General features: G+C 50.2%; 4 protein-coding genes and 1 long non-coding RNA gene across 41 annotated transcripts in view; 2 read left to right on the top strand and 3 right to left on the bottom strand.

Annotated features, from left to right (window-relative positions):
• The first annotated feature begins 9,234 nt into the window (after nt 1-9,234).
• On the top strand, nt 9,235-26,852 carry ZNF250 (zinc finger protein 250). Of its 9 annotated transcripts, XM_032609953.1 has the most exons (7): nt 9,239-9,291; nt 14,679-14,907; nt 15,116-15,176; nt 15,378-15,504; nt 15,610-15,723; nt 17,381-17,443; nt 25,071-26,852. In XM_032609953.1, the coding sequence occupies exons 3-7, from the start codon at nt 15,135-15,137 to the stop codon at nt 26,393-26,395; spliced, it is 1,671 nt and encodes a 556-aa protein (XP_032465844.1). In that variant the 5' UTR covers nt 9,239-9,291; nt 14,679-14,907; nt 15,116-15,134; the 3' UTR covers nt 26,396-26,852. The 9 variants fall into 9 exon arrangements, with proteins under 9 accessions (XP_032465845.1, XP_032465844.1, XP_032465846.1 ...); XM_032609954.1 differs by lacking the exon at nt 14,679-14,907 and having other exon boundaries at nt 9,235-9,291; XM_032609955.1 differs by lacking the exon at nt 14,679-14,907 and having other exon boundaries at nt 9,269-9,987.
• Nucleotides 26,853-32,187: 5,335 nt separating this feature from the next.
• Nucleotides 32,188-39,306, bottom strand: LOC116742372. Its single transcript, XR_004346449.1, has 2 exons — nt 39,262-39,306; nt 32,188-33,997 (listed from the first exon to the last, which is right to left on the bottom strand). It is a non-coding gene; the product is annotated as an uncharacterized LOC116742372 (long non-coding RNA).
• Nucleotides 39,307-46,555: 7,249 nt separating this feature from the next.
• Nucleotides 46,556-58,351, bottom strand: ZNF34 (zinc finger protein 34). Of its 20 annotated transcripts, none has more exons than XM_032609910.1 (9): nt 58,249-58,351; nt 52,706-52,897; nt 52,097-52,419; nt 51,964-52,016; nt 51,515-51,601; nt 51,099-51,225; nt 49,696-50,700; nt 49,256-49,325; nt 46,556-48,533 (listed from the first exon to the last, which is right to left on the bottom strand). In XM_032609910.1, the coding sequence occupies exons 7-9, from the start codon at nt 49,810-49,812 to the stop codon at nt 47,170-47,172; spliced, it is 1,551 nt and encodes a 516-aa protein (XP_032465801.1). In that variant the 5' UTR covers nt 49,813-50,700; nt 51,099-51,225; nt 51,515-51,601; nt 51,964-52,016; nt 52,097-52,419; nt 52,706-52,897; nt 58,249-58,351; the 3' UTR covers nt 46,556-47,169. The 20 variants fall into 20 exon arrangements, with proteins under 20 accessions (XP_032465801.1, XP_032465811.1, XP_032465802.1 ...); XM_032609920.1 differs by lacking the exon at nt 49,256-49,325 and having other exon boundaries at nt 49,696-50,354; nt 50,590-50,700; nt 58,249-58,329; XM_032609911.1 differs by lacking the exon at nt 52,706-52,897 and having other exon boundaries at nt 49,696-50,354; nt 50,590-50,700; nt 58,249-58,328.
• Nucleotides 58,352-59,895: 1,544 nt separating this feature from the next.
• On the bottom strand, nt 59,896-62,378 carry RPL8 (ribosomal protein L8). Of its 2 annotated transcripts, none has more exons than XM_032609869.1 (6): nt 62,305-62,378; nt 61,923-62,069; nt 61,701-61,842; nt 61,235-61,453; nt 60,322-60,437; nt 59,896-60,093 (listed from the first exon to the last, which is right to left on the bottom strand). In XM_032609869.1, the coding sequence occupies exons 2-6, from the start codon at nt 62,058-62,060 to the stop codon at nt 59,935-59,937; spliced, it is 774 nt and encodes a 257-aa protein (XP_032465760.1). In that variant the 5' UTR covers nt 62,061-62,069; nt 62,305-62,378; the 3' UTR covers nt 59,896-59,934. The 2 variants fall into 2 exon arrangements, with proteins under 2 accessions (XP_032465760.1, XP_032465761.1); XM_032609870.1 differs by having other exon boundaries at nt 62,201-62,319.
• Nucleotides 62,379-66,758: 4,380 nt separating this feature from the next.
• The window catches only part of ZNF7 (zinc finger protein 7), a 12,836-nt gene continuing 10,625 nt past the window's right edge, over nt 66,759-68,969 (top strand). For 2 of the 9 annotated variants that reach the window (XM_032609865.1, XM_032609859.1), the window contains exons 1-4: nt 66,759-66,897; nt 67,936-68,160; nt 68,262-68,309; nt 68,828-68,954. In XM_032609865.1, coding sequence (XP_032465756.1) covers nt 68,071-68,160; nt 68,262-68,309; nt 68,828-68,954 — 265 coding nt within the window. In that variant the 5' untranslated portion in view covers nt 66,759-66,897; nt 67,936-68,070. Of the gene's footprint in view, nt 66,898-66,988; nt 67,006-67,030; nt 67,420-67,932; nt 68,161-68,261; nt 68,310-68,827; nt 68,955-68,969 lie in introns of those variants that run through there. The other 7 variants (XM_032609864.1, XM_032609860.1, XM_032609862.1 and 4 more) reach the window with 7 other exon arrangements.

Here is a 68,969-nt window from a genome sequence, read left to right as displayed (position 1 = left end):
AGGCCGGTGACCTTTCTTGCTCTCTCAGACCATCTCAGACCTGTATGAGAGGCCTTCCCCACTCTCCTCAGAGACCTCCATTATGTAAGTAGTAAATCTTTTCATGCCTTAAAAATAAAGAAAACAATAGAAGCCACCCCTCAGCCCCCACATCTTCCACTCTGCTCTGGCTTACGGACATCAGCAAATTCCTCTGTACTATGACTTCTCTGGAAGTTCCCCTCAGCTTCTTGTTCTACTGAAGCCTGGCTACCCTGATTGCACAGGTCCCCTGAAGCCCTCTCCCTCCCCCTTGTGCCACTGGAAATAGAGATCGGGAGGATGTTCTCCTGCTCCAGACATTTCTACTTCCAATCAACAATGCCAGCTCCTTAGAGAACAACAGAAAAAGCAGCCCTAACAGCTGGTAGCTGGCCTGGTACCACCTGTGCCACAATCTCCACGTGCTTGGCAGAGTCCTGGGAGACCTCCTCCATGGATCCCACAGCCCGTGCCCCACAGGTGATGGGTATGGGGGAAAAGAGAATCTCCCTCAACACCCACGGGCCCTCCACACAAGGAGAAGCGGAGAGACTGGAGCACAATGTCCAAGAGCAGAAGCGGGGTCCACAGCCATCCCGAAGCTTCCATGGATCTGGAGCCAACTCCAAGTCTGAGCGGAGAGCAGGGCCTTGATGGCTGAGGACAGTGCAGGCCACGCCAGGGCAGCTGTGGCAGCAGGAGAGTCCCCGCTGGACCACTCACCTGGGACTTGGCAGACAAGAGCCAGGCAATCAGTACTGGCCCCTGGGCTTCCTTGGAAGTAACACAAAAGCGTGGGGGCAGCCTGGCTCCGAGGTACCCCATGTGGCTTGTTCTGTGTGCAGGGTCTTCTTCTGTGCCCATGAGCCAGGCTGTGAGCCTTTTCAGACGTTAGAACACACATTGACTGGGGAGACAATTCCCATCTGGAAATTTGATATGAGAGAAAGGTGGCATCTCAAAATCCAGGGGAGGGGCTACCCTGGTGGCGCAGTGGTTGAGAGTCCGCCTGCCGATGCAGGGGACACGGGTTCGTGCCCCGGTCCGGGAGGATCCCGCGGGCCGCGGAGCGGCTGGGCCCGTGAGCCATGGCCGCTGAGCCTGTGCGTCCAGAGCCTGTGCTCCACAACGGGAGAGGCCACAACAGTGAGAGGCCCGTGTACCGCAAAAAAAAAAAAAAGGGGGAAATCAAATCCAGGGGAAAAGACTAACCTCATAATGTAGTATGTAGTAATGGGACAACAAGATAGCCATTTAGAAAAAAGATAAAATTAGACTTATTCTTCACATCACTGAGCAGAATAAAGTCCAAATGGAACAGAGGTTTAAATGTAAAAGAACAAGTACTGGATGAAAACATGAATGGATTCCTCTAGAACCAGGAAGTTAGGGAAATTTTACTACAACTTGAAATCAAGAAACAATAAGGGAAAACATGATAAATTTGACTACATAGAAATAAATTTTTGTGTGACCGAAACCTGTATAATCAAAGTAAAAAGAAATATGGAAAATTGGAGGAAGTGTTTACAACTTATGTTATATATAGCACATATAAAATTAAGATATAAAAGGTTATTTAAAATTAGGGTTTCATTTTCAACAAAGGGTGCTGGAATTATTGAATAACTATATACCAACAAAATGAATCTCAGTCCTTACCCCACATCATATATGAAAATTAACTCAAAATGTATCATCAATGAAAATTTAAAGCAGAAACTTCTAAAACAAAACATAGAAAACCTTACTGACCTTCACTTTAGTGACAATTTATTAAATAGGACATAAAAGACAGAAACTTTCAAGGAAGGAAATCAGTGAATAGGACCTTGTCAAAATTTAAAACATTTGCTCCTCAAAACTAAATGAAATGAAAAGGCAAAGCATAAACTGGAAGAAAATATTTGCAAAACATATATCCGAAAAAAGACTTGTACCCCATCCTATAAAGAAACCCTACAACTCAATTAGAAGACAACCCAACAACAACAACAAAAAAGGCAAAAGACTTGAACAGACACTTCACCAAAGAATATATACAGGGACTTCCCTGGTGGCACAGTGGTTAAGAATCCGCCTGCCAATGCAGGGGACACGGGTTTCAGCCCTGGTCTGGGAAGATCCCACATGCCGTGGAGCAACTAAGCCCGTGCGCCACAACTACTGAACCTGAGCTCTAGAGCCCATGAGCCACAACTACTGAGCCTGGGTGCCACAACTACTGAAGCCCGCACACCTAGCGCCCGTGCTCCACAAGAGAAGCCACCACAATGAGAAGCCTGCGCATCGCAAGAAAGAGTAGCCCCCGCCCGCCGCAACTAGAGAAAGCCCGCATGCAGCAACAAAGACCCAAGGCAGCCAAAAATAAATTAATTAATTTTAAAAAAGAATATATACAGATGGCAAATAAGCACAAGACTAGATATCCAACAACATTAAGCATTAGATCAATGCAAATTAAAACCACAGTGAGTCACCACTCTACACCCACTAGAATGGCTGATTTGGGAAACAACTGACTATACCAAATGTGAGCAGTATGTAAGGCAACATCACATCTGCTGGGGGATGTAAAGTGGTTAAAAACACTTTGGAAAGAGGTTGGCAGTTCCTTAAAAAGTTGAACATACATCTCTCATGCCACCCAGCCATGCCCCTCTAGATATTTACCCTAGAGAAAGGGAAACACAGGTCCACACAAAGACACATACACAAATGTTTGTAACAGTTTTAGCTGCAATAGCCAAAAACTGGAAAAAAATCCGTGTCTATTGCAGGTAAATTTATACATCACAGTGGATAAATGTATCACAATGTGGATACATTCTTACAATGTATCACAATGTTGTGGATACATTCGTACAATGGAATGCTACCCCCCACACTCAAAAGGGACAAACTATTGATACATGCAGCAATCTGAATAAATCTCAAAATAAATATGCTGAGTGAAAGAAGCCAGGCCCAGGACTTCCCCGGTGGTGCAGTGGTTAAGACTCCACGCTCCCAATGCAGGGGGCCCGGGTTCAATCCCTGGTCAGGGAACTAGATCCCACATGCATGCTGCAACTAAGAGTTCACATGCAGCAACTAAGGAACTGGCAAGCCGCAACTAAGAAGCACGTGAGCTGCAACTAAGAACCCCGCCGGCTGCAGCTAAGGAGTGCACGTGTCACAACTAAGGAGCCGGCGAGCTGCCAAAAAAAAAAAAGAAAAAGAAAAGAAAAGCCAGGCCCACTCACGCCCAAAATAATAACTCCACGTATATAAGACTACAGAGAATGCAAACTAGGCTAGAGGACAGTAGATCCCTTGCCAGCAATGGGGAAGGGAATGCATTTAAGGCTGTTGGAGATACATTCACTGTCTCAACTGCAGGGATGGTTTCACAGGCATATATTTATGTCAAATTGAACAATTAAAATATGTGCAATTTATACCTCAATAAAACCTTTAAAAAAGACACAGCAGTCAAATATTTTTAAAAATCAATGTACTATCAGCCTTATAGTGTATTTCCCCCTAAGAAATTTCCATTTCTCTTCTCTGAACAGGGTATTTCTAAGTATCCTAAGTTGTACACATTAAGTAGGTTGAGGATGAATTGAATGATGAAAGTTAATGAAATCAGGTTAACAGAATATAAGTTAAAGGTGATTTTGAAGTCTAACCTTTACAACCATCTCTCTGGTATCAAATTGATTGATTGATTGATTATAACTTGTCAGGTTGCATCAGAAAAGACTGTAAGGGCTTTTTCTTTTTGCAATTTTTAACCTTAAACAAGTGATAATTTTGTGTTAAAAACAGAGTTTTTAAAAATCTGCAACTTATGTCACAAACGGTTAATATGCTAGGGCTTCTAAAATCAGAGGGAAGAGACCAACAAGTAAGTGAAAGTGGCACTTAAACATATGAAAAGATGCTCAACTTCACCCCCAAGAAATATGCAAAAGGAAACCACACCACGATGCCATTTCTTGCTTGGCAGAATTGGCAAAATACCAAATATGTGACAACGTCCTTGGTTTACAAGGCTGTGAGGAAACATCACCAGTGGGAATGCAAGATCCTACAACCCTGTGGGAGGGAGCTGGGCAACGTACAGCAAAAACAGATTACAAATGTCCACTTCTAGGCATCTACCCTAAAAGTAAACTGGCAAAACTATGAAAAGAGCCATATAAAGCTACTCATTACGGCATTAATTTTAATGGTATCAGACGTCCAGTCATAGCAGACTGGCTGAATACACGATGGCACATTCACAAGAGAGGCGAATGCAGCTGCTAAAAGGAGAAAGGGACATCCCTAGACACTGCTGAGGAGAGATTGTCAGGACACTGAAGGGAAAAACGCCAAAATGCAAGGCAATTGGGATAGAACTGCTGTTCATTGAAGTTCACTCAGATTTTTCAAAATGGAGGGAGAAACCATAGCATTGATAAATGGCTACCAATAGGGTGAGGGCAGTACGAGGTTGATGGGAACAGGGAAAGAAGCAAGACTTCTGACTGTACTTCGTTTTATAAACTTGACTTTGGAACCATATAAGTTTTACACAATCATAAAACAAAATTATATCAAAATTTGAAAAATGTAAGTTTTTCAAGTTACATTTGCTTTTTCAAAGCAAAACCAAAATGAAACAAGTGAACTAGTATAGAGTTAGGGTCTTAACCCCACAGAAACAAAATTTTTCAATTTACTTTGAAGCAGAGTAATATCCCAAATGGGATATATCCCAACAACAAGAATAACTGCAAAAAAAATCTAGACTATTTTCAATAATCATACTGTTAATAATATTGACATTGTTATTCTGAAACCATTACATATAAATGATAAAGTAGGTAAGTAATTGTGTTGAGATAATTAGGATCCAGGATTTTCAATATAGGAAAAACAGATACAAATGTAAAACCAGACCTCTGGTGGGTGAATAGAGGCTGGGGCGGGGTCTTCCAATCTGCCTCCATCCTGGCCTGGGACTGAGTTGCGGGGTTCAGGGGGCAGGTACCGGGTGCTTTCTGATCCTGGTCTCCGCGGCTTCATAGCAGACCCTATCCTGCGATCAGGGCCCATGGGTAACCTGAGCCAAGATGGCAGTGAGTGCAGCTTGTATTAAAAAATAATAATAAACTAAATAAATAAAAGAAGTTAAAACCACCTAGCTCTAAATTTGAATTTGAAATATCACTGAATTCACGATTCTTTTTTTTTTTTTTACATTTAAAGTTATGTATTCTAGCTCTGTCCTCTGAAAAGACCTAGAAGTAATGTCCAGCCTGGTGGCAATAAGCATCCCTAGAGCCCCACCCACCCGACCCCCGTGGCCTCCAAACACCATTTCCCACTCAGGTGGATTAGGGCTCCTTGAAAAAAACACAGATTCCAGCCTGAGGATCCAGGGGTATGGGAGCTGAGCCTAGGGCATCTTGTCATATCAGAAATCTAGGGAGAAATCAGTGAGCAAGGGTCTTGTGTCAAAAAGACTCAGGGCGAACTTGAAGAGGTTCGCACTGACCAAAGATGGGAGGATATGAGTATTAATTTTCAAAACTGTAATGAATTAAAACACATTAAATATATTAAAATTTTTGCGTTCAAATAATATAGAAAAAGAAGTACCAACTTGGTCAGCTCTGGAGAATGCTAGAAAACCAAATCATTATTCTGAAAGTTAGTAAATAAAGGGAATAATTAAGCATTTAACTTGCCTTTTTTCTATGGACCATATTTCAAGGCAACCAAACACTTGATATGGGGAAGTTTGTCTTTACAGAACTGTTCCCACAAATGCAGAAGGGATACCAATAGGAGAATGTCACCGTCTTGCAAACTCCGAGCAAACTGCACCCAGGCAATGACTGTCAGTGGAAATACAAGCACCCACGTGTGAGTATTCTTGCCCCCACCAACCTGAATCCAATTAGTCTCTATAAGTTTGCAAGAATGTCTAAGGACAGAGGGCACAACGAGAATCCGAATGGCAAAATCCCAAGTGTGAGAAACTCCACAGAACACATGACCTGATTTTAATAGATTTCAAAGAGGATAAAAAGCAGTGGGAGGAGGCTATAGATTAAGAGACTCTACAGCCTGTCGACCAAGTGCATTGTGCATTTGTGTACCTGGTTTGGACCCTGATTCACACAAACCATTTATCAAAAATGAAAACGTCTGAGACAAATGGGAGAATTTGGACACTGGATATTTGATAACAGGGGATAATGGTTGCTATTTGGGTATGATAATGGCTTCGTAATTACCTTTTGTAAGGGCCCTAATTTTTTAGAGACAGATATGGAAATGATGGGAAGGAGGTAACTGGGTAAAGAATAGGTGAGAAGAGATTGGCTGTGGGTCAACCACTTGTTCAATTGTGTAGTGGACATGTGGTTTCATTATACACTTTCCCTACCTTTGTGTGTCTCTGAAATGTTCCAGAATAAGAAGCTAAAAGGAAAAAAAGAAGGAGTGAGGGGGAAAGTGGGTCCCTGCAGAGGGGCTCCTGTCCCCCTCGCCTGCTTCCCAGCAGCCTCACCAGCTGAAGTCATCTAATTTGCATGTTGATGGTGTTTCCCCACCGGGATGTGAGCTCCAGAAGGAAGGAGCTCTCTGCTTTGCCTGCTGCAGATAAAGGAAATTGGGAGACTGGAAGCCTCTGAGTAGCGAGTCACCTCCTCCTGGACAACACGTGTGGACTGTGGAGGGCCCCGTCTCCTCACACCCTCCTGACATCCAGCAAAGGACCCGTTTGAGACATACAGGGGTCGTTTCCCAAGCGCAGTCAGACCTGTGCGTCAGTTCCCAGCATTTGCTGGAGGAGAAGAAGTGTCCCTTTGTGACGTAGATCGATATGGCTGGGCCGGTGTGGTGGTGTCTGAGGGTGTTCACTTATCAGTGTCATTCATCCCTCCATTCACTCATTGCCAGGCCCTCTTCCAGGTACTTGGGACACGCCAGTTCACAAAATGAGTAGAATGCCTGTAGCACTGACGTGCCAGAGGGGTGAGTGGGAAAGGGGCTCAAAAGAGATTTAATTTGCATTTCCCCGATTATGCATCATTTTTTTTTTTGGCCACACTGCACAGCATGTGGGATCTTAATTCTCAACTTACTTTAACAAATAGGAGAGTATGTGTTCGTGCACACATGTGCACGTGTTGTTTTTAAGTATGTACTGTATAAGGGCTCACTCAGAGAGACAGAGCCACTAGGAGACAGAAATTATATAAACAATAAAAAATATGTACGTTACAGGGATTACACCTCACGCAATTGTGGGACGTAATCAAGCAATTCCTATCGGCTCTTGTATTTGCATCTGATGCTGGAGCAAGACAGGGTTGGAAAGGGAAGATGGATGTAAAGTGAGGAAACCAAGCACAAGCTGTGGTCATGAGCTGGAGCCTCTAAGGACAGACAGAAAAGCCTTTGTTTTCTTTGATGATGTGGGTGTCCTGCAGAAGGAAGGTGGAGCAGGTGTAGGCCTGTTGCTATCTTGTGCCACCCAGTGAGCCGGGGACATTGTGCGTGGCAGTGGCACCTGCGTGGACCTTTCATAGCTCACACCACCTCTGGACACCCTCTGTAATTCACATATTGATTGTGTACTGCCTGCTTTCCCCACTCACAGGCAAGGTCCACAAGAACAAGGACTTATTGGGAATGTTGCTTGTCTTATTCATTCATGTAGCCCCAGCACTTAGAACAGTGCCTAGCATGCAACAGGCACTCAGTAAATACCATGCTTGTGAAACACAGAGACACAAGTGGCAGAGCTAGACACACACACAAACGCTAGTTGTTGAATTGCTAAAAAAAAAAAAAAAGAGGCAAAATATTAGCTGTTGAATCTAAGGGAAAGGTATGCAATATATTCATTGAGTTATTCTTTCAACCTTTACGAACATTTTAAAAATAAGTTGTGGAGGAGACAAAGAAAGCAGGGTGTGCTGAGAAGGTCCTCGAAGCGTCAGCTGGGACCAAGATTGCTGGGATAGAGCTCACTCCCTGTTGTTAAAAGGTAAACTGAGGCATGTTAAAATTTTTGAAGAGCTTATTTGAGCAAACTTAGAACGGAATCGGGTAGCGCCAAACCAAAAGAGGTTAGGAGCGCTCTGCCAACGGGAGCTAGGGAAGAGAGTTTTATAAAGAGGCAGAAGCAAAGCAAGGAAGTTGACGGGTCATAACTTAAGCAGTCGCCTTATTTGGAAAGCCTTGCTGGGGGCTCCTTAAGTAGCTACCAAGGCAGCAGAGCCACTGCAGCCTTATGGCCTCCTTGTTTAATTACGTTAACACTGGCAACTGGCCAAAACCACCTGGGACGTAGAGCCAAATCGGACGACCTTGGTCCTGAGCTTCAGTCCCTTGGCAGAGGGGACTCTGCTCCACAGGGGTGTGCGTGCTAGACGAGTTCCCCGTGGGAAGCTGACCTCACTCTCCGCGGAGTGGGAACCCTGCCCCTGATGCCGGTGCCTGCTACCCAGAGAATTACTGCCACATCCTCCCCGACTTCCAGCCTGAGGCCTCTTCCCAGACCACTTCTCCTCGGGGCACCGGCTCAGCCTGGCCAGTCCTCCCAGCCTGCCGAGCTCTTCCCTAGCCCCAGCCAACGTGCCACTTGGAAGGACACCAGCCCGTCCTTGGGGGGCCAGCGGGTGCGGTAGGAAGCAGCAATGACCACCTCTTCCTTCCGCCCGCGCTAGTCCTCCACGTCGGCCACAGCGTCATCCTCGGACGCTCCAGCCCCGGACCGCGCGCCGCCCCCGAAGTGCGCAAAAACCAGCGCAGGGGGATGGGGAGGCGGTCGCCGTCACACACGACGACCACCGCCAGCCCGTGCCAGTCCCCGCCTCGGCGGGGTGACACCTGCTGCAGCAGGTCGGAGTCCGGCCGAGACGGCAGACGGCCAGCCGGCCTACCACGGCCAGCGGTTAGGGGCCCACGCCGGAAGTGCGGCCTTGGGAGGCCCGGACGCGGCGTGGCCTCTCTAGGCGCGGTGGAGGCCGCGTCTCTCGGTGGCTCCGCAGCGCGAGTCACAGGCGTCAGTCAGGAGAAAGGCGCCGGGCAGGGAAGGCGGGACCCGCGGCGGACTGGGAAGTGTCGCGCTCTAGGAGTGGTTGCCTGGGAGGCGTGGGCGGGGAGCCCTGGGAGGCGGGGCGCTCCGGGATTGGCGGGTGCGCAGACGGGGCGGGGTGTCCCCTTTGTCTGAGTGAGGTGCGGGCGGCCGCTTCTGCGCGTGAGGCTGCGACAGGGACGGTGAGTCGGGGCGCGGGCAGCACAGGGAACCGCTGCTCGCGCGGCGGGGGGCCGGGACCCTCCTCGCGGCCGGGCGCTTCCCACAAGCGCCCGCTGCCCTCTCCAGGCGCACTTCGAGCCCCGCCCCACTCTCGCCTCCGCCGGGCCCTCCCCGCCCCGCTCCCGCGAGCGGCGAGCCCTGCCCAGCGGGTGGTCCTCGACCCCGCGAGCTCCAGCCTCTCGCGGCGCCCGGGGGAGGGCCGGCGTCGCGGGACCGCTGTCCGCGGGGGTCGCTCTCAGCGTCCCGGCGGCCTTGGCGTCTCTCTGGGAAAAGTGTTTCCTCCCGAGTTCACCTCCCGCCTCCATTTTCCATCGAGGCTCGTTTCCCGGTTACTTTGTAAAAGCCCTTTTTCGTGAGCGCGACCAGCCTTTCCCAGAGTCCGCGGGTGTCTGCCTGCTGGAAGCTTGCCGGGGCGCTTCAGCAGGAGACGGCGTGCCGCCTTTTCAGCCGAGCCCTCGGTGTGCGCTGCCCTTGGCGTTTCCTTTCTCATCAGCTCGGTTCTTTAACCTACGTGTCTTCTCAAACTGTCATTTGACTCCGGTTATGGTGTTTTGTTCCGTTTTGAGATGGAAGATTTCGAGTGTTTAATGGTCAGATATTTACCCTCGAGGCTTTTGGCTTTGTGCTGTGTTTTAAAGGGCTTTCCCTATTCCAAGGTAAGTTTTTAAATAAATTCTTGTTTTTCTCTGGTACTTGTGAAATGTTGGCTCCATCTGGAATCATTTTGGTGTGGGGCAAGTTGGGAATCCAGCTTATTTCTGACACAACCTACTGAATAATTCGTTTCTCCACTGATTTGGAAAATCACCTTTGTCACGTGTTAAACTCTCCCAAGTCTTGGGCCCATTTCTGGGGTTCGTGGCGCTTTGATGTGCAAAGGTTTTGGTTTTCATGCGGCAGATCTGTGGATCTCTGCCCCCCAGACTTTATTCAGGTTCTTTTTATGATGTAATTTAAAAATTTATCTCTTATTCATTCATTAGCCGAATGCTTTGAGTATATGATATGAAATGATCTCATTTTTTTTCTGTCTTTTGTTTTTTGTTTTTTTGTCGTATTTTTTTAATCTCTGCTTTTGCTTAGCTTTCTGGGAGATAAGTTGAGCCTTGTGCAAAGATCTAAGTTTAGACCCCTTGTCCAAGTGCCGGTTACTGGACCATCTTCCCCGGGATCCGTTTGTTTATAGACGTGGCCCTGCTCTGCCCCTTCTACTCCAGGCCCGCTTGGCTCTCGGCACCACGGCTTTGTGGATACAGTGGGCAGAATTAGTATCACATTTCTAAGGTTTATTTTAACCTTGTTTCTTGTTGCCATCTGTGAGTAGAACCTTTTTCGCTGTGTATTGCCTGACTCCGTGTTGCTGGTGTGTAGGAAAGCTATCCGCGTGGATGCATGTTTGTGATCATTTACTTCCGAAGGTTGCAGGGTTGCGCTTTGGGCTTAACGGGTGGCTCAGAAGTGCCTCTTTGGAAGGTGATTCCACCCTGGAGGGTGGGGCTCCGTGGAGATAAAGAAAGAGGGGGCAGGCCTTCCAGCAGGAAAACCTGGGGGTGAGGACGGTGAGGATGAGGGTGGCGACTCTGGGACTGGGAGTGTGCCTGTCATGCCTGTCACTGTGGGCGGGGACTTTGGAAGGAAGGCTCTTTTACATCCAGATCATCAGCAGTTCCAGCAAGAGCGATAAGTTACTAAAGCTTAGCTTACAAAACAAAATAATAACAAACGTTAAGTCCTAAGCTCTTTGCGTCTCTGCAGTCCCGTTTTTACTTCCTGTCCCTTAGTCACCGCCAGAGCCAGACCTCACTCGGAGGTCTCACTGCGGTGTGGCCACTGCTGCAGGGAATGTTGGCCTGTTCTGGTTTGTTTGGGTTATTCCTTGGCGGGAGTTCCAAAAGACGAAATTCCTGCATCTGAAGAATGACGGTGACCCGTGGGTGGGTGGGTGGGTCACTGTTGTGGGCACCCCCGGGGCGGGTGCTTTTTGTACTTGCCGCTGTGTTGGGGGCAGCGTTGCCTCCTTAGGCAGCTCCTCAGAGCCAGTTCTGACCCTTGGTGGTGGTGATTCCGGCTCTGGGGACCAATCTAAACAGGACTTGTCCTGCCCACCTGTTCGCCCTTCCTGATGCCTGGAGCTCTGGGCATCGAGGTGGGGGTGGCCTGGTAAAAGCCAGGTTCAGTGCCCAGGTGGCTGTGTCCTCCCTGTGGTGTCTGTTAGCAGCCTGCAGTGCTTTTTGCACGTCTTTGCATCTGGCACAGACTTGTTCCAGGAGACCCAGACCTTATCTACCAAAGTGCAAAAAAAATGAAAAACTAGCTAGTAGCACTTTTTAAATTTGTTTTCTTTATTTTTTATCAGGAATAAGTGTCTTATTCCATTTGTGCTGCTAAAACAAAGCACCACACACAGGGCAGCCTATAAAAACAACAGACGTTGATTTCTCACAGTGCGGAGGCCGGATGTCCAAGGTCAGGGGGCCAGCAGGGGCGGGTGAGGCCCTCTTCCTGGCTGCAGACTTCCTGTGTCCTCCCGTGGAGGAAGGGGCAAGGGAGCTCTGTGGGGTCTCTTATCAGGGGGACTCCACCTTCATGACCGAAGCACTCCCAAAGGCCCCACCTCATAACACCCTCACATTGGGCATTAGGATTTCAACACAGACATATACATTTGGGGGACACGGACATTCAGACCAGAGCAACAAGCACACTTCAGGATACTCCACGCTTTTTCCCTTTGGCAGTTTGCAGAGCTCATCCTAAGCAGAGGCCTTTTGCTTTTGTGCTTCTCTGGGACTCACCGCAGGTGGGAATCTTGTCGCCTTCTCCCTCTCCACCCCTCTGTGCCTCAGGCCCGCTGGGTTTGAGTTAATCCCATCGGGCGACGTGAGGCTTAGTCAAGTGCTTTCACCTGAGAGGAGGTGTGTCATCTCTCTGTCTTACTGGTGTGGACAAGGGCTCACACCCCCTCGTGGCCCTGAGGTCATTGTTTGTGAAACGGGAGCATCGTGGACACACTCCATATCCCATGCTTTTGCCAACCCGTCTGGCCACCGGGCGCAGTCTGAGTCTTGGTCTTAGCAGGTGCCGGACTGGTGTGTGGAAGGACTGTGGCTTTGGCAGCGGCACCATCCTGAAGCCTCTGCTTCTGAAGCCACACGACTCACGTGGGATTCGAGCTCAGGGGATGAGCCTCGAGCTCACTGTTTTAATTGAAACCACACACCTAGGCTCAGGACTTAATGAAGCTCAGGCTGTGTATGTCGGCGGTCCCTAACCTTTTTGGCACCAGGAGCCGGTTCCGTGGGAGACAGTTTTTCCACGGACGGGGTCGGGGCGGGGGGGTGGTTCAGGCGGTAACGCCAGCGATGGGGAGAGGCAGGTGATGCTGTGCGACCCGGTCCGGTACCCGTCCACGGCCTGGGGGTTGGGGACCCCTGCTCTATGTCTCAGCGCAGAAGGAATTCATAGTAAGAGGCAAAGTGATGGGTGAGAAGTCGAATTATTTAGAGAGGTACGCATTCCTCAGAATGTGGTCCGTCTCAAAAGGCGAGAGCGGCCCTGAAATACGGGGTGGTTACTTTTTATGGGCCAGGTAGTTTCATAGGCTAACAAGTAGGAGAGTTGTTCCAGCTTTTTCAGGGGAAGGGCAGGGGCCTCGGAACTGTGGGGCCTGTGGGTGTGTCATTTAGCTGATGTACTACAGTGAGCATATAATGAGGCTCTGGGGGGCGAGGCTTCCACCGTCTTGGGCGTGGTTGGTTCTAACCAGTTTTTGTCATATCTGACATCTGTGTGTTCTTTAAGGATTGTGCTCTGCCCCCCTCCCCTCCTGGTCTCACGTCCCTCCCAGGAGGGCGTGCACTGCCTAAGGATGTATCTGCTGCATCTAAATATACCAGGTGACTTTCCCACCTGAGAAAGGGCCTATCGGAAACTCCCCCGCTTCCCCATTGCTGCGGGCAGCAGATGTTCGCCTTGCACTTGTTGCTGTTCTGAAGGGGGGAGTGTGGTCTCATTGCTCCTGTAATTTCATACACTTATTCAGCAAACATTGAGCCACTGGCTGCTCTGCTGGGGCAGGAAGGGGTGTGTGAGAGCGACGAGGCAGAGGACCTCGGTGAGAGAAGGGGCCTCGGCGACAGGGTGACATGGCCAAGCACCAGCCGAGGGGCAGGAGCCATCCCAGCCAAGGGGCGGCCCGGGCAGGGTTGAGCAGCCCCAGGAATGGTATAGGGGCGGGCTGGGGGTGGCCTTGGAGCCGAGAACAGTCACTGTGTTCCCATGGTGGGGCAGGACAGGACGGTGCTGCCGCGGCCCAGGTTCTGGATCATACGCAGGTTCCAGATCAGCTGGGGCAGAACCGGGTGGAGGGCGGGGTCGCTGTTCGATGTTAAGTGTCTGAGGTGCTAGAGGACACCCGTGTGGAGATGCCCGGTGGAGGGAAGGAGGTCGCCGGTTCCGCACAGCAAAGGGAGCCCCTGGACTCCACTGGATGTTCAGGCCTGTGCGGCGGGAAGCAGCTCAGGTCACAGGCACGAGCTCGGGCAGGAGCTGGCCTGGCCCAAGGCCTCGTGGCCGGCCACCAGCACCCACTGGGGAGGCTGTGAATGGGGCGCCTGTGGCCGGGTATGGTCAGCCCGTAGTACAAATGACTGTCCCCCTCTGCTGGGTTCCCAGAGGACCAGAGCTGTGCCCTTAACAAAGGTCGGTATCCGTTTTCGGGTGAATTCTGGGGTACTTTTATTCACTCCTTGAATTCTAATCGAAGACTCCGGTTGAAATTCTAATTAGAGTCGTGGTGCCTTTACACGCACAGACACGCACGCACACACGTTTTGGGGGAGTGGGCATTTCTGCTGGACGGAGGGGTGGGCGGTGAGGGCCAGCCTCTCTCTGCCAAGGCTTCTGCTCCCCAGAGGCAGCCACGGTCAGGAGTTCAGTGTGTATTTTCCTGAAAGTTGTGTGGTAAACGTACTCATCCACTGGACGTTTCACAAAGAAAGTGAGGTGGGGGCTCCCTGACATGCTCCCCCAGAGGCCCACAGTGTGAGGTGAGGCGTCCTGCTTGGGGAGATGCCTGCCTGAGGGGGCTGACCTCATTCTTGCGTCGTTTTTCCCCGAGCAATCTGCCTGCTGGGCTTCTGTGTCCCTGTTGCGGACCCGCCTCGGCCTCCAGGTGATGTCAGCCCCATCGCCCTGCCAGGGGAGCTCTTGGTCCCCACTTCTGTGTGGCAGTTGGGGGGTGACAGATAGCTTACTTGGCCTGGCATTTCCCCAGAACCTGCCCACCGTCGGGCCTCCCTGTCAGGTGCTCAAACCAAATCCCTGGGTCACTCTGGACTCCCACCAGAACCCAACCCCCGCTGGAGCCGCCACCGGGGCAGGACCAGGCGTGGCCAGGGCATCGATGGGCCACAGGAGGGCCTGGCACGGGGTCCCCACAGGAGTGCAGCCCTGGCAGGACTGTCCACGCCCAGCCTCTCTGGAGGCGGCCAGGCCCGGTGCCTCCCTGGATGACAGCTTGGCTCCTGTGAGGACGCGCTCACCCGGGCCTGTGTGCGCACTGCAGGCCGTGCCAGGTGAGCTCGGCAGACGGCCCACTGTCCTAGGGGTGCACGGCGTCCCCAGGTGTCTCAGGTGGGACCTTCCTGGGCCGGAGAGCTCGGGGTCCATCTGTGCGGCTCTGGGACTGGAGTCAAAGAGTTCACAGGGGGCCCAGCTGGGCCTGTCATGTGCTCCCTGCTCTTCCTCAGTCCCACAGGCTCCTCCGATTTCCATCTTCCTCAGATACCCCAAGGACCAGGTGATGGCAGCGGCCAGGCTCCTACCGCCACCGGCGGTGCCCCAGGTGAGTTACCCCGAGGCCCGCGCAGCGCCACGCCTGGGGCTCCTGGTGGCAGCCTAAGCATCACTGCATCCTGGATGCTGTGGCCCCTTCCTGTCACTGCCCCGCATCCCTGAGCCTATCCCCACACCCCCATGCTGCTTGCACCCACCTCATCTCGGATGGAGACACTCAGTCGACCTGCAGCAGCCCCTGTCATTCCAGGCCAAGGTGACCTTCGAGGACGTGGCCGTGCTCCTCTCCCAGGAGGAGTGGGACCGCCTGGGCCCTGCTCAGCGGGGCCTCTACCGACATGTGATGATGGAAACCTATGGGAACGTGGTCTCCGTGGGTAAGGCCCCTCTGCAGGCTCGTCTGCCTGTGTGCTCTGCCCAGGGCAGGGTTAGGGTGCTCACAGATGCTGTGTAGACAAAAGCCCTTCCCTCCCCATGAGCAGGAATTCCAGGATCCAAGCCCGAGGTGATCTCGCAGCTGGAGCGAGGAGAGGAGCCGTGGGTCCTGGACAAACAGGGAAATGAGGGGCGCCGGGGCCTGGGCACTGGCCGCTCAGGTGAGTGGGGAGCCGCCTTCCTGCACCAAGGGCTGAGCACCTGCGAGTGCTGATGGGAAGTGGCCGGAGTGGCTTCCTTCTGGGGTCTTGATTTGGCAGAGGGACCCTGCGGGCAGGTGGGGCCAGGCAGGGAGTGAGCACAGAGGCGAGTGCAGCCTGGTGGTGGGTTGGGCCCAGGCAGAGCGGGGAGAGCACCCATGGTGACCGGGCCCCTGCCCGGTCCCCGTTCTGATGGGACATCCAGAGTTGGAGGGATACCTGGTTGGTTGAGGGAAGAAGGAAGCACCCTCAGTGTAGAAGGGAAGTTTCTTAACCTGGTAGGTAGTGGTGCCGGGGCTATTTGAGATGGGGAGCCTACCATCCACGGCCATGTGGCGCCGTCCGGCCGTCCCACCCAGAATAAGGCAAGACAGACGGAACACAGCAACAAGGTTGAAGCTACAGAACTGGAAAGAAGTCGTTGAAAACCACATGATTTTCTCTTGTAAGATTGACTAGAATTCACAAGAGAGTTTGCTAGGTACAGAATCAGTTTTATTTCTATTTATCAGCACCAAAGGTGTGATTTTTTTTCTAGTTTTATTGAGATATAATTGACATGACATTACAAGTTTAAGGTGTAGAGCATAATGATTTGACTTAAATATATTGTGAAATAATAACCACCATAAGTTTAGGTAACATCCACCATCTCATATAGGTACAACAGGAAGAGAGAAAAAACCTTTTATAAGATGTGATTTTCTTAAAGATAATATTTACAGCAGCATCAGAGAGGTGATGTGTCCAGTAGTTAATCTAACAGACGAAGTACCAGACTTTATGGAGGAAAGTGTAGAAGGGAGGGTGCTGGCAGACGCGTCCAGTCCTGAGGGCAGTGGCCAGCAGTTGCTTTAGGGCGGGGTGGGGGTGGGCGACATCCAGTGAAGGACGAGGACAGGAGTCTCAGGGAACCTCAGCCAGCCTGCCCTGCAGGACGTGGCCCCTCTGGCTGTGAGGACAGCACGGCACCAATCCCATGGCTGCTCCACTCCAGGTCTCTAGGTACTGTGTGGAGGGGCACCAGGTGTTACAGACAGCCCGCCTCTTACTGACCCGCAGAATCAGGTGTCCTCAGAGAAGCAATGACTTCACTGGACCCGGAGGAATGCGATTTTCCAGGGAATGTAGGAGAGGCACAGCACCATGTTGAGCAAATCTCTGACTGCAGCTGCAGGGCCAGGAAACAGCTGCCCCACCAGGCCTGGGTCCCTGGTGGACCGGCTGTGCTTTCACCTGATGGAGGTCTTGAGACGAGTGCCCTTCAGATCTGATGCCAGAGAGACCGCTGTTCTCCAAGAGCATGGTGGGTTGGAGAGAGAAGCTTCCGCACAGAAGCACCTGCTCACTCTGCCCCCCACCGCAGGCCCCAGAGGACGGGGTCTGAGAGGTGAGGGGTGTGCACAGAGCAGGAGCTGCCCGCTGCAGCCCGGGCCGCCACCATGTGCCTCAGCCTTACCGGCGGCTCCTCAAAGGGAGAAGCGTGTGCGCCTGCCTGGCCCTGCTGTCTTAACCCAATGAATTGCACTTTCGTCTTGTAACAGCAAATGAGAGGATTTTCCACTCTTGGGAGAGGCGTTGGTTTTGTTGTCCCTTCAACTCTCTGTTCCTTTTGCAGACAACTTCACGTGTGACCACATGACAGCTTGTGTGCAACAAGACAGCACGTCCTGTCCCTGGGGTGAGTGTGTGTCTCATCTTCTTTTCGATCCAGTACAAAATCCCTGACGTGTCTGGCCCGTGGTTCACAAGAACACGAGGAGGTTCCCAGGCTGCTGTGATGCAGAGCGTGTGTTCTCATTACACAGCACACACAATCTCTACAGAATGCCGGTGGGGGGGGTTAAATTAAAAAATTGGTTTCGATGGACTTGCTTTTTCCCCTTTATTTGTCTTGTTGTTGCTGTACACTTGAAACAACGATGAAGCTGCCATCCTGAGAGTGTGGGGCAAGAGGCAGCCCATCCCCGCATTCATGGCAGCCTGGGTCTGTTGTGCGCTGTGTTTGTGCCAGGGATGATGGAGGGAGTTACCTCCTGAAATGTTCAATTATTCTTCACCATTAAAGTCGTCTTTCTTGTCTTGTTACTCTGGCATCAGGCCAGAAGCCACCCATTCAGGAAGCTTCAAACGTTAGAAGTGATACTTTTCCATGCAAATGAGTAATTATTTCTTTGACCTACCAGCTTTACTCTGTGATGATGAGGCTTATAAGTGAAAAAAAAGGAACTAAAACTTGTTTTCCGCTTAAAAAAAAACATAGTATAAGTTTTTAAGAACATGTAAAAACCTTATTAAACAGATGACAGTGAATGCAGATACTTAAATGAAGAACCTACTGAATACTGTTAGCATTTATGAGTATAGTGCACACCTAATAAATAAACTGCTCTGAAGAGAATAAAATATGAAGAAACACCCAATAAGAAAAACGGGCACAAAACTTGAACAGGTTCTAATAGAAGAGAACCAACAGAGAGGCCAGATGAGAAGGTGGCAGCCACCTACAAGCCAACAGAAGAGGCCTCAGAATGAAATCTACCTTGCTGGCACCTTGATCTTGGGCTTCCCAGCCTCCTGTTGTTTAAGCCCCCCAGTCTATGATACTTTGTGAGGACACCAAGCCAACTAAGATAACCCCAGGATCCCTGCCCTCTGATCCCTGGTCTACATGCCCTGCATAATCCCCAGGACTGTGGTTATGTGTTTTATGATTAGGTTATGTGAAATGGCACTGTTGCCTTTAAGGAACAGAGAATGCTCTAAATCTGGGTCTAGAGGTCAGAGACAAGTCAAATTCAAAGCAGGAGGAGGGAATTCCCTGGCAGTCCAGTGGTTAGGACTCAGCACTTTCACTGCCTTGGCCCAGGTTCAGTCCCTGGTCAGGGAACTAAGATCCCACAAGCTGCTCTGTGTGGCCAAAAATAAATTTATTAATTAAAAAAAATTTTTTTAAAGCAGATGGATTTGATGCATCATTGCTGCCTTAAAGATGCAGGTAGGAGGTAGGAGCAGAGAGTGACTCCCAGGCAGCATCCAGCAAGGAAATGGTCACCTCGGCCCTGCAGCTCCAAGGAGCTAAATGTTGCCAACAATAAAAAAGAGCTGAGAAGTGGATTTATCCCCTGAGCCTTCACACAAGATTTCAGACTGGCTGACACTTTATCTCAGCCTTGTGATACCCTGAGCAGAGAACCTATCCCCGCCATACAGAATCGTGGCCTACAGAACTGTAAGCTAATAAATACAGTTCCCAGTGCTCACACAAGGCTGGGAACACTGTCTCTTCCCACCAGCAAGAGTGGAAAACCTTGTAACTCACAAGGCATCATCAGGTAGACTACTGAGTAGGGTCTTGCCTCACTAATTGGGGGGGAATAACCTTAAACACTGCCCTGGTCAGATCGAACAGAGTTGAAAGGCAAGAACCATACAGTTTCCAAGTAACTTAGCCACATATTAGAACAAAGCTCAATAATGTTTATAAAAATACACAAGTATCCAGCACCAAGCAAGGGGAAATCCATGATGTCCAGCATCTAACCAGAGATACAAAGAAGCAAGAAAATACAACCATGATTAGAAGAAAAACCAGTCAAGTGAAACTGACCAGAAATGACAGGGATGATAGAATTGGGAGACAAGGATATTAAAACAGAATAAGTTCCATATGTTCAGGGAGCTACAGGAAAAGTGTATTAGGTAGAGGCATGGAAGATTATTTTTTTAAACCCAAATCTAATTTCTAAAGATGAAAACAACGATGAGATGAAAAATTCACTGAGTAAAATTAGTGGCAGATTAAACATTGCAGAAGAAAGGATTAGTGAACTTGAAAACAAAGGCATGGAAACTTTTGAAAAGGAAACAGGACAAAGGCTAAAAAAGATTGAAGAATATCGGTGAGCTGTGGGAGAACCTGAAATAGCCTGATATATATCATTGATGGGAACAAAGCAGGAAAAATACTTGAAGAAGTGACAGTTGAAGTTTTTCCAAATTTGATGAAGATTATAAACTCAGAAATCTAAGAAGCTCAAGGGACCCTATGCATAATAAACATGAATAAAATTACACTAAACCACATCATGATTAAATGTTGACAACTGGTGACAGAACATCTTAAAGGCAGCCAGAGAAAAAGACACATCGCATAGAGAGAAGCAGGGGCCAAAGGCAGACTGACAGACTGTCCCTCCCTCCCTTCCTCCCTCCCTCCCTTCCTCCCTCCCTCCCTCCCTCCCTCCCTCCCTTCCTCCCTCCTTTCTTCCCTCCCTTCCCATGGGCTCCTTAGTTGTGGCATGCGTGGGGGATCTACTTCCCTGATCAGGGATTGAACCCCGGCCCCCTGCATTGGGAGCGTGGAGTCTTATCCACTGTGTAGGCGGCCACTTTCTTGCTGTGTGTTCACTTGAGTCTCTGTGCCTGAGGAGACATAAGGACACTATTCTCATCACTGCGGCCTGCCCTGATGACCTCAACTAGCCCTAAGCGCTTCCCAAAGGCCCCACCTCCAAATACCATCACACTGGGGGTTAGGGCTTCAGAATACGAATTTGGGAGGACACAAATTTTCAGTCCTTAACAACTTCCCTGTTCCTTCTTCTCCAATTTTATGATACTGTCCTAAGTTTTATATATGTTGTAAAACCACAATATGTAACTACTGTTTTTGCTTTAGACAGTTGCCTTTTAGAGTGACTTAGAAAACTTTTTCATAGTCTTTTATATTTACCTTCATTTTAACCATTTCCAAAAACTGTCATTTCTTTGTGCGATTCCAAGTTTCTGTCAGGTATATTTTTTCCCCATGAAGAATTTCCTTTAACATTAATGTGGATTTCATGGTTGGGAACTCTGTCCATTGGTTTCTTTCTTTTCAAAAAAGTATCTTTTTTTTTTGAAAGGTATTTTTTGCTGGGCACAGAGTTGTAAATTGACAAGTGTTTTCCTCTCAGCACTCGAAGGATGTCCGTGCATTGTCTTCTGACGTGAAGGTTTCTGATGATGAGTCTGCTGTATTTCTTACATTGGTTCCTCTGTGTTCTCTGTGGTTTTTTTTCCCTGTAGCTGCGTCTAAGATTTTCTCCTCTTTGGTTTTTAGGAGTTTGAATAGGAAACATGTTTATGTTTCTTTGATCTTGGATCCGTGTTTTGATATCATCCGTTATTGTTGGAAAAATCCCAGCCATTATCTTTGCAGATGTTTTACTTCCTTGTCCTCTGTCTTCTCCTGGGATTCTAACGACGTGCAAGTTGGGCTGTTCAGCATTGGCCCACAGCTCTGTTTAGTGTTGTTTTTATTGTTTACTGTTCATTTTCCTCTTTGTGTTTCAGTGTGAATAATTTCTGTTGACCTATTTATAAGCTCCCTGGTCGTTTCCTCAGCTGAGTTGAGTCTAATGAGCACATCAAAGGCATCCTTTACCTCTGTCGCTGTGTCTTGTGTCTGATCATGCAGGTTGTTCCAACACACGGGTCACCTCTGAGCCTGGCGTATTGCCGCTTAGCGTCTTGATTGTGTGTGTGTGTGTGTGTGTGTGTGTGTGTGTGCGCGTGCACTCACACAACCTTTTCTTTTTTGGTATCTCTTACTTTTTTATTGAATGTCAGCCATCACTCATGGGACAGCGAAAGAGGCAAACTGTCTGGAAGCACAGCCTTTCCTGTTCAACTTAGTGTGAAAGGCAGAGTCAGTTCAGTCAGGAGCTGGGCTGGGTCCTTCTGTGCCCATAGTTGCCTTCAGGGCGCCACCAGATGCAGATTCCACAGGCACTTCCTCATGCAGGGCGGGGGCGCTCAGTCTCCCGTGTGTCTCTGTACCTCAGAGGCTTCCTCCACCCGCAGTAGCCTGCTGTGGCTTGTTGCTCAGCACTTGTTAGACGTGGGGAAGCGGGGATGGAGCAACCCCTGCTGTCCTGGTCCGTCCTTGGGCTCAGCCCTCCCCCAGCTGAAGGAGGTTCTAACTGTCTGGGCCCAGGGTCCTTTCCTGACCCTTGCCCACCTCCACCCCCCAAGCACAGGGTAGTCTTCCCTTCCCCCAGCCCTGATTTTCATCTGTCCCCAGAGTGTCAAGTTTGCTTACCCTCCCCCAGTGACTCACAACTTTTGTTCCGTAGAGAAGGCTCCCCCCTCTTTCAGACCTGAACCCCCAAGGGAGGCTCCCTGTGCTACTACCCCCAGGGGCGGTCCATAGAGCTGCGCCCTCGTGTCCATGCTCCCAGGGGCTCGTTGTCAATCTGTTGAAGTTTTAGCTGGAGTCTCCGAGCCTCTTGTGTGGTGGCCCTGCCTTCCATCTTCCTCTCACCCTCCCTTCAGCCGTGGGCCATCCCACACACCTGTCTCCATTCAAGCACCTGTCTTTCCCTAGATTTCGCCTCAGTTGGTTATTTTTGTGACATTAGTTCTGTGATGGATTCAGAAAAGTTAAGATTTTGTAGATTGTCTAGCTTTTTCTTGCTGTCGGGGTGGAAGAGATGCTCTTTCCAGGTTTCTAGCCCCTGGGGGAAAGCCGTTAACAAAATGATATGATAATACGTGTTGTCTTAAATAATATAATAACGACATTAATGGTAGAAGAACATGGGAATCACAGCTAGATTGGTCAGTGCAGTCATGAGACTTTGCCAGATTGAGGTTGTGTTCTTCTGAGGGTCCCGGGGAGGGGCCCCCACTGCCTCTGATGAAGAGGCAGTGCTTGGAAGCAGAGGGCAGTGACTGTTTAGCAACTGGAACAAGGGCTTGGACACTGGGGTTGGAAGAGGAAGAGAAGAACAGAAGAGGGGCTTCCCTGGCAGTCCAGTGGTTAAGACTCCGCGCTTCCAATGCAGGAGGTGCAGGTTTGATCCCTGGCCAGGGAACTAAGATCCCACGTGGCACATGGTGCGGCCAGAAAACAAGGGAATCAGAAGAGAGGCGTGGGTCCTGAAGGCCCCCGGCTGCAGGGGGAGGAGCCAGGCTCCGTTCTGGACTTTGGACGTGGATGTGCTGGTGGCCCCTCCAGATGAAGCAGCCTGGCTGCAGGCAGACACCCACCTGAGCCCTGGAGAGCAGTGTGGGTGGGGAAGCCAGGATGTCCCCGTGTCGGGGGCAGCTGAAGCTCGGGGTGGGGCCCCAGCCTCTACACCACTGTGGGGGCCCCTCGCCCTCAGTGTGACTTCTTTAAGGAGCTCTGGGTAAGTCTCCCCAGCCCTGGTCCTGCCTCTTCCGAGATGACCCTCTGCTGAGGGTTTGCTGCAGTCGGGCTGCCTCCATCCTTTATTTTTTTTAATGTTTTTTTTTGCGGTTTTTAACATAAATTTATGTTTTTGTTTTTTGTTTTGTGGTATGCGGGCCTCTCACTGTTGTGGCCTCTCCCGTTGCGGAGCACAGGCTCCGGACACGCAGGCTCAGCGGCCATGGCTCATGGGCCCAGCCGCTCCGCAGCATGTGGGATCTTCCCAGACCGGGGCACGAACCCGTGTCCCCTGCATCGGCAGGCGGACTCTCAACCACTGCACCACCAGGGAAGCCCATTTATGTTTACTTTTGACTGCGTTGGGTCTTTGTTGCTGCCCACGGGCTTCCTCTAGTTGCGGCGAGCTGGGGCTACTCTCCATTGCGGTGCGCGGGCTTCTCGTTGCGGTGGCTTCTCTTGTTGTGGAGCACAGGCTCTAGGCACGCAGGCTTCAGTAGTTGTGGTGCACGGTCTTAGTTGCTCCGTGGCATGTGGGATCTTCCCGGACCAGGGCTGGAACCCGTGTCCCCTGCATTGGCAGGCGGATTCTCAACCACTGCGCCACCAGGGAAGCCCCTGCCTCCATCCTTTTGCAAGAAGTATTAGCATTTGGTATGTCTAAGTCCCTCCAAGGTAACCATTTCCTGGATGTCACAAGACATCACAGGTCAAATCAAGCACATGTTGACCCCGTTGGCACAAATCTCTTTCCAAACACTTCAGTCAAAGACTACCTTAGAAGCTCCCTTGCTTGGTGGAGGGACTGCTTGGGTTCCGAGCCCATTATTTTCCAAGGGTCCTGGTTGGGGTTTGAGGGAGCCCGTTGCACAGCACCTGTCTTCTCAAACCAAGTTCTGAGTGAATTAAGAAGTAAAACTTATATCGCAATAATGCTGTTACCACCAAAAAAGAAAAGAAAAGCTGATGGGACTTGAAAATATTCTTACTAGGGAAAAAGCAGTTTGGTGACAACATGCCTGGTTGCCATTCAGTATGCTTCCTAATCAGAAACTCCAGAAAGACCTTTAACCACCAGATTCAGGCAGAGAGGGGCTTCTGGGTCTTCACTGTGAAGCAGAATGCAGGTCCCCTGAGCTGAGAAGTCCCAGAGGAGGGGAGGGAGAGGCAGGCGCCACGGGCACGCACATTCGTGCCATTCTAGCTCGTGATCTCCTGGTGTTTCTGGGATAGCATTTGTCAGTCTGCTTTCCCCAAGGGCTGCCGGCCCTGGCACCTGTCACAGGCCCCAGGAGTGTCCTGTGTGGCAAGGGAATGAGAGTTCCCTCCTCGGATCTTCCTCGGCCCCCAGGGCTTCTCACGCTGGCATGTCCCTCAGCGACCGCCGTTTTTAACACTGTCCCCAGCGAGGCCTTTGGGAAGCTAGAGGCAGCAGCACAGTGGGTGCTGAGATGGCCACTGGGAGGATCGTGGGAGAACTGGCTCCGTCCTGTCCCCCATCTCGTGCCATCACAACCCTGCCTCGGGCCAGCTCCACCTGCTGAGTGTCCTTGATGGACATTGCTCTGAGCAGGCCGTCCTCCAGGACAGTCGTGTCCCCTGGTGATGTCAGTTCAGCGGCTCTGTCTCCGAGATTTAAAAAAATGTCCTTGGCACCCCCTGCTCCGCCCACTCAGCCTACAGAGCCCCTGACCTGACTGTAGAAACATCCCCTGGCGTTCTCTGCCACCCTCACTGATGCCTGAAAGCCCTGTCTTGTCCCCCAGGGAGCAGTCTTCTGGACACGCACGCAGTGCTCACGCATCTCCCTAGCAGCCCCCTTCCCACCCACCACGGTCCTAGGTGTGGTCCTGCCTCGATTCCACCTCCAATGGCCTCTGGACACTCCAGGGAGGGCGGGGCTGGGGTGGCAGTGGGCTCTGACCTCGTGTGCTCCTCACAGGGGCCCTCGGACTGGAGCCGGCCTTCTCTCCAGCCACACGGTTGGCCTGGGCACCTTTTGTGTCACCTGCTGGTGGCTTCTCAGCCACGGGCATTCAGGGGCCTCCCTGCTCCAGTGAAGCGCCTTCAGGGTGACAATTGCTCTGCAGTTTCAAGTGCGTTTAACACACTCACTTTGGTTCTGTTTTTTCAGGATGTGAAAACACGGAGCGGGACCAGAGCAGAGCCTTGAGTCTGAGGCCGCTCACTTCACAGGAAGCACCAACGGCTCTGAGGAAAACACCAGCCGAGTGGAGCGACCAGGGAAGCTGCGAGCCCGAGGAGAGCTTCTGTCTGAGTCCCAGCCACACCGGCCCCCCTGAAGGCCGGGCCTTGAGTCAGGGCATGCCTGTCGCTCAGCGACCAGCCGTTCCTGGCGGGGAGAGACCCTACCGGTGCGTGGAGTGCGGGAAGTGCTTTGGCCGGAGTTCCCACCTTCTCCAGCACCAGAGAACCCACACCGGAGAGAGGCCCTATGTGTGCGGCGTGTGTGGCAAGGCCTTCAGCCAGAGCTCGGTCCTCAGCAAGCACAGGAGGATCCACACGGGCGAGAAGCCCTACGCGTGTCACGAGTGTGGAAAGGCCTTTCGAGTGAGCTCAGATCTTGCTCAGCATCACAAGATCCACACGGGGGAGAAGCCACACGAGTGTCTCGAGTGTCGCAAGGCCTTCACACAGCTCTCGCACCTGCTCCAGCACCAGCGCATCCACACCGGGGAGAGGCCCTACGTGTGCGGCGTGTGCGGGAAGGCCTTCAACCACAGCACCGTGCTGCGCAGCCACCGGCGGGTGCACACCGGGGAGAAGCCGCACGCCTGCGCAGAGTGTGGCCGCGCCTTCAGCGTGAAGAGGACGCTGCTCCAGCACCAGCGGGTCCACACCGGGGAGAAGCCCTACGCCTGCGGCGAGTGTGGCCGCGCCTTCAGCGACCGCTCCGTCCTCATCCAGCACCACAGCGTGCACACGGGCGAGAAGCCCTATGAGTGCAGCGAGTGCGGAAAGGCCTTCCGGCACCGCTCCACCCTCCTGAACCACGAACGCATCCACACCGAGGAGAAGCCCTATGGCTGCTACGCATGCGGCAAGGCCTTCGTGCAGCACTCCCACCTGACCCAGCACCAGCGGGTCCACACCGGCGAAAAGCCCTACGTGTGCAGCGAGTGTGGCCACGCCTTCAGTGCCCGCAGGTCCCTGGTCCAGCACCAGCGGGTCCACACGGGTGAGAGGCCATTCCGCTGTGCACAGTGCGACAAGGCCTTCAGCCTGAAGGCCACGCTGATTGTGCACCTGAGGACCCACACAGGCGAGAGGCCCTATGAGTGTAGCCGCTGCGGCAAGGCCTTCAGCCAGTACTCGGTGCTCGTGCAGCACCAACGCATCCACACAGGCGAGAGGCCCTACGAATGTGGGGAGTGCGGCCGCGCCTTTAACCAGCACGGCCACCTGATCCAGCACCAGAAGGTACACGGGAAGCTGTGACCTTGGCCGCACGCGAACCTGCACTTGGGAACTTGGGCACCCGGCCCCAGGAAGCCTCCAGTCCAAGGGAGGTGCCCGTCGGCATCACCAGTATCACTGAGAAGGGAAGCACTGACATGTCTCTGGAAGAACTTCAGAGGATGCCTCATTTTTTTCTCTCAACTTCTTGAGGTTACACTGCAGAGTAATTACACAATTGTAGAGAATTTTGGTGAAGACAGTTACAATTCATTATTTAACATTAGTTTATTAGAGGTGAGGAAGTAAAGGAAGTTACTGTCACAGTAAAACTTCCTCACACCCCAAATAGAGGGTTTTTTCGTAGAACATTATATGCCTTTTTCCTAAACTCAACAACTGTTCTGAGTATTGCACTTAAAATTAGAATGTTGGACGATATTTTCAGTATTCTGTTAAGCACTACAATGCTGTGTGGATAAAACGACATAAAAAAGATTGTCACTAAGTGTCGTGATGTATTATGGCTGAAAATCCTGTGTGTGTGGAACCACTTGTTTTGTATGAAAACCGGGTGGCAGGGGGGTGGGGGGGCGGGACTCTAAAGATTAATTAGTGAGAAATGATGTAAATTTAGAAAACCCTTTATCTACTCCTTTAACTTTTCAAGATCAGAAGGGAGGTCCTAACTTATTAGTGAAGATTCAACTCAAAAATGGATCTTTTCCTCAAAACCTGTGCACAGAAATCATGGGATGTCTTGGGCTTCTGGGCCCATGTAGGCTTAGGAGGCCTCTTCACACTCAGAGCCCAGACCTTACAGCTGCTACACCACGTGGGTGCCTCTTTATACACTATGATGTTTCCCAAAAATAGTGTTACTAAAAAGACAGTTCTTCGGCACATACTTTTTTTTTTTTTTGCGGTATGCGGGCCTCTCACTGCTGCGGCCTCTCCCGCTGCGGAGCACAGGCTCCGGATGCACAGGCTCAGTGGCCATGGCTCACGGGCCCAGCCGCTCTGCGGCACGTGGGATCCTCCCGGACCGGGGCACGAACCCGTGTCCCCTGCATCGGCAGGCGGACTCTCAACCACTGCGCCACCAGGGAAGCCCCTGGCACATACTTTTAAAACAAAATTCTCAAAAAGCTTTTTGTTTAATCTTTCTGATATTTCTTTTGCTATGACTGAGGGTTTTCTTTCATTTTTTACTCCTAGTTCCAAGAGAGTCTAGTATTCATTGTCGTATACTGTAATCTAGTTTATTCATAATTTTTAAAAGTTTTTTCTCTCTATTCTCAGGAAAAATCAAGGACCAGAGTGTTGATCACTTTTTTTTTTTTTTTTTGGCTGTGTTGTGTCTTGGTTGCTGCACGTGTGCTTTTCTCTAGTTCTGGTGCGCGGGCTTCTCATTGCAGAGCACAGGCGCACGGCCTTCATTAGTTGTGGCACACGGGCTCAGTAGCTGTAGCTCTTGGGCTCTATAGCACAGGTTCAGTAGTTGTGGCGCACGGGCTTCGTTGCTCCACAGCATGTGGGATCTTCCCAGACCAGGGCTGGAACCCTTGTCCCCTGCATTGGCAGGTGGATTCTTAACCACTGTGCCACCAGGGAAGTCCTAGAGTGTTGATCCTTAGGTCCACAGCAATCACTGATGCAGGTGAAAGCTTGTTTTCCCCTCTCTGCAGGCACTGCTGAGAGGAGCTTACATCACTCAGGTGTAACATGAGAGAGGAACTGAGATCACAGGGAAGCTACCAAACTTTTTGACTCACTCAGTCCATGACTGGCATCTGACTCCCAGTGCTACTCAGCTGAGCCCACCACTACTCAGGACACAATTCCTAATCGTGTGGAAGTCAGAGTAAGAAACAGTCATGTTCCAAGACAAGGCTGCCCACTCTCACCGCCTCTATTCAACACTGGAAGTCCTCGCCACAGCAATCAGACAAGAAAAAGAAATAAAAGTCATCCAAATTGGAAGGGAAGAGGTAAAGTTGCCATCATATGCAGATGATCTGAATACTACTGGGTGGGCCAAAATGTTCATTCAGCTCTTTCTTTAAGATGGCTCAGTAGTACCTAATTGTCTTTAACTTCATTAAAAACAATTTTGTTAGCCTGTATGTGACAGCTGTCATATCAGCGTGCATTTTAAAAAAGACTTGTATCAAAACTCTTGAATTTCTGTGTAGCCATTTTAATATCAAAGATGGAAGAAAAAGAGCAACATTTTCAGCATATTATGCTTTATTATTTCAAAAAAGGTAAAAACACAACCTAAATGCAAAAAAAGATTTGTGCAGCCTATGGAGAAGGTGCTGTGACGGACCGAACGTGTCAAAAGTGGTTTGCAAAGTCTTGTACTGGAGATTTCTCGCTGGACGATGCTCCGTGGTCGGGTAGACCAGTTGAAGTTGATAGTGATCAAACAGAGAACATTAATTGAGAACAGTCAATATTATACCACACAGGAGATAGCCAACATACTCAAAATATCCAGATCAAGTGTTGAAAATCACTTGCACCAGCTTGGTTATGTTCATCACTTTGATGTTTGCATTCCACATAAGTTAAGCGGAGAAAACCTTCTTGACCGTATTTCCCATGCAATTCTCTACTTAAACATAATGAAAATGTTCCATTTTTAAAACAAATTGTGATGGGTGATTGAAAAGTGGATACTGTACAATAATGTGAAATGGAAGAGATCGTGGGGCAAGAGAAATGAACCATCACCAGCCACACCAAAGGCCAGTCTTCATCCAAAGAAGGTGATGTTGTGTATGTGGATTGGAAGGGAGTCCTCTATTATGAGCTCCTTCCGGAAAACCAAACGATTAATTCCAACAAGTACTGATCCCAATTAGACCAAATGAAAGCAGCACTCATTGAAAAGCGTCTGGAATTAGTGAACAGAAAACGCATAATCTTCCATCAGGATAATGCAAGACCACTAGTTTCTTTGATGACCAGGCAAAAACTATTACAACTTGGCTGGGAAGTTCTGATTCATCCGCCATATTCACCAGACATTGCACCTTTGGATTTCCATTTATTTAGGTCTTTACAAAATTCTCTTAATGGAAAAAATTTCAACTCCCTGGAAGACTGTAAAAGGCACCCGGAACAGTTCTTTGCTCAAAAAGTTTTGTGGGAGCTTCCCTGGTGGCGCAGTGGTTAAGAATCTGCCTGCCAATGCAGGGGACACGGTTCAAGCCCTGGTCCGGGAAGATCCCGTATGCCGCGGAGCAACTAGGCCCGTGCATCACAACTGGTGAGCCTGTGCTCTAGAGCCCAGGAGCCACTACTGAGCCTGCATTCCACAACCACTGAAGCCCACACGCCTAGAGCCCGTGCTCTGCAACAAGAGAAGTCACCACAATGAGAAGCCCGCGCACCACAACAAAGAGTAGCCCCTGCTCGCCGCAACTAGAGAAAGCCCACGTGCAGCAACAAAGACCCAACACAGCCAAAGGTAAATAAATTAAATAAATAAATTTATTTTAAAAAAAAGTTTTGGGAAGATGGAATTATGAAGTTGCCTGAAAAATGGCGGAAGGTAGAACAAAAGAGTGAATACGTTGTTCAATAACGTTCTTGGTGAAAATTAAAAGTGTGTCTTTTATTTTTACTTAAAAGCCAAAGGCACTTTTTCACCAACTGAATATGTAGAAGACCCTAAAGACTCCACACAAAAACGTCTAGAACTGATAATCCTAAAATTCATATGGAACTATAAAATACCCAGAATTGCCAAAGAAATCCTGAGGAAAAAGAACAAAGCACGGGACTTCCCTGGTGGTGCAGTGGTTAAGAATCCGTCTGCCAATGCAGGGGACACAAGTTCCAGCAACGAAGACCCAATGCAGCCAAAAATAAATTAATAAATAAATTTATAAAAAAGAACAAAGCAGGAAGCATAACCGTCCCAGATTTGAGACAATACTATTGGGTTGGCCAAAAAGTTCGTTCGGGTTTTTCTGTAACATCTTACGGAAAAACCTGAACTTTTTGGCCAACTCAATACAAAGCTACAGTAATCAAAACTGTGGTATTGGCACAAAAACCAACATATGAGTCAATGGAACAGAATAGCCCAGAAATAGGCCCACACACCCGTGGTCAATTAATCTTTGACAAAGGAGGCAAGAACATACAATGGTAAAAAAAAAAAAAAAAACACAGTCTCTTCAGCAAGTGGTGTTGGGAAAGTTGGATGCATGTATATCAATGAAGTTAGAACACTCTCACCATAAACAAACTCAAAATGGCTTAAAGTCTTAAACATAAGACATGACACCATAAAACTCATGGAAGGGGGCTTCCCTGGTGGCGCAGCGGCTGAGAATCTGCCTGCCAATGCAGGGGACACGGGCTCGAGCCCTGGTCTGGGAGGATCCCACATGCCGCGGAGCGGCTGGGCCCGTGAGCCACAACTACTGAGCCTGCGCGTCTGGAGCTTGTGCTCCACAACAAGAGAGGCCGCGATAGTGAGAGGCCCGTGCACCGCGATGAAGAGTGGCCCCCACTCACCGCAACTAGAGAAAGCCCACGCACAGAAACGAAGACCCAACACAGCCAAAAAAATAAATAAATAATAATAAAAAAAAAAAACTCATGGAAGAGTACATAGGCAAAACATTGCCTGACAAATCGTACCTGAGGCAGTCAGTCTCCCAAGGAAATAGAAATAAAAACAAAAATAAACAAATGGGACCTAATCAAACTTACAAACTTTTGCACAGCAAAGGAAACCATAAGCAAAACAAAAAGACAATGTACAGAGTGGGAGAAAATGTTTACAAACAACTGACAAGGGCTTAATTTCTAAAATGTACAAACAGCTCATACAACTCAACAACAACAAAAAAAACAACCCAGTTAAAAAGTGGGCAGAAAACCTAAACAGACATTTCTTCAAAGCAGAAATACAAATGGCCAACAGCCACGTGATAAAATGCACAACATCGCCAATTATTAGAGAAATGCAAATCAAAACTACAATGAGGTACCACCTCACACCAGTCAGAATGGCCATAATTAAAAAGTCTACAAATAACAAATACTGGAGACTGTGTGGAGAAAAGGGAACCCTCCTACACTGTTGGTGGGAATGTAAACTGGTACAACCACTATGGAGAACAGCATGGAGATTCCTCAGAAAACTAAACATAGAACTATCATATCCAGGAATCCTACTCCTGGGAATATATACAGACAAAACTCTCATCTAAAAAGATCCACGCACCCCTACGCTCATAGCAGCACTACTCACAATAGCCAGAACATGGAAGCAACCTCAATGTCCATTGACAGACGAATGGATAAAGATGGGGTCTATTTATATACAATGGAATACTATTCTGCCATAAAAAAGAACAAAATAATGCCGTTAGCAGCAGCAATAGATGCAACTAGAGATTATCATACTAAGTGAAGTAAGTCATAAAGAAAAAGACAAATACCATATGATATCACTTATATGTAGCATCTAAAATACGACACAAATGAACCTATTTTTGAAACAGTCTTGGACATAGAGAACAGACTATTGGTTGCCAAGGGGGAGGGGGTTGGGGAGGGATGGAGTGGGAGGTTGAGGTTAGCAGATGGAAGCTTTTATATATAATGTTAATGTTTAATGGATAAACAAGGACCTACTGTATAGCACAGAGAATTATATTCAACATCATATGATAAACCATAATGGAAAAGAATATTTTAGAAAAGAATATATACATATATATATGTATAACTGAATCACATTGCTGCACAGCAGAAATTAACACAACATTGTTAATCAACTATATTTCAATTAAAAACATATATTGTTTTTTAAAAAAGGGGAAAAAAAGGTAATGCTCTTGTTGGAAAAAAAAAAGAAATGGTCATGTAGTCAAGATGAAAGTAAGCGGTCAGGTAGTTTCAATGTACAGGGATGTTTTTTTGGAAAGACCCTCTGTATCACAGGACAACTTGAGTTACACAGTGCAAATCGTTCTGATTGCTAAATCCTCCAAGTAAGTTAGGGTTTCCGGGGAAATCATTGCAAAATGTATAGTTTGCTTTCCCACCTTGCCAAAGGAAGCGCACTTAACTCTGTCATTCTGCCTTTTCTTGCTCTCAGCTGCACTGACCTGGGTGGCGAGCTGCAGCGCCCCTCTCCCTGAGAAGGAGCCTGGAACATGCATTTTTGCCACTTGCCTTTCCAAGAAGCAGGAGTAGCACGTGACCTGCTGGGACCTAAGGGCAGTCTGCCCCTTTTGGAAGTCACATCAGAGGTTGGAATGACCTTTGGGGTCCCCCTCACTCTGGTGACACCATTCTCAGCCATTATCTCCCACCTCTGACTTGTCAGCAGCATTCACACTTACTTTGGATTTTTTCTTTTTTAGTTCGAAGTCTTTATATTTTATGTATTTAAATCTTTCTCTTTATATTATTTCTCCTTACAGCTACCAAAAATCTGATGCTTAGTTCTCTTCAAATTTTCTATTATTTGGAAAATATTTTAGACCACCTAGAATTTGGTGTACTGTGTATAATCTGACATTTTCCAATAAAAAAGCAATGCCTGGAACCCATACTTACGCGTGGAGGAAGATCAGTAACCTTGGCTTAAGGGTCTCCTACACATCAGAGGCCGTTGGACACGAGTGGGCAATCCAACCAGGAGAGCCTGAGAAAGGCTCATGGGTGCCCATTCCAAACAAAACCGTGCCTCCCCTGCCAGTCGATCAGTGAAGGCTATGCTGTGATATGCAGAGCTGTAAAGGGATAGGAAAATGCATTGCCGGTGACAATACAGTCCACCTGTGTCGGGTATGGGGCCACAATAGCGTGACCGTCTCCTCTGGAGGAAGATGGCTGCGCACCAGGACATGGCTGGCAGGTGCCAGGCAGCCCAGAGGCTCCCTGAGGGGCAACGGCGCTCCTGGACGACAGGTCTGGAAGCTTAGTGCGCCGAAGTCCACTCGTGCATAGAGAGGCTGGAGGTGGAGGCCCAGGAGTCGGACTTGCCCGGGGGCAGAGGAAAATCAGAGCAGCGGTGGTGGGGACAGCACTGGGGTCTCATCTCTGGCCCATCTGGATAAGTTTGGGGAACACTTTTAGTTTCATGTGTAAAAGTTCCTGAGCTGAGAAGTGCCAGTGAGATGGTGTGCATTTCAGGGTCCCCAAGATTGCCCTCACCTCTGACACCACTCACAGGTTTCAGGCTCCCAAAGATCACTCTCAAGTTCAATAACTTTCTACATGGACACAAAGAACTCACCTTGAAAGCTGATATAACATGGTTACAGTGTGTTACAGGGAAAAGACACAGATTCAAATCAGCCAAGAGGCTGCATGGGGCAGAATCCAGGGAAAGTTCCAGATGTGGAGCTTCCATTGTCCTCTCCCTGCAGAGTCACAGGCAGCATTACTTTCCTGACACTGGTGTGGGACACAGTGCACGGGTATGGCAACAGGGAAGCTCACCTGAGCCTTGGCATCCAGAGCTCTTACTGGGGCTGGTGACAGCTGGCTGCCTACACGACCAACCTCAGGCTCCAGCCCCTCCAGAGGTCGAGCTGATGCCGTGCAGCCCAAGGACTCCACCATAGGTCATTGTTGGTGTAGACCACCTCGCATGGCCCAAGGCTGCAGGTAAACAAAGATAACTCTTCTCAGGCAGGACATTCCAACCATCCAGGAGCCCAGGACAGAGGCCAGCCCTCTCCTGAGGTGAGGGTAGTCTTTTCTGCAAAGGTGATTAAGAGTGGGTTGGAGGGACTTCCCTGGTGGCGCACTGGTTAAGAATCCGCCTGCCAATGCAGGGGACACTGGTTCTATCCCTGGTCCAGGAAGATCCCACGTGCCGCGGAGCAACTAGGCCTGTGCGCCACAACTACTGAAGCTCGCGTGCCTAGAGCCCGTGCTCCACAAGAGAAGCCACGACAATGAGAAGCCCACGCACCATTATGAAGAGTAGCCCCACTCTCCACAACTAGAGAAAGACCGCACACAGCAATGAAGACCCAACACAGCCAAAAAAAAAGAGTGGGTTGGAGCCCAGACCTGCCTGCAACTACTGTGACCTCAGGCCAATCACTTCCCTTTGTGAGCCTGGGGTTCTGTCACAGGGTCAGTGTGGAATTAAGTCACTGCAGGAAGACCAGCCCAGGCCTCAGTCCGTGTGGTCCACGTGCTGAGTTTGCGGGACTCTGGACAGGTGCAACCACCACGGGGGTTAAGGGGAGCCACTCACCCCCACGAGGAGGCGTCCAAACACTCTACAACCCCAGGGGACCCCGAGACCCACATAGGAAACTGGGACAGGCTGGGGCAGGCGATTCCCCAGGCAAGCATGAGAGGCCTCACGGCCCCCTCCAGCCACTCCAGCCTCTCAAGGAGAGCAGAGAGGCCATTCACCCGGGGGGCACCCATGGACTGGCTCAACCCAAGGACAGGGCTGGGAGAGCCCAGGTCCAGCTCCCAGCAGCCCTGTGGCTCAGATGTGATGTCCTGTCTGGATCTTTGCCCCAAGGGTGTGCACAGGGCCAGGCACAAAACCTAGTACGTGAGCACCAAACATGCACGCTGTGAGCATGACCTCACCTGGCCTCACCATGACCTTCAGGGTGGATGCCATGACCTCTTTCACTCGGGGATGCTTGAGCCTCCCCTAACAGGCCAGGGTCCTCACTGTCTGATTGTCTGAGCCCAACTGCTCATCTGACTGACTGCTAGCTGCCCAGAGCTGTTAACAATTAATATCTAACAAGCAGCCTGTGGTCTGGGATGATATCACCCGCAAACGCAGGCTGACAAATTGGTTCCTGATCTCGTGAGCTGAGGAGACAACAAGACACAGCACAGGAGTGAGCTGACCAGGTGCCCAGGAGCGGCCGCCCAAGACGGCCCAGTGCCAACATCCAGAACCAGTGGGTCCCTCTGCCCGTGCTCCCTCCCCACCCCAAGACGGGCTGGACACTTGGCCCCTGTGAAAATGTGTCACCAGCTCGTGTGACCAGCCCTATTAAGCCAAAACCAAACAGCCAGGAAAACCTGTCAGACTGTGTCCTCTGGTTCTGCATGACGGAAACGACAGCGTACCTTTCTTTTTCCAGGTACGCTTCACCGTTAAATGTTTCTCCAGACTGCACTGCCCCTCCACCCCTCCCTGCCTCTCCAGCCTACCCCCCACCCAGGTCTTTGGGGCTCCCTTCAAGTAGGCCACAGTCCCTCGGGTGCCACTGGCTCAGGGGACATCCACGCCAGTGGAAGGGACCCCCCCCAGAGCAGGGGTTCTTAGACAACCCAACAAAAGATCATCTGGGCTACAAGCAGTGACAGGGTGGAGGGTCCCATTTAAACCCAAACTCAGAAATGCTGTTTCCTGAGTAATCAGTCAGTTAGTGAAGCACTGGCCACGGTCGTGCCCGTTTAATCTGCAAGCAGAGGTTAAAAGCACAACGTCCATGCGGGAAGGTGGAGTGGAAATCAGACTGTGCTCTGCTCAACTTTGCACCCTGACAGGCAGGCAGGCAGAGTTTTCCAGGGATTCAGTGCTGGTGACATTACGTATTGGGCACAACCACTCTGGAAAGCATTTGCATACTTACATCAGTGTCCTTTAAAACGTTTATCCTGTTCCTAGGAATGTGTGCTAAAGACACAATTTAAAAGAAAAAGTTAAAGGCCTGAAGTAGGCACTATGGAATAATATATGTCCAAATGATAAGTTTTATAAAACTAAAATGTTAATTAGGTAGACATTTTGTTACTGTTACAAAGGCAGTTATCAGGGAGTGATGTCCTGGAAGGGGGCAGAGTAGGAAGCTCCAGGACTCTGTCTCTCCACCTAAAGGACCACTGAGCTGGCAGGAACTCTAAAGTAACTATTCTAGAACTCAAGTCTAGTCAGACGCTTGCAGCATCCAGGAGAGAGCTTGACGAAGAGGGTATGGAATTTCCGCAAATTCCAGTGAATCCACAGCTGGCCAGCACCTAGCACACCCATCACCTGGCCCGTGGCACACAGCCACGTGGATGCCGGCCTGCATTTCTGACACAGCTTTGCTGGAGGAAGGACGGGCAATAAGGCCACCATCCTCCGAACACGAGAACTGTGCTCTGGCGGTTGACAGCTGCTTTTGGCCACTGCGGGGCTGGCACAGGTTTCACTGTCATTGTTTTTGTTTTGTTTTGTTTTGTTTTTATAAATTTATTTATTTATTTATTTTTGGCTGCATTGGGTCTTCGTTGCTGCACACTGTCTTTCTCTAGTTGTGGCGAGTGGGGGCTACTCTTTGTTGTGGTGCACGGGTTTCTCATTGCAGTGGCTTCTCTCGTTGGGGAGCATGGGCTCCAGGCGCACGGGCTTCAGCAGTTGTGGCTCACGGGCTCCAGAGCACAGGCTCAGCAGCTGTGATGCACGGGCCCAGCTGCTCCACGGCATGTGGGATCCTCCTGCACCAGGGCTCGAACCCGTGTCCCCTGCGTTGGCAGGCAGACTCCCAACCGCTGTGCCACCAGGGAAGCCCATTGGCTGTCATTGTTTTAAACACTGGTTTCAAATGGGTAAAAGTGGCTTCCGGAGGAATTAAAAAGATACTTGTTTCTTCCCCTTTTGGGAACTAGATATTTAAGGAAATCTTTGTTAGGTCACTGGCTGACCACATGGAAAATTAAACAGAAACTTCAGGGACTACACTTTGAAAAAGTAAGGAAAAGTCACAGGTGGCTCCAACCCTCAACAAGCAAGATGCAGCAACCCCAAGGGGTGGGGGACTTACAATACAGAGTTGGCATCAAATGACGCTCAGGATGTGCCAAGCAGAAACTGTGGGACTGAAATGTACAACACTGAAATGAAAAACTCACTGGAGGGTTCAAGAGCAGATCTGAGCAGCAGAAGGAAGATCAATGAACTTGAAGATAAGACAACTGGTTTTTTGGTTTTTGGGTTTTTTTTCTTTTTTCTGTTGTGGTTGTTTTACCTTGTTGCAGTTGTTTCAACTATATATATATATATATTTTTTTTGTTGTTGTTGTTGTTGTTGTTGTTGTTGTTTTTTGTTTTTGTTTTTTTGTTTTTTTTGCAGTACATGGGCCTCTCACTGTTGTGGCCTCTCCCATTGTGGAGCACAGTCTCCGGACGCGCAGGCTCAGCGGCCATGGCTCACGGGCCCAGCCACTCCGCAGCATGTGGGATCTTCCCAGACCGGGGCGCAAACCTGTGTCCCCTGCATCGGCAGGCAGACTCTCAACCACTGCACCACCAGGGAAGCCCTCAACTATATTTTTATTTTCCCTAATTCTATCTTTCTAATTTTATTTTATTTTTTATTCTTTGTTATTGTACTGCTCCTTTTTTTCTTTTCTTTTCTTTTTTGCCGTGCCATGCAGCTTGCGGGATCTTGGTGCCCAGGTCGGGCCCAAGCTCCTGTGGTGGGAGCTCCGAGTCCAAACTGCTGGACTAACAGAGAATCTCAGACCCCAGGGAATATCAATCAGAGTGAGGCCTCCCGGAGGTCTTCATCTCGGTACCAAGACCTGGCTCTACCCAACTGCCTGCAAACTCCAGGGCTGGATGCCTCAGGCCAAACAACAAGTAAGACAGGAACACAGCCCCATCCATCAAAAAGAAAAAAAGAAACGACAAAAAAATATGTTACAGACGAAGGAGAAAGGTAAAAACCTACAAGACCAAATAAATGAAAACGAAATAGGCAACCTACCTGCAAAATAATTCAGAGTAATGATAGTAAAGATGATCCAAAATAACGGGAATAGAATGGAGAAAATACAAGAAACGTTTAACAAGGATCTACAAGAACTAAAGAGCAAACAAACAGTGATGAACAACACAATTGCTGAAATTATAAATACTCTAGAAGGGGCTTCCCTGGTGGCGCAGTGGTTGAGAATCTGGCTGCCAGTGCAGGGGACAGGGGTTTGAGCCCTGGTCCGGGAAGATTCCACATGCCTCAGAGCAACTAAGCCTGTGTGCCACAACTACTGAGCCTGTGCTCTAGAGCCCGTGAGCCACAACTACTGAGCCCGTGTGCCACAACTACTGAACCCCGCACGCCTAGAGCCCATGCTCCATGAGAAAAGCCACTGCAGTGAGAAGCGCCGCACACTGCAACGAGATTAGCCCCCGCTCACCGCAACTAGAGAAAGCCTGTGTGCAGCAACGAAAACCCAACACAGCCAAAAGTAAAATTAAATAAATATATTACAAAAAATACATTAAAGGGCTTCCCTGGTGGCGCAGTGGTTGAGAGTCCGCCTGCCGATGCAGGGGACACAGGTTCGTGACCCGGTCCAGGAAGATCCCACATGCCGTGGAGCAGCTGGGCCCATGAGCCATGGCCGCTAAGCCTGCGCGTCCGGAGCCTGTGCTCCACAATGTGAGAGGCCACAACAGTGAGAGGCCCGCGTACCACAAACAAAACAAAAACAAACAAAACAAAAACAAACAAAATATATATATATATATATTTTAAAAAATATTCCAGAAGGAATCAATAGGAGAATAACTAAGGCAGAAGACTGGATAAGTGAGCTGAAAGATAAAAGGGTGGAAATAACTGCCGGGGAGCAAAATAAAGAAAAAAAGAATGAAAACAATTGAAGACATCTCAGAGACCCCAGGGACAACATTAAACTCAACAACATTTTAACTATAGGGGTCCCAGAAGAAGAGGAGAAAAAGAAAGGGTCTGAGAAAATCTTTGAAGAGATTATAGTTGAAAACTTCCCTAATATGGGAAAGGAAATAGTCAATCAAGTCCAGGAAGTGCAGAGAGTCCCATACAGGATAAACCCAAAGAGACACACGCCGAGACGCATATTAATCAAACTATCAAAAATTAAATACAGGGGCTTTCCTGGTGGCGCAGCAGTTGGGAGTTCACCTGCCGATGCAGGGGACACGGGTTCATGCCCCGGTCCAGGAGGATCCCACATGCCACAGAGAGGCTGGTCCCATGAGCCATGGCCGCTGAGCCTGCACATCCGGAGCCTGTGCTCCGCAACGGGAGAGGCCGCAATGGTGAGAGGCCCGTGTACTGCAAAAAAACAATAAAACAAATAAATAAATAAATACAAAGAAAAAATATTAAAAGTAGCAAGGGAAAAGCAACAAATAACATACAAGGGAATCCCCATAAGGTTAACAGCTGACCTTTCAGAGAAACTCTGCAAACCAGAAGGGAATGGCAGGACCTATATAAAATGATGAGAGGGAAAAACCTACAACCAACATTACTCTACCCAGCAAGGACTTCATTAAGATTCGACAGAGAAATCAAAAGCTTTACAGACAAGCAAAAGCTATGAGAGTTCAGCATGACCAAACTAGCTTTACAACAAATGCTAAAGGAACTTCTCTAAGCAGGAAACACAAGAGAAGAAAAAGACCCACAAAAACAAACCCAAATCAATTAAGAAAATGGTAATAGGAACACACATATCAATAATCACCTTGAATGTAAACTGAGTAAATGCTCCAACCAAAAGACACTGACTGGCTGAATAGATACAAAAACAAGATCTGTATATATGCTGTCTACAAGAGACCCACTTCAGACCTAGGGAAACATACAGACTGAAAGTGAGGGGATGGAAAAAGATACTCTATGCAAATGGAAATCACAAGAAAGCTGGAGTAGCAATACTCATATCAGATAAAATAGACTTTAAAATAAAGACTGTTACAAGAGATAAGGAAGGACACTACGTAATGATCAAGGGATCAATTCAAGATGAAAACATAACAATTGCATTTATGCAATGCAGCCAAAAATAAACAAAAAATTTTAAAAATGTATGCCCCCAACATAGAAGCACCTCAATACATAAGGCAAATGCTAGCAGCCATGAAAGGAAAAATCGACAGTAACACAATAATAGTGGGGGACTCTAACACCCCACTTACACCAATAGACAGATCATCCACACAGAAAATAAATAAGGAAAACACAAGCTTTAAATGACACAAACAACCAGACAGACTTAATTGATATTTTTAGGACATTCCACCTGAAAGTGGTAGAATATACTTCTTCTCAAGTGCACACAGAACGTTCTCCAGAAGAGGTCACATCTTGGGTCACAAATCAAGTCCTGGAAAATTTTTGAAAATTGAAATTATATCAAGCATCTTTACCCACCACAACACTATGAGACTAGAAATCAATTACAGGAAAAAAAAAACTGTAGAAAACACAAATACATGGAGGCTAAACAGTGCACTGTTAAATAACCAAGATATCACTGAAGAAATCAAAGAAGAAATTAAAAAATACCTAGAAACAAATGACAACAAAAACACGACAATCCAAAACCTATGTGAGGACTTCCCTGGTGGGGCAGTGGCTAAGAATCCACCTGCCATAGGCTTCCCTGGTGGTGCACTGGTTAAGAATCCACCTGCCAACGCAGGGGACACGGGTTTGAGCCCTGGTCCGGGAAGATCCCACATGCCACGGAGCAACTAAGCCTGCGCGCCACAACTGAGCCTGCGCTCTAGAGCTGATGAGCCACAACTACTGACCCCATGTGCCACAACTACTGAGCCTGCACTCTAGAGCCCATGCTCCGCAATGAGAAGCCACCGCAATGAGAAACCTGCACAGCACAATGAAAACCCAATGCAGCCAAAAACAAATAAACAAAATAAAAATAAAAACAAAAACAAAAAAACACAGATGAATGGATAAAGATGATGTGGCACATATATACAACGGAATATTACTCAGCCATAAAAAGGAACGAAATTTAGTTATTTGTAGTGAGGTGGATGGACTTAGAATCTGTCATACAGAGTGAAGTCAGAAAGAGGAAAACAAATACCGTATGCTAATGCATACATATGGAATTTTAAAAACCAGTACTGATGAACCTAGTAGCAGCGCAGGAATAGAGACACAGACGTAGAGAATGGACTTGAGGGCACGGTGGGAAAGAGGAAGCTGGGATGAAGTGAGAGAGTAGCACTGACATATATACACTACCAAATGTAAAATGAACGGCTAGTGGGAAGCTGCTGCATAGCACAAGGAGATCAACTTGTGATGGCCTAGAGGGGAGGGATAGGGAGGGTGGGAGGGAGGCTCAAGAGGGAGGGGATATGGGGATATATGTATGCATATAGCTGATTCACTTTGTTATACTGCAAACTAACAGAACACTAAAGCGTTTATACTCCAATAAAGATGTGAAGAAGAAAAAAAAATGACAATTAGAATTACCCAGTATAAGGAGCAGAAAGAAAAAATGAAGAAAAATGAACAGATCCAAGAAACCTATGAAACACTATCAAATGTACCAACATACACATTACAGGACTCCTAGAAAGAAGAGAAAGGGGCAGAAAAGATATCTGAAGACATAATGGACAGGAACTTCTGAAATCTGAGATGTGAAATATGCACGTCCAATGCCAAACAGGATAAACACACTGAAACAAATTAGAGTCAAGTTGTCAAAACCCAAAGACGGAGACAATTCTGAAAGCAGCAACCAAAGAATGGCTCCTCATGTACAGTGAAATAAAAGGGTATTAGATAGTAACTCAATGCCACAAGAAAAAATAAAGAACACTAGTAAAAGGAACTGCATAGGTAAATATAAAAAGCTAGTATTACTATACTTTTGTTACAGCTTGTAATGTCTCCTTTTCCCACATGATTTAATAGGCAAATGCATGACAATAATCGTAGTGTGTCATACAAAGATGTGACCTGTGACAATAACAACATAAAGGGGGTACAGAGATGTAGAGTGTGTTTACACTACTAAACTAAGTCAGTATTATTCCAGCTAAGTTGTTATCAGCTTTTAATGTAATCCCCAAAGTAATGACTAAGAAAATAACTAAAAAATATACAGAAAAGTAAAGAAGGGAATTAAAATGATACACTACAAAAAAAAAAAAAAATCAACTAAGGACTTCCCTGGTGGCACAGTGGTTAAGAATCCACCTGCCAATACAGGGGACATAGGTTCGAGCCCTGGTCCGGAAAGATCCCACATGCCACGGAGCAAGTAAGCCCACGTGCCACAACTACTGAGCTTGCGCTCCAGAGCCCGCACATCACAACTACTGAGCCCGTGTGCCACAACTACTGAAGCCCATGTGCCTAGAGCCCATGCTCTGCAACAAGAGAAGCCACCTGCAACAAGAGGAGCCACCGCAATGAGAAGCCCGCACACCACAACAAAGAGTACCCCCACTCACCGCAATTAGAGAAAGCCTGCGTGCAGCAACAAAGACCCAACGCAGCCAAAAATAAATAAAATTTTTCAAAAAAAGCCAAGATTCAACTACATGCTGTCTACAAGAGACTCTCTTTAGATATAAGGATATCAAGGAAAAGTCCAACAGAGAGGGTTTCAAGTCTACAGAACATTTAAAAAAGAATAAACACCAACCCTTCTCAAACTCTTCCCAAAAACTGAAGAGGAAGTAATACTTCCTAACTTATCCTATGAGTCTAGCATTACCATGATATCAATGAGAGACAAAGACAAAAAACTATGGACCAATACCCTTATGAGTATTCATGCAAAGATCCTCAACAAAATACTAGGAAACCAAACTCAACATATTAAAAGGACTATGCATGGGGACTTCCCTGGTGGTCCAGTGGCTAAGACTCCACACTCCCGATGCAGGGGGCCTGGGTTCCATCCTTGGTCAGGGAACTAGATCCCACAGGCCGTAATTAAGAGTTCACACGCGGGCTTCCCTGGTGGCACAGTGGTTAAGAATCTGCCTGCCAGGGCTTCCCTGGTGGCGCAGTGGTTGAGAGTCCGCCTGCTGATGCAGGGGACACGGGTTCGTGCCCCGGTCTGGGAAGATCCCACATGCCGTGGAGCGGCTGGGCCCCTGAGCCATGGCTGCTGAGCCTGCGCTCCGCAATGGGAGAGGCCACAACGGTGAGAGGCCCGTGTACTGCAAAAAAAAATTAAAAAAATAAAAAATTAAAAAGAATCTGCCTGCCAATGCAGGGTACACAGGTTCGAGCCCTGGTCCGGGAAGATCCCACATGCCGCGGAGCAACTAAGCCCGTGCGCCACAACTACTGCGCCTGCACGCTAGAGCCCGCGAGCCACAACGACTGAGCCCACGTGCCACAACTACTGAAGTCCACGTGCCTAGAGCCCATGCTCCGCAACAAGAGAAGCCACTGCAATGAGAAGTCTGCACACCGCAAGGAAGAGTAGCCCCTGCTCGCAGCAACAAGAGAGTGGCCGCATGCAGCAACAAAGACACAACGCAGCCAAAACTAAATAAATAAAATTTATAAAAACTAAAAGAGTTCGCACACCACAACTAAAGATCGCGCATGCCGCCACAAAGATCCTGCATGCCACAACTAAGACTTGGCGCAGCCAAATTAATTAATTTTTTTAATCCCCATTTAAAAAGGATTATGCATGATGACGAAGCAGGATTTATTCCCCAAATGCAAGGAGGGTCAACATATGAAAATCAACCATTGTAATACATCACGTTAATAAAATGAGGAAAAAACCCCACTTAATCATGTCAACTGAGGCAGAATACTACCCAACGTGATCTACAGATTCACTACAATCCCTATCAAAATCCCAATGACATTTCTTTGCAGAAAGAGAAACACCCATCCTAAAATTCATATGGAATCTCAAGAGACAGCCAAAACCACCTTAAAAAAGAACAGGTAGGGACTTCCCTAGTGGTCCAGGGACTTAAGACTCCGTGTTCCCAATGCACAGGACCCTGCTTCAATCCCTGGTCAGGGAACACAATCCCACATGCCACAACTAAGCATTCTCATGCCCAACTAAAGATCCCACATGCCACAACTAACACCCAGTGCAGCCGAATTAATTAATAAGTTAGAGGACATACACTTCCTGATTTCAAAACTTACTACAAAGCTACACTAATCAAAACAGTGTGATGCTGGCATAAGGACATATAACCAATGGAAGAGAATAGAGCCTAGAAATAAACCCTTGCATGTACAATCGATTTTTGACAAGGGTGCCAAAGACCATTTGTTATGAACTGAATGTTTGTGTCCCCTCAAAATTCATAAGCTGAAGCTCTAACCCCCAATGTGACTGTATTTGGAGGTAAGGCCTGTGAAGTGGTGATAAAGGTTAAATGAGGTCATAGGGTGGAGCCCTAATGCCATAGGACTGGTGCCCTGATAAGAAGAGGGAAGTGACACCTGAGATCTTTCTCCACCAAGTGAGGACATAATGAGGCGGCTGTACTGCAAGCCTGGAAAGGAATCCTCACCAGGAGCTGAATCAGCCAACACCTTGATCTTGGACTTGGTTTGGTTTTTTTTAATTTATTAATTTATTTATTTTTGGCTGTGTTGGGTCTTTGTTGCTGCACGAGGGTTTTCTTTTAGCTGTGGCGAGCGGGGGCTACTCTTCATTGAGGCGTGCAGGCTTCTCATTGCAGTGGCTTCTCTTGTTGCGGAGCATAGGCTCTAGGCACACAGGCTTCAGTAGTTGTGGCATGCAGGCTCTAGAGCACAGGCTGACTAGTTGTGGCACAGGGGCTTAGTTGCTCTGTGGCATGTGGGATCTTCCCGGACCAGGGCTCGAACCCGTGTCCTCTGCATTGGCAGGCAGATTATTAATCACTGCACCACCAGGGAAGCCCAATCTTGGACTTCTTAGTCTCCAGAAATGTGAGAAATAAATTTCTGGTTTTTAAGCCACCTGGTCGGTGGTATTTTGTTATGGCAGCTTAAGCTAACACACCATTCAGTGGGGGGGGGGGGAAAGACTTCCAAAAATGTTACAGGGAAAACTGGATAACCACACACAGAAACGTTTAAAGTTGGACCCTTATCTTATACCATATATAAAAATTAGCTCAAAACAGATCAAAGACTAAAACATAATACCTAAAAATATAAAATCCCTTAGAAAATGTAGGGGCAAATCTTCAAAATCTTGGATTTAGCAATGATTTCCTAGATATGACACCCTGAGCACAGGCAACAAGAGAAAAAATAGATAAACTGAACATCATAAAAATTAAAACCTTCTGGCATCAAAAGACACTATCAAGAGAGTAGACAGACAACTCATAGAATGAGAAAATATTTGCAAGTAGTATATCTGATAAAGGATTACTATGCAAAATACGTGAACTCCTACACCTCAACAACAAAAACAAACAGCCCAATTCAAAAATGGGCAAGGGATTTGAATAGACATTTCTCCAAAGAAGGCACAGAAATAAATGGTCAAAAAGCACATGAGGGCTTCCCTGGTGGCGCAGTGGTTGAGAGTCCGCCTGCCGATGCAGGGGACACGGGTTCGAGCCCTGATCTGGGAGGATCCCACATGCCGCGGAGCAACTGGGCCCGTGAGCCATGGCCGCTGAGCCTGCGCGTCCAGAGCCTGCGCTCTGCAACGAGAGGCCACAGCAGTGAGAGGCCTGCGCACCGTGATGAAGAGTGGCCCCCGCTCGCCGCAACTAGAGAAAGCCCTCGCACAGAAACGAAGACCCAACACAGCCAAACATAAATAAATTAAAAAAAAAAAAAAAGGTTGAAGCCAGATTGTAAAGCCATTAAAAAAAAAAAAAAGCACATGAAAAGATGCTCAATAACATTAGTCATCATGGAAATGCAAAACAAAACCACAGTGAGTTACCACTTCACACCCATTAGGATGACTATGAACAAAATAATGGAAAAATAACAAGTATTGACAAGGATGTAGAGAATCTGGAACCTTCGTGAATTGCTAGTGTGGATGTAACACGGTACTGCCATTGTGGAAAAGTGTGGCCATTCTTCAGAAATTTAGACATAGAATTACCATATGATCCAGCAGTTTTACTCCTAGGATTATACCCCAAAGTACTGAAAGTAGGGAAAAGTACAAGTACAGATCTGTATACCAATGTTCATAGCAGCATTATGCACAATAATCAACAGGCAGAAACACCCAAGTAATCTATCAACAAATGATGGGTAAACAAAACATGGTATCTACAAACAGTGCAGTTATTATTCAGCTGTAAAGAAAGAATGTTGTCCTGACACCTGCTACAACACGGATGAACCTTGAGGACATTATGCTAAGTGAAATAAGCCAGGACATAAAGGGCAAATGTTGTATGACCTCACTTATATGACGTACTTAGAATAGGCAAATTCTCTGAGACAGAAAAATGGAAAGGGGGAGAGTGAAGAGTTACTGTTTAATGGGTGCAGAGTTTCTGTTTCAGATAAACCAGTTTGGAAACAGATTTGCTGATGGCTATACAATATTGTGAATGTATCTAATGCCACTGAATTGTACAGTCAAAAATGGTTTAAATGGTACATGTAATGTATATTATTTTACCACAATAAAAAAGGCAATTATTAATTCTATTAAGTGATACAGAAAAGTATGAACAATATGCCAATTTTTTAAAATTTACAATGTGTAAAACAATGTAAACACATAGATCTCTCCAGTGTGAGTTTTCTAGGATTGAGGAAACAAGCTGCACAGAAAGCACCACAGTACTTCTCTTGAGGATGCTGTTTGGTGTGTCTGGACGAAACCTACGCCGGGCGCAGTGGTGGTGAGTTCTCTTTGTCTAAGGGGAAGCTACAGGAGTTTCTCCTGTTTGCTTACGTTTCTCACTCGATTTCTCTAAAGTGACCATGCACTGCTTCTGTTTTAAGACTTTTTTTAATTAGACAGAAATGCCCTTTCACCTGTGACAACACTATGTGGACAGCAGGTAAAGGGCTGGGTGGGTCACATGCAGGAAGTGCACAGCAGACCTCAGGGGCCTCCCCCAGTCATGGGGAAAAGTCTTCCCGGAGGTGAATCCTCTGATGCTGGGACATGTTGGAGCTGTGCCGGAAGGCCTTGCCACACTCGCCGCACGTGTACGGCTTCTCCCCGGTGTGGATCCTCCGGTGCTGCAGGAGGTATGTGCCCTGGCTGAAGGCTTTCTTGCAATCAGTGCATTTGTACGGCTTCTCTCCGTGGTGTGACCTCTGATGGTGGATGAGTCTGGAACTGTTGTGGAAGGCCTTCCCACACTCACCACACTTGTAGGGTTTCTCTCCCGTGTGGATCCTCTGATGCTGGATGAGGTGGGTGCTCTGGCTGAAGACTTTGCCACAGTCATTACATTCATAGGGCTTTTCTCCGGTGTGGCTTCTCTGATGTTCAACAAGCTTGGTTTTTTGGATGAAAGCTTTCTCACATTCATTACATTTATAGGGTTTTTCTCCAGTGTGAATTCTTTGATGTTGAATAAGGTTAGAACTCTGGGTAAAGCCTTTGCCACATTCTTTGCACTCGTATGGCTTCTCTCCAGTGTGAGTCCGACGATGTCGGATGAGGATTGAGCCGTCACTGAAGGCCTTCCCACAGTCGTTGCACTTGTAGGGCTTCTCTCCAGTGTGGATCCTCTGGTGATAAATGAGGGACGAGTAGGCACTGAAGTGCTTCCCACACTCACTACACTTGTAGGGCTTCTCCCCAGTGTGGATCCTCTGATGCTTCATGAGATTGGGCCTCTGATTGAACGTCTTCCCACACTCATTGCAGCGGTAGGGGATCTCCCCGGAGTGCATCCTGCGATGATTGATGAGTTCACAGCTCTGGTGGAAGGCTTTCCCACACTCGTCGCACTTGTAGGGCTTCTCTTCGCTGTGCAGCCGCTGGTGCTTGGCAAGGTTAGCACTGTACCTGAAGGCTTTCCCACAGCAACCACAATAATGCAATTTTTTTCCAATAGGAATTTTGTGATCTTCTTTAACAACTAAATTTGCACTGAAAACTTCCCCTAAATCACGCACCATATTTGTTTTTTTGGACCTGTGTACACGCTTATGGTTATTAAGATACGATCTCTGTTCAAAACTCTGCTCACATATATCGCATTTGTGAGGTCTCTGATCAGGGAGAGGGCTTGACCCCAACCTGAGGTTTCCCCCAGACTCCAGGCCACTCTCCTTGTTGGCCAGTGTGACTGGCCTGGGGCCTCTCTGCTCCACAGGCCCGTCCATGCTCCCCTCTGGCTCCCTGACATGCTCACAGGCTTCTCCCGGCTCAGGTCCCTGGAGAACACTCCCCCTGAGTCGGTCCAGTTCTTCCCCATAGAGCATCTCGCCTGAAGTCAACTCCTGATTCTCAGTCCTGGTCCCATGAGCTGAAACAACAAATGGAACACCTCAGGGTCACCTGTTCTGACTCTGGAAGGAAGGTATAAAGATGCTGCTGACCACCTGTGAAGTACCATCTCGATCATCTCCAAAGTCACAAAAACACCATCTCCAAAGTCTTGCAGACATGAAAGCCTGGAGCCCAGAGGCTTAAAAGCCTTGCCCAGGGCTGCAATCTCGCGGCAGCACAAGCATCCGCCCAACTCTTAACACCCACACCATTCCTGCCTGCCTTCTGCCCACAGAGCATGCTTGGTTGGGACTGCAGGATACCTGTCCTCATCTCACAAAAGGACAGAAGATGGAAGCTTCATAGCATCATGGAAACCAGAGCAAGGAGGGGTCCCAAAACTCATGAAGGATATCTGACAAAGAAATTAAAGCTGAGCGAGTGTAAGGCTGCCTAACAATAGCTAATCCACCCCAAAATCCATGGTGGGAAAACCAGCTGCCTCCCCAGAAGGGCAGAGAGCAGAGCTCATGCCAACTGAAGAAGAGAGGGTAGAGCACACAGAGGCTGGGTCCCTCAGCCCTCCCTAGCAGGCCACGCCCATCCCCAGGGCTCTTCCCAGGGGCCTCAGAGGCCGGGAGCCACCAGCACCTTAAACTCAAGATGCAACACAGGATGCCCTCAAGTCTGAGGCCCATGTCTCCACCCTTTCTTCCCTGACGAGGCACACAGTGACTCCACTTGCAGGAATACACTCACCAGAAATGCATTCTCTGTGAGCCAAGACACGCACACACACACAGCCCCAAAATGGGGACAACCAAATGCCCTGCAGAAGTACAATGGAAAATACTTGTGGTATGTTCACGACAGAACAGCGAACAGACTGAACAAACTCCATACAACATGGCAGGCTCACCACATGCAGGTGCCCCATAGGAGTCAGACAGAAGGGCCGGTGGGGAGCAGTGAGAAATGACGGAGGAGGCCCTGTGGGCTCCCAGGGAACTAGATATGTTCTCTATTTTGATCTGGATGATGGATTTTCGTAAAAATCGACTGAGCTGTAAATAGGGTCTGTCCCATTTCTGTAAGTATTTATGTTTGAATAAATAAATTTACAAACGCGAAATTCAAGTTCTTTGAGCCAATAGTTCCTTCCTAGGACATCAGCAAGACACCTGCAAAAAGTCACTTACCAGCGTTCTCTGTGGCAATGAACCCAGAGGACACCATGCCCCACAGCACACCATTCCCCACAGCACTTCCACTGAGAGCAGTGACCGCAGCTCATGTACACAGAAATAGAAATGCATTCAGTGAAAAATCCAGCGACCCTTCAATGCACACAGATCACTGCATTCCTGTTAGGAAGCGATGTCTGTGTGCAAGTACAGACCAGACTTCACTGGAAAATGGACAGCACGTACACACCGGAACACATTTGTATTTGGGTGCTGAAATCTGGGGTGATGTGTACTCCCTCCCTTTCCTATAATGGCCTGTAATCATCTAGTAGGTTAACTTAGAAGAGGGCAAACGAAGCGATGTTCTCCATCGCTATGGCCCCGCCTGACGGTCTGACGCCCCTCGGAGGGCATGAGCCCTGGACAGCAGGGCTCCATGGAGTCCTGGGGGCCTGGCCTTCCTTCACAGCACACCCGAGTGCCTTCCCCTCTTCTCCTCCACCAACACTGCCCCCTCTTACCCTCCTAGAAGATTCAGCTCAAGAATCACCCTATAAATAAGCAAAAAGGATATACTGTGCTGCACAGGGAAACATAGCCATTACCTTGTAGCAACTTTAAATGAAGTATAATCTGTAAAAATACTGAATCGCTACACTGGACACCTGAAACTAATAGAATATTGTAAATCAACTATACTTCAACTAAAAGAAAGAAAAAGTCACCCCACTGTGGCACCCAGGCTGGCAAAGGTGACCCAGGTTTCAGCAGAGGCCACTCCCAGGGCTACTGCACTGGCCATAATGCATCCTCCTCCAAATTCATGAGTTGGCTGACACTACATATCGTGGACCCCCACACATGCTTGTTCAGCAAGTGAGTCAGGGAGTCAGCCCCCCTACGCACCTGAGCCATCGATGGTCAGTCGCTCTCTCCCCTGCACGTCCGGGACCCATGGCTCATCCCCTCGCTCCAACTGTGTAATCACCTCTGGCTTGGGGCCTGCAGGTCCACCTCCTGGGAAGGAGACGGGGCCTGGGATTGATGCCAAGGACACAGTGTGGGCTCAACCTGGGACTGGCGGGGGAGAGGACACACAGGTACAGGGGGTGATGGGAAGTCTGGAAACTCCCTGGAGAGGTGGACGTGGTCATGAAGATGAAGATCTGAGCACAGGGGACTCTCTCCACCAGGAGGTGCACCTACATTGGGCCTGGGGCAGGGAGGCAGTCTTATCCGGTGCTGGCGAACCCAGCCCCACCCAGGGCCCTCCTCTGTGCAGACCAGGCCTGCCTGGGACGAGGGTCAGTGACACTCATCTCTGGGCCCAGGGGATGAGGCCCCCAGCCCAGCCCCTGCTGAGCCCTGAGCCCCCAGGACTATTCCCTGAGTTGCATCCCAGGAAGGGGCCTCACCCAGCGAGACCAGGTTCCTGTAGGTTTCCAGCATCACATCCCTGTAGAGGCCTTTCTGAACAGGGCCCAAACAGCCCCACTCCTCCCTGGAGAGGAGCACGGCCACGTCCTCGAAGGTCACTTCAGCCTGGAACAACAAGAGCTGCTGCAGGCCCAAGCGTGGCTCAGGCTGGGCCCGGGCTAGAGAAGCAGCACAGGGGTGATCACAGGCCTGATCCCTCAGCGTGGCCCTAGGGGGTGACCTGACCCCTTGGCTGCTGAGCCAGCTCACTCAGGGAGGTTGGGGGATTCCCAGGGTCACCCTTCCTCTTCTCAGCGCCCCACAGCAGAGATGCCTGACAGTGTTTGTTGAGGCCAAGCAGACAGGGAAGCCCTGGGAGAAGACCTCATGCCTTCTGGGGAAAACAGATGCTCACCTGGGGCAGGGCAGACAGATGCAAAGCTGCCATCGCCTAGTACCCTGGGCTTCCCGGGGATTGAGGCAGGAGCCAGTCACTCAGGTGCTGAGGGAAGAGAGAGGAACATGTGGAGGTCCAGCCTGGCCCCTCCTGCAGCCGCAGCCTCAGGGCTCGGCCTTCTGGGCAGACTCTGCTCCCTGCAGACACGTACAACATTTCAGGTCATCTGCCCCCACCTCCTCCCGGGCACCAAGTAGTCTCATTCAGGAGGAGGATGGAGACAGTCATTCACTTTATATGAAAGAATAAAGATAACACATTAAGGGCTGAGGAAAAAAAAGGAGTGAAAAGAAAAAAAAATCAATAGAAAGCATAAAGCAAAGTCAAAGATGAGGCAAAAAATACAAAACTAGTAGAAACAAGACCAATGGATGTGTAACAGTTAGAAGTAAAAGGATTAAGCTCACCTACTGGAAGCACAAGACTCTCCAATTAGATACACAAAATGCACGTATATAACCTAAAATAACACAGAAAGGCTAAATATAAGACAGACGAAAGAAACACTAATTAAAATAAAGCTATAATAGCTATATTTACCTTTTCTGTATCTTTAAAGCTCTTTATTGGAGTATGACGTTTATACAGCAGAGTCGACAACCCGAACACACAGCTCGAGGGGCCCGGCCCACAGAACCAGGCCCTGGCAGCCCTGCCGCCGCTGCAGGCTCTGCCTCCTTGCCGGCCTCCCAGGAGAGCCTCTGCCAGGCTCCTGGCAGCACAGATCAGCACCCTGCGGACTCTGTCAGAGGGGCTATGCCTTCTGCACTCCGTGCTGCCTTCTTCCCCTTAGCACGGTGTTTGCGAGCTGAACATGCTTTGCTGCATGTGCCTTTGCGATGTTTATACCAATCAAAACAAGACTGAAAGCAAAAATCATTATTAGGAACAAAAGCAGACACCGGGTATTAATAAAACGAAAAATCCACCAAAAGCTGTAATTACAAACGTGTATCTACAAACAAATCCTTGAAGCGTAGAAAGCCAAAGCTAAGTGCAGTGCCAAAGAGAAACGTGCAAACCCTCCCCTGGAATGAGAGATTTTAACACACTTCCCTCAGAAATGAGTGGACCAAATAGAAGATACTTAAAGCACAGAGAATACACTTTTTCAAAATGTACACTGAAATTGTAAGAAACAACACATACCACGCAAAAAAGAAAGTTTCAAAATATTCCAGGGACTTCCCTGGTGGTCCAGTGGTAAAGAATCTGCCTTCCAATGCAGGGGATGTGGGTTTGATCACTGCTCGGAGAACTAAGATCCCACATGCCACGGGGCAATTAAGCCCACGTGCCGCAACTTCTGAGTCCACACGCCCTGGAGCCTGCGCGTCACAACTAGAAGACAAAACCCACACACCACAACTAGAGAGAAGCCCACACGCCGCAACAAAGAGCCCGCACACCGCAACAAAAGATCCCGCGTGCCACAACTAAGACCAAACGCACCCAAAAATAAATAAAATAAAATAAATAAATAATAAAAAATATGGGCTTCCCTGGTGGCGCAGTGGTTGAGAGTCCGCCTGCTGATGCAGGGGACACGGGTTCGTGCCGCGGTCTGGGAAGATCCCACATGCCGCGGAGGGGCTGGGCCCGTGAGCCACAGCCGCTGAGCCTGCGCGTCCGGAGCCTGTGCTCCACAACGGGGGAGGCTGCGGCAGTGAGAAGCCCGCATACCGCAAAAAAATAATAATGATAATAATTAACAAATCTTAAAAAATGTGTGTGTGTGTATATATACATACATATATATGTGTGTGTGTATATATATATATAAAACACAAAAAGTTCCAAAGGCTGATATCATTTGGCAAACTTTCATATTGTTGTTCCACTAGAAATACCTGACTTAAAAAAGGACCCCCCCTTCAAGAAAAACATAGAAATGGAAATTAAGGTGGAAATGGAAACAGAGACTACCTAAGGGAAACCTTAATGCACTTATTTTAACAAAGAGATTGAAATAATAATCTAAGCGTTCAACAAGAAACTAGGCACAGAATAAGAAAGCAATTCAAGGAAAGAAGATGAAAAAAAAATAAAGTTTAAAGAAACAGAAAATAATCTCAAACTTGGTTCTTTGAAAATACTCATAAAATACACAAATGTCTGGCAAGTCCAATGTGGGGAAGGGGAAAAGGTGGGAAAGGAAATACTATTAAGAACAAAAAAGGGAACACAGCTCTACATACCACACATTAAGAGTGGTGGTTCTCAGAGTGCAGGCCAAGACCCTGGCACTCCTAGCACTCAAGTCTGTTTCATAACAACGCTAAGGGAACACAACAGAAGCATTAGCATTAGTCAGCGACAAGAGGCAGATGCTTGCTCCCTCACCCAGCTGCTATGTAACAGTGTACCAAAGACCCTAGCCAATGCATTAAGTCACAGAAAAAGAAATAGAAGCTACAGTTCCGTGGTTAGGACTCCGTGCTTCCACTGCAAGGGACACGGGTTTGATCCCAGGTTGGGGAACTAAGATTCCACATGCCACCACGCAACCAAAACAAAAAAGAAGAAAAAAGACAATCTACATAGAAAATCCGAGAGTATCAACCTAGTGTTGGGATGATAAAAGTTCAACAGGATTGCCATATACAAGGTCAATAGACTAATTGATATCACTCCCATATACTAACAATCAGCAACCAAAAAAAACAGCATTCCTAACAGCTACAAAAACTATACAGCACCTACGAAATCTAACAAAACAAATGTAACTTTATGGACAAGATGATAAAACTTCATTGAAGGACACACACATAAAAAAACAAAACCTATGGAGAAACAGACAACGTTCATAAACAGGAGGGCTCAATATCACAAAAATGTCAGTTCTCCCCAAATGAATCTATTAATTCTGTACAAACAAAACTGCAACGGGACATATCATATCTGACCAAAATGACTCTAAATATCACAAGAGTAATGATCTAAGATTAACCAAGGCAATGCCAAAGAAGAACTAAGGCAGAGCCATGCCCTACCATATATCAAGTCTTATTATAAGGCTGTGGTAATAAAAGTGAGATACAGCTGTCCCTAGGTGTCCATGCAGAATTGATTCCAGGACCCCAATAGGATACCAAAATCTAAAAATACTCAACTCCCTTATATAAAATGGCATAGTATTTGCATATAACCCACACACATACACATCCCCCGTATACTTTAAATCATCTCTAGATTACTTACAATACTTAACACAATGTCCTGTATACTTTAAATCATCTCTAGATTACTTACAATACTTAACACAATGTAGACGCTATGTAAATAGTTGTAGATACAATAGAAATACTATGTAAAGACTTGCCAGCTGGGTCTTCCCTGGTGGCGCAGTGGTTAGGAATCCACCCGCTGATGTAGGGGACACAGATTCGAGCCCTGGTCAGGGAAGATCCCACACGCCACGGAGCAACTAAGCCTATGTGCCACAACTACCGAGCCTGCGCTCTAGAGCCCGCGTGCCACAACCACTGAGGCTCGCGTGCCTAGAGCCTGTGCTCCGCAACACAGAGAAGCCACCGCAACGAGAAGCCTGCGCACCACAATGAAGAGTAGCTCCCACTCACCGCAACTAGAGAAGGCCCGTGCACAACAACGAAGACCCAACGCAGCCATAAATAAATAAATAAATAAATAAAATTTATACAAAGTTGCTAGGTGTAGCAAATTCAAGTTTTACTTTTTGGAACTTTCTGCAATTTTTTTTCCTCCAACACTTTCAATCCTCAGTTGGTTGAATCCACAGATGCAGAACCCACAGATAAAGAGGGCTGATTGTAAGAGCACAGGAAAGAGGATAATGGAACAGATCCACGCATATATTAATGACACACTTGCAATGTTAAGAGCAATGCACCGTTCAATAAATGAAGTTGGCACAACTGAATTTCCACAGGGAAGTAAAATTAGATCCTGCCTTCCATGGCACACAAAAATATATTTCAGACAGGCTGAAGGCCTAAATGTTTCTTTAAAGTGTTTACAGCTATTATAAGGAAATAATACAGAAAACACACCATCCATAAAGGAAAAGTTGCTTAATTTTACTCCATCAAAAACACCTTCTGTACAAGACACCACAAAATTAGAAGCAAACTGGGACTTCCCTGGTGGTCCAGTGGCTGAGACTCCGCGCTCCCAATGCAGGGGGTCTGGGTTCAATCCCTGGTCAGGGAACTAGATCCCACATGCCACAACTAACAGTTCGAATGCCGCAACTAAAGATCCCGCAGGTGACAACGAAGATCCCGAGTGCCACAACTAAGAGTAGCCCCCGCTGTCAGCAACTAGAGAAAATCCATGTGCAAGCGAAGACCCAATGCAGCCAAAAATTAAATAAATGAATAAATTAATTAATTTTTTAAAAACCCACAAGGAGGGGCTTCCCTGGTGGCGCAGTGGTTAAGAATCCGCCTGCCAAAGCAGGAGACACAGGTTCGAGCCCTGGTCCGGAAAGATCCCACATGCCATGGAGCAACTAAGCCCGTGTGCCACAACTACTGAGCCTGTGCTCTAGAGCCCGCAAGCCACAACTACTGAGCCTGTGTGCCACAACTACTGAAGCCCACGTGCCTAGAGCCTGTGCTCTGCATGCAACAAGAGAGAAGCCCACTGCAATGAGAAGCCCGCACACCACAACGAAGACCCAATGCAGCCAAAAATAAATAAAATTAATTAAAAAAAAAAAACACAAGGAGATACCACTTCACACTTGTTAGAATGGCTACTCTCAAAAAGCAAAAGAGGAACTTTCCTGGTGGCACAGTGGTTAAGAATCCACCTGCCAATGCAAGGGACATGGGTTCGATCCCTGGTCTGAGAAGATCCCACATGCCACAGAGAAACTAAGCCCATGCGCCACAACTACTGAGTCCGTGAGCCACAACTACTGAGCCCGAGTGCCACACTACTGAAGCCCGCGCGCCTATAGAGCCCGTGTTCCACAACAAGAGAAGCCACCACTTGCCGCAACTAGAGAAAGCCCGTGTGCGGCAATGAAGACCCAATGCAGCCAAAAATAAATTAATTAATTTTTAAAAAAGAACATCCTTTACCTTTTAAAAGAAAAAAGCAAAAGATAAGCATTGGTGAGGATTTGGAGAAAAGGGAACCCTTACACACTGTTGGTGGAAATGTAAATTGGTGCATCAACTATGAAAAACAGTATGAAGGTTCCTCAAGAAATTGTAAGTAGAACCACCATATGATCCAGCAATCCTACTTCTCAGTATATATCCAAAGGAAATGAAATCTGGAGCTCAAAGTGAGATCTGCACTCCCGTGTTCACTGCAGCATTATTCACAACAGCTAAGGCATGGAAACAACCTAAATGTCTGTCCATGGATGAAAGGATAAAGTAAATGTGGCAAAAAATAAATTTTAAAAAATGTGGCATATATATACAGTGGAATATTATTCAGTCATAAAAAAAAAAAAGGAATTCCTGCCATTGGCAACAACATGGATGAACCTGGAGAGCATTATACTAGGTGGAATAAGCCAGACACAGAAAGACAAACGCTGCGTGATCTCACTTATACGTGGTATCTAAAACAGTCCAAATCATAGACTCAAGGAGTAGAATGGTGGTCACCAGGGTTTGGGGATTAATGAAAATGGACATGTTGGTCAGAGTACAAACATTCAGTTATGCAAGATGAATAAGTTCTGGAGAGTTAATGAACAGCCAGGTAACTATAATCAACAATACTGTATTATATACTTTGAAATTTGCTAAGTAGATTTTTTTTTTTTTTTTTTTTAATTTAGACTGCTACGGATCTTAGTTGCGGCATGCGAACTCTTAGTTGCGGCATGCGGGATCTGGTTCCCTGACCAGGGGTCAAACCCAGGCCCCCTGCATTGGAAGCGCGGAGTCTTAGCCACTGGACCGCCAGGGTTTTTAACAGTTTTCTTAAATTACAAAAAAAAGGGCGGGGGAGTGGGTGGGTTTGAAAAAACTAGCAAAAAGAGAACTGGCAATCCCAGTCCCTGACGTTTGCTAATCCATTCTCTGTACTTAAGTTTTAACGAAAAGGATTTTTTAATGCTACATTTTAAAAGCACAAAACAATGGGGCAAATAAAAAGGTTTCAGACCTTGAATAAAAGCCTCTAGAAAGAGAAACAAAAATTTGGCTACTGGGAGAAAGGCTTCCGTGGGCCAGAAGCAGAAGGGTGGGAAGAAAGGGAGATACGTCCGGTGGGGCGGGGTGCGGGACCCGCAGGGCCGCGGGGGAAATGCGGAGGCGGGCTGACGCTGGAGGTGACGGGAGTGTGCACGGGCATGAACCGCCCCCGAGCTGGAGACCGCGAGGAGGGTACCGGGGGCGGAACGAGTTGGGGGCGGAGGGGAAGAGGGGAGCACAACAGTGCGAGGCCGGCGCGCGCGGCGCCTGGTTACAGGCGGCATCTCGCGCCGCGGAAGCAGCCCCTTGGGGCGACCCGGGAGGGGAGTCCGGTGGAGAGACCCCAGGGCGGGCTTGGGACCGGTGACGGAGACTCCGCGGCGGGAGAGGGGCCTGGCGAGAAACGACCCCGACCGGGGGAGAACAGTAGGGTTCGGGGCCTTGCAGTGGGACCCGGGGCGGGAGCTCAAGGTGTCGAGGAGAGGGTCCGCGCTCCGCGCCCGGGAGGCCCAGCCGCCGCCGCCCCCGCCCCCACCGACCCACACTCACCTCAGCGCCGCCCAACGGCAGCCTGCACGACCAGGCCCCGCCTGCTGCTCCGGCCCAGCCGACCGAAACCCGACCGGAAGTGACGTGGCCCTCCTCTCGGATCCCGGCGGAAGACGCCTTAGGGTCGCTCTGGGAAACGGACGCCGCGTCTCGGTGGTCGGCCGCCTCGAGGAAAGTAGAAGCTGCATCGTAGATCGGGAACGCTGCCACCAGGTGGCAGTCTGGAACCACGACCCCCAGGCTTCGCAGCGAAGGCAAGGCGGAGGCTTTGGTGACCAGCAGATTTCCAGTAATTCTCCTTTTCAGTGAAACTCAAGGCACTGCAACCAACAAAAGTTCGGGCAGGCCCTTTCCTTTGCAGCTAAAGGCAGAAAGCTACGCCCTTTCTCAGGGCCATGTGAAGAGGATACTTACTGGTCAAAGCAGCCCGTTTTAGTTTAACCCACTGCCCCCAGCCCCAACTCCTGAACCCCGCATGCCTAGAGCCCGTGCTCTAGGGTATAAATGGGGCCCAGTGTCCACTCAGGGTCTGAGCGGCCAAATGCTCCTGGAGCAAACTCTCCCTGTTGGCCAGTCCCCTGGACAAAGCCCCAGGCCACTTTACCCAGAAGGGAGCAATACTGCAAGCAGGTTATGGTTCAGGCGAACATGTCCAGTTCCCTTTCCTTCAGAAGGAACCATTGCCCTCCTCTCATGACCGAGGTCCTAGCCCTACTGGGTCACTGTCTAGGCGTGGGTGGCATAGGACACGTGGGGCCCCAGGAAGGCAAGACTAGAACTGAGGTTCACACTAGAGACAGGTATGAACCATGAAAACAAGTAGCCACCTGGCAACCAGTGAGGCCCTACCACCCAGGAGGAACCCTGCCAGTCTCCCGGAACAGCCAAGGGGACCAGTTCTCATGCGTGAGACTCAGGAAGGTGGCTGCCAGAGACTCCAGCCAGTGCCCTTGCACCCACTCTGTAAAGGTGCATCCCACCTCAGCCTGCCATCCACCCTTGCTGTCCCAATCGGCCTACCACTCACTCCAGTGGTCAGTTAGACACACTGGCTTGCAGCTCCTGCTTTCACATCAGCTCACAAGGGGTACCACTAGGGGCAGGGGGCTCTGGCTGGCCTCTGGGAAGCAAGTGTCCTGGTCCTGAGGCACTGATGGGCCTCCACTCCCATTCTGGTGCCCAGTCTGCCCTGGCTCTATCAGCTTTGACCAGTCCATCATTTAGTCTGGGACAAGGTGCTAGTAGTGGACTACTGCCAAAAAGGAAGCCCATCTGTTGAGAAACTAGTCTGGTCCTTCCATTCCAAGGCAGCACCCCTACTCTCCAGCCTGTGGCTCCAGGGACACCACTCTCTCACCCAACAGCACCCAAACCCTCATCCGGATTCTCCAAGTGCTCAAGACAAGTTAGTGAACGGAGGTCTGGAGGCTACACTCCTTGTGAGTGGGCTTCTCTGCTCCATGTGCAGGTGGTGGGGGATTCCAGGTGTCAAGATGTGAAGCAACCCAGCAGCCCCACCTTCTCTGTCCAAAGCTTCCACTGTTCACTAGTGCAACTACGTCATCTTCCTCCTTCCTCCCTATGTGGAACACCGGGGCACTCCTCCCAGCAGGGACCCTTCCCTCTGAAACCAAGGAAAAGCGCAGCTCAGCTGTGAAAAAGACAAACTTTATTGAGTCCCCAGCCCTAATTCTCTTTCTCCTGCACAGTCTTGGTTCCCCGGAGACGCCCAGTCCGGCGGGCAGCAATGAGACCCACTTTCCGGCCAGCAGGGGCATCTCTGCGGATCGTAGAGGGTTTGCCGATGTGCTGGTGGTTGCCACCTCCGAAGGGATGCTCCACAGGCTGCGGGAAGAGGGAAGTGGTGTTGGGGGTGGCCCCGACCTGCCTCACGAGGGCTTGGGGAAGGGTATAATCAACCAGCCTGTGCTTACAAACCATCACCCAGAGCCTCACAGTACAGATCCCCCACCACAGAGAAGAGGGAACACTACAGGTAGGAGCCTGTCCACCCCATCTCACAGCCCCAGTACACCGAATACCCCCACCACTGTCCATTTCTGGGCCACTTACATTCATGGCCACACCCCGCACGCGTGGCCAACAGTTCCTCTTTGCCTTATACTTGTGGTAGGCACGGCCGGCCTTCAGAATGGGCTTGTCAATGCGGCCACCTCCAGCCACCACACCTGTTGGAGACCAGGGACCTCAGGGAGATGTATCACACCCTGCCCAGCACTGGGGGACCCCCATCAGGCAGAGCATCCCCTGCTCGGTCCGTGCCAATGTCCCACCCCCGTGTGTCATACAGCAGCACATGTTCCCAGGAACCTCAGAAATGCCTCGAAACCATCACCAAGCACCAAGTCCCCTTGCAGCCTATCAGCTGACAAGTTTCTTCAGGCGCTGCAGGGTCGTTAAGCCAGGGCTTTATTCACATCGTCTGGAATGCCTGCCTTGATCCACGGTTCTCCAGGAAGTCGTCCCCTTTGCAGGGTCTGACACTGCACTCCTGCAAGCACCTCCCCACCCCAAACAGGACAGCTGACCCAGCCTGCCACTTCTCTGCCATTGTTTTATCCTGTGAGCACATCCTCAAGAGCCTCCCCCATGCAAGACTGGCTTTGCCACATGGATTCAAAGATGTTGACAAAAACCAAAGTAAACAAACTTGGGTTCATGTGCTTTTTTCCTGGGTGCCTTTAAGGAAATCACACATATCTTGGTAGGATGTTAACGGGCAGGGATCACTTAAGTCCAGGTTATCCCCAAGCGCCGACAAGTCTGCCTTAAGAGTATCAGCAGGTTCGGTCTCATTCAATACCCAACCAGCAGTTAAGTAGGAACTGCTATGCCCGCTTTAGAGCTGTGCTCAAGCTTACACAGCCCACACTTCAGTGAAGCAGGCAGCTGGGTTCCAGGTCCCTATCTAGCTGCTGGCTGTCCACAGGAGACCCACAGCATTCAACTGCCACCTTCCACTCACCGACCACAGCCCTGTTGGAGGAAGAGATGACCTTCTTAGAGCCCGAGGGCAGCTTCACTCTGGTCTTCTTTGTCTCAGGGTTGTGGGAGATGACAGTCGCATAGTTCCCAGAGGCCCTGGCCAGCTTGCCCCGGTCACCAGGTTTCTCCTCCAGACAACACACGATGGTGCCCTCGGGCATGGTGCCCACCGGGAGCACATTGCCGATGTTGAGCTGGGCTGCGAGGGGAAGCAGCAGCAGCCGTCCGTCAACAGCGTAAGGTGGCGTCCTAACTACTGCTTGCCAAAAACAAAGCCAGCGCAGCACTCCACAGCCAGCCTCCTCCTACAGCTCTCCGGGCACCCACCGAGTATGCATGGCCAAGCAGGTCTGCTGCCTCAGTGTTCCTCCCCCGACCCAAGGCGTAAACTTCAAGGAACCGCAGGTCCCTACCCACCGCATCTTCCATCTAGGCGCGACACTCACCCTTCTTGCCGCAGTACACGAACTGGCCAGTGTGGATGCCCTCGGCGGCGATGAACAACTCCGTCCGCTTCTTAAAACGGTACGGATCCCGGAAGACCACCTTGGCAAGGGGCGCGCCGCGGCCCGGGTCGTGGATGATGTCCTGCGGGCCGAGGCGGCTTGAGTGGCGTGGGTCCCGCCGGGCGCCCCACGCCCCCACCCGCCCCAGCCCGCGCCCCGAACCTTCACGATGCCCTTGATGTAGCCGTGTCGCTCGGCGAAGTCCACGGCGCGCAGACGGGCGGCGCCCTTTCGGTGCTTCACATGCGCGCGGAACACGGACCCGGCGCCCTTCCTCTGCCCACGGATCACGCGGCCCATCGCGGCGGTCTGGGGGCGGCTCATGGTCAGCGGCCGGGCGGCCCAGGCACCCCCACCACCCCGGCATCAGGGCTCCCGCTCCCCCGGCTCCTCCCTCCAGGTCTCGGCACCCTCCGCGCCCCCCTCCCCGGCCATGCGACCTGGCGCCTTCTGCAGAGACGGCTGGGGTCCCTTACGGGCCCTAGGGCGCCGCATGGCGCCTAGATGGCACCGGATGGCACCAGGCGACACCAACACGTCCTACCTGCTGCCGGGCACTGCCGAAAGAGGAGACGCGGCCCTTGAGAGCCGCCTTATCTTCCGGGGCGGGGCCGAGAGCCCTTAACCTTCCGGCCAGGAGCGGCGGCCGCCACCGCAAGACACGCCGGGACTTGTAGTCCTCTCGCGGGCGCCAGTGGCCCCTCCCTCGCGCCGGGGCCTCAGCGCAGGCGAACTGAGGTGGTTGGTCCCGCAGTGCGCAGAGGCTCCGGTGGTCTGGCGGGGATGCTGCTCTCCCGCCGCGGGACCGTCGAGTGGGCGGGCAAGCCTACCAGAAAGGGAGCCTCCAGTAGGGCACATCTTTCGGGCAGGGGGCTTCTGGAGAAGTGGGAGGGGTCTTTCCAGAGAGGATCCCTGGAATTAGCAGAAGAGGCGGTGGATCCCCTGAGTGAGACCTGTCAGTAGGCGCGGACAGGGAGAGCTTAGTGACCAGGGCAGTGGGTGTGCAGGTGACGCCTGAGGAGGGAGAGCCAGCGAGGTAGGGAGAGAGTGAGGGCAGGGGTCTCAGGGAGCAGAGGGGCTTGCACTCAGGGCTCTGAGGTGGTGTGTTTGCACCAGTGCGGGCAGGTGGGTTTTGCAGGGGTGGAGGCCAGAGAGACATCAGGAGAAGGTGACAGGAGAGGGAAGGAAGGGTCCATGTGGCCACATGCTGAAGCCACAGGGGAGCACGAGGCGCCCGGAGAGACAGCCGACTCTTGGCAGAGATAGCTCATCCGGAGGCAGCACAGCCTACAGCAGGGCCAGGAGCTGATGGGCACCGGCGCCGCCCTGGGGCAGGGTGACGGGCTCTGGGGTCAGCTCGGGATAGGCCTGGAAGACCAGAAGGGCAGAGGAAGAGTGGGATGGAGGTGGGGACAGTGCTTGGACTTGTGGGCTGTGGGGTCCCTAGGATGGAGTATGGGGGGGCGGCCCTGAGAGAGGCAAGATGGAAACACCACAGACCCTGCCTTCAAGGGACTCCGGTCCAAGTGGGAAAAAAGTTGAGTACAGGGCAGGAGTCAGACGGGAGCAGGTGTGCCAAGGCCTCTCTGTGCTGGGCACAGGCCTGTCACCCGCAGCCCCTGCTGCCCACCTCCTCAGGCCCCCTGTGGCACCTCGTTCATTTTGCTCTCAGGACCCCAAGCCCCTGACCTCCTCAGGTAACATTTCCCTGGGGGCCTCAGGGAACTTATGCTTCTGTTCAGGGCTTGGGGTCTCCTGGTTCCTCCTGCCAGCTTTTGAGTCAAGCGAGGCTAAATCCAAAAGGTGATCCTGGAGGTAGCAAAGGAACCTTAGAGCAAGGCTTTGGTACAAACCAACCAATCCAGAGCCCACACTCCCAACTATCTCCTTTATGAGACTCACACCCCACACCAATGTTTCCCTGCCCTACATCACCCCAGCGCCAGGTATGGGACAACTAGAGACCAACCATAACTTGATAACTTGCAGCCTGCTGAAATTATTCAAACACATGATCCTCAGCTTACTCAGCGTGCCTGCTCTGCCTTGCCCATTCTTTCCTGCGGAAACCCCAGTGAAGGCTCTGGGCCACACCTTCCCTCCCCTCTTTTGCCTCCTCACCAACCTAGTGCTTCCCTGTGTGGCCCCGTGTGGTGTGCCCTGCCTCCCATTCCAGAGACCCGTAAGTATAAATGTCTTCCTTCACTTCCGAGTCTGCATGTCTTACCATCCCCGATTAAAAGAAACCCGAGGTACATTTTAGCACACCATGAGGTTCCTGAGTGCTCAGGGATGGTGATGGCCTTCAGGGGCTCTGTCTGTTCTGGTTCATTGAAAGTGTTATTGCTCTGGGCCATCTACTAGACTACAGAAAATCTAGTAGATGGCCCAGACTGGCCTTGGAAACACAGCTCTTTGAAAATAATTTTTCTTTTGGCCGCACAGCTTGTGGGATCGTAATTCCCTGACCAGGGATTGAGCCTGCACCCTTGGCCATGAAAACGTGGAATCCCCAGGACTGCCAGGGAATTCCCAAAAATAATTTTTAAACTGGGCTTTTCCCCTGGGAACACTTACAGCTTGGAATCCCAATTGCAGGCTGGAAATAGCTGGAAAGTAATCTGGGTTGGCCCAGAGAAAGGTCACTGTGACCATTTGGGGAACCATGCAGGCCCCTGACATTTTCAAAAAAATATTTATTATTTTTTAAATAATCTTTTAAAATTAATTTATTTATTGGCTGCATTGGGTCTTCGTTGCTGCGCACAGGCTTTCTCTAGTTGCGGCGAGTGGAGGCTACTCTTCGTTGCAGTGCGCGGGCTTCTCACTGCGGTGGCTTCTCTTGTTGCGGAGCACAGGCTTTAGACGTGCGGGCTCCAGCAGTGGTGGCACACCGGCTCAGTAGTTGTGGCTTGTGGGCTCTAGAGCGCAGGCTCAGCGGTTGTGGCACACGAGCTCAGTTGCTCCGCGGCATGTGGGATCTTCCCGGACCAGGGCTCGAACCCGTGTCCCCTGCATTGGCAGGTGGAGTTTTAACCACTGCACCACGAGGGAAGTCCCTAAATATTTATTATTTATTTATTTATTTAGGCTGCTCCGGGTCTTAGCTGCTCGTGAAATCTTTTTTTAGTTGCGGCATGCAGGATCTAGTTCCCTGACCAGGGATGGAACCCCGGCCCCCTGCATCGGGATCATGGAGTCTTAGCCACTGGACAACCAGGGAAGTTCCCCAGGCCCCTTACTGTTAATAGTCTGTTTGCTCAGGATGATGGGACTCAGCCACAGAGGCTCTGGAATGGCCTGCAGTGGGTAGAAGCAGTCTCCTTCACCCCACTCCCAGGCAGCACCCTCAGTGCCCTGGTACCTGCACCTCCCACACTGCCCAGATGTCTGTTGGGTGGACACTCTGGGCCAGGCTTTCGTGGTGGCTGAGATGGCTCTGTCCTCAGGGTCCACAGATCCAAGCATCAGCCCTGGCTCCCCCTCTTGCTCCCTGGGTCATCCTTACCTTGAGGGGGCCAGGCTAGGGCCCAGGTTTGCCAGCCCCTCCTAGCTCTAGATGGAGCAGTGTGAAGACCCTCCAGCAGGAAGTCTCCCAGTAAGTAGATCAGGACCACCAGTGAGCTCAGGGTACCTGAGCGCTTGGCTGGCGATTAAGGTTAGGAAGCAGGCATATTCCCAGCCCTTTCCCATTCTCCATTCCTTCCTTTATTCATACTTTGCACAGATGCTCTCTGAGCGTGAGCAGGGAGGATGTGGGGACGGGAGAGTTGAGTTCGAGCTGGGAGGTGTGGGGTGGGAGCGCCGGGACCATGCCGCACAGGGGCCCAGGGAGAGGAGCTAGTTCCTCCGAGCATACTTGCTTTTCCCTTCCACCTCCCCTAGGAGTCCGTCCGGGAGCTGATTCTGACCATTTCCTTATTTTGGTTTGCACCAATTTCACAGTGGCTTTGCCTGGGACCCCGGGATTTGGATCATCGACAAGTCGGGTGTCAGGGCCCTCCCCGCGAAAAGCTCTGCGCATCCTTCCCCCGCCCTTCCCTCTCCAGGGCTGTCCAGTGTGAAGAGCTCCAGGGACCGGGGCCGCACAAAGCTGAGGCCTCCGAAGACGCAGGCAGCGTCCTCCCCAGGGCTGCAGGGACCTGGGGAGGCTCCTGCTGAGTCCCAAAGAAGTTGGGGTGCCCGCCCCTACACACAGGACAGCGTGGATCTGGGAGAACACCCAGAACAGGTGGCCCCGGGGGCCACACGAAGTTGGGGATGGGTGGGGGCGCAGCGAGAAGCCTTGACTTGACCTCGGGGCGCGCCGCCCTTCGCCTGGGGTCCCACCCCATCCGGTCTCTCGGCAGGTCCTGGGCTGTCCTGCTGCCCCGAGCCCCGCGATGCACCCAGGGACCCCAGCCCGGAGTCCCGGGTGACGACCCTCCCCTGGGCCTCTCCTTCTCCTGGTGGACCTCAACCCTTTCTGGGGCCCTCCCAGCCTCATCTCTGAGCTGTCGGTGCCCCGCCGCACTGCGGTGACCTCCGCCTGGACCATCTGCCCCACCAGGTGCAGAACACCTGCTCTTTGCACACGGCTCTTCTGCGCCCCCAGCAGGCCGTTCCCCCGCACCCCGTACCCCCTCCACCCCGGACACGGCCTGGGTGGGGGTGTCTCCGTAGTCCTGGGGCCTCGAACGTGCCCAGCGGGTGCGTTCTGCTATGGAAAAACCAGCACATAGAACCGGTGCGGGGACCAGCGCCCTCGGACCTCCGGTGACCGGAGGTGCGCGGGATCGGAGAGCTTCAGGCTCTCCGCCTGCTTCGCCCGGGTCCGCTCCCCGCCCCCAGGCCAAGAGACACAGGGCCCAGACCCACGCCTTTCCTGGGCCCCGGCTCCGCCCTCCCCGTACTGTGACCCCGCCCTTTACCGGACTCCGCCCCGCCCTCTCCGGGCTCCATCCTTTCCCCAGCGATCTAGCCCCGCCCGTTCGCCGGCTCCGAGGCGGGGGCGGGGGCCGGCTGGGAACCACCGAGTTGGCCGAGCCTCCGAACCGCCCAGAACGGCCGGAAGGCTGCGGGGCAGAGCGGCCGCGGGCGGCCGAGGCCCATTTCCGGCGTCGTCCCGCGGGTGGGTCCTCGAGCGGCCCCGGGGAGGGTGAGTCGATGCTACCGGCGCGGATTAGTGTCGGGGCGCCGCACGTGCTCTTCGCCTTCGGGCGGAGGAGCCGCCTACCAGCCCCAGCGTCCTCACGCCTCCGACTCTGTAGGCCCCGCGCTCCCCGGCCTCTCCACGGGAAGCGCGGGTGGCGCGGGCGGCTCTCTAGAGCCCGTGGGCGCCTGGCGGGGCGGTGGTCGAGCCTCGGCCGTCTTGCCGGGCAGAGGTGGGAGGCGGGAGGGGGAGTCCCGCAGATTCGGCCTCGCGGCAGCCTCGTAACCTTCCCGCCGGTTCTAGGCCTGCTCCAGGGGCATCCTTGCTTATCCTGCCTGCATAATCATCTCCCTCTAGGGCCCTCTTTTTCCCTCCCTCACTGCCCGTCGAAGGCCTAGACTTAGTGAGGCTGGCAAAAAGGGCTGTACCTTGGGGTAGTAAGATATGTATTTTCTCTGAATTCTGGTTGCCGCTAAGGGCCTGCGATTCTCTACAGGGGACCCAGGATACAGCACTGGCCAGGCCCAGGTGGGGACCCACCTGACAGTGGTCACTGCTGCCTTAGCCTTGCTGCCCTCACGGCCTGGGGCTTCGGCCCTCAAGCCGATTTGAGAGCCAAAAGCTCCCCTAGGAAGCCCGCTTCTCATTCTGACCTCCCAGAGAGATGCCTGGGGAGGGGCCAAGTTTATATACTGGGGTTGGGGTGGGGTCCTGTGCCCACTCCTCTTGTCCCTGCAGTCCGTCCTTCCGGTTCCTGTCTATTCGAGCCTCCAGTCGCATCATGCTTCCTCTTGCGGCCCCACAGGCTCATTCAGCCCCGGTTTTTCCTGCCTCATGCCTTTTGCACACGTTGTTCCTGCTGCCTGCAGTGCCCTCCCCACTTCCATTACCTTAGCCAAGTTAGCACCTAGGGGAAGTGACCCATCAGACTAAGTCACAATTTCCTCGTTTAAGTGCTTTCAGAGTTTCTTGTGCTTCGGTGCTATTATCACAGCTGTAATTTTGCATTTGTTTTTGTGGTCACTTAACTCTCTTCTCCAGTAGACTGCTCCGTGAACGCAAAGTCTGTGTGTACTGTTCACTACTGTATCCCCATTGCTTGGTTGAGCACCTGGCACCCGTGGCAACCACCCATTACATGTTTGTGGAGTGATTCATACATACTACACACTCTGAAAGATGAATGGAGCTTCGGGGGGCGGGTACTCAGGTGCCATGGCGACTTTGGCCCCGCCCCAAGTCCCTGCCAGAGAACACCTGGGGTTGGAGGTAAAGGATGGGGGAACGTAGTACCACGCCCCTCGGTTAGCCTGGAAGTCAGGGGTTGGGGCCTCCAGGATACTGATCTCTTACCTTTTCGTAACTTCCAGCAGGTCTCTGGGCCGGGACACGCGGATCCCCACCCACGCAGACGCATGGTAGGAGTCTGACTCCCCCCGTTCCCTCCCTCGTCCTGGGAGGGTCCCTTCCTCCTCCTTTGGGCACCCTCCCTGCCCACTAGGCCTGGACCTAGACCCTCCCTTGGCTCCACACTGTGACCCTTGCCGGTGTCCGGCATGCCCATTGCCAAGGTAGTGAGCAAACACCTGCCCAGACCGGACCCTGCCTGAGGCTCTCAGGGGAAGGTTGTATATCACCATAGTCTGCGTCCCTCCCCCTTCTCCATACTGTCTCTCCCCTTGATTTTCTTTTCTTTTATTATTACTACTGTTTTGGCCACACTGCGTGGCTTGCAGGATCTCAGTTCCCTGACCAGGGATCTAACCTATGCCCCCCGCAGTGGAAGTGCGGAGTCCTAACCATAGGACCTCCAGGGAATTCCGTCCTCCCCTTGATTTTAGAGCCAAAGGGGCCTGGTGACTATCTCACCCAACCTTGTGGTCCATGTGCCTGAGACACCCAGGGGTCCCTGGGGGACTGGTGTGTGTCCTTTCAGGAGGCTGTGACGTTTGGTGATGTGGCCGTGCACTTCTCACGGGAGGAATGGCAGTGTCTGGACCCTGGCCAGAGGGCCCTCTACAAGGAGGTGATGCTCGAGAACCACAGCAGTGTGGCCGGACTAGGTGAGGCTTCATCTG

Source organism: Phocoena sinus, chromosome 17, assembly GCF_008692025.1.
Source record: "Phocoena sinus isolate mPhoSin1 chromosome 17, mPhoSin1.pri, whole genome shotgun sequence".
Taxonomy (NCBI): Eukaryota; Metazoa; Chordata; class Mammalia; order Artiodactyla; family Phocoenidae; genus Phocoena; species Phocoena sinus.
The sequence above is the reverse complement of the archived record's forward strand: the minus strand, read 5'-3'. Positions and strand labels throughout refer to the sequence as shown.

Bases quoted from the DNA above. Each gene is read 5' to 3' on its own strand.
- ZNF250 (XM_032609946.1), top strand. From the start codon at position 14,508: ATGTCAGCCCCATCGCCCTGCCAGGGGAGCTCTTGGTCCCCACTTCTG. The intron at 15,177-15,377 runs GTGAGTTACCCC...CTGTCATTCCAG, and splicing joins CGCCACCGGCGGTGCCCCAG to GCCAAGGTGACCTTCGAGGA. The intron at 15,724-17,380 runs GTGAGTGGGGAG...TTCCTTTTGCAG, and splicing joins CCTGGGCACTGGCCGCTCAG to ACAACTTCACGTGTGACCAC.
- ZNF34 (XM_032609908.1), bottom strand. From the start codon at position 51,547: ATGGCAGCTTTGCATCTGTCTGCCCTGCCCCAG. The intron at 50,701-51,098 runs GTGAGGCCCCTT...TCTCCTTCCCAG, and splicing joins CAGGAACCTGGTCTCGCTGG to GAGGTGGACCTGCAGGCCCC. The intron at 48,534-50,589 runs GTGCGTAGGGGG...TTGTTGTTTCAG, and splicing joins ACTGACCATCGATGGCTCAG to CTCATGGGACCAGGACTGAG.
- RPL8 (XM_032609869.1), bottom strand. From the start codon at position 62,060: ATGGGCCGCGTGATCCGTGGGCAGAGGAAGGGCGCCGGGTCCGTGTTC. The intron at 61,843-61,922 runs GTTCGGGGCGCG...CTCGGCCCGCAG, and splicing joins ACATCAAGGGCATCGTGAAG to GACATCATCCACGACCCGGG. The intron at 60,438-61,234 runs GTGAGTGGAAGG...GGTCTCCAACAG, and splicing joins CTCCAACAGGGCTGTGGTCG to GTGTGGTGGCTGGAGGTGGC.